General features: G+C 42.1%; 3 protein-coding genes across 9 annotated transcripts; 1 reads left to right on the top strand and 2 right to left on the bottom strand.

Annotated features, from left to right (window-relative positions):
* Nucleotides 1-8725: 8725 nt before the first annotated feature.
* Nucleotides 8726-27710, bottom strand: LOC118364573 (tRNA (guanine(10)-N2)-methyltransferase homolog). Its single transcript, XM_035746229.2, has 13 exons — nucleotides 27563-27710; nucleotides 27294-27359; nucleotides 27089-27162; nucleotides 26853-26934; nucleotides 26673-26765; nucleotides 26377-26511; nucleotides 25926-26082; nucleotides 25728-25808; nucleotides 25020-25184; nucleotides 24743-24824; nucleotides 24422-24556; nucleotides 16094-16214; nucleotides 8726-9617 (listed from the first exon to the last, which is right to left on the bottom strand). Exons 1-13 carry the CDS (start codon nucleotides 27638-27640, stop codon nucleotides 9465-9467), a joined length of 1422 nt encoding a protein of 473 aa, XP_035602122.1. The 5' UTR covers nucleotides 27641-27710; the 3' UTR covers nucleotides 8726-9464.
* Nucleotides 27711-28048: 338 nt separating this feature from the next.
* On the top strand, nucleotides 28049-40749 carry LOC118364575 (actin-binding Rho-activating protein-like). Of its 4 annotated transcripts, none has more exons than XM_035746233.2 (3): nucleotides 28050-28290; nucleotides 31868-31955; nucleotides 32160-40749. In XM_035746233.2, exon 3 carries the CDS (start codon nucleotides 32224-32226, stop codon nucleotides 32713-32715), a length of 492 nt encoding a protein of 163 aa, XP_035602126.1. In that variant the 5' UTR covers nucleotides 28050-28290; nucleotides 31868-31955; nucleotides 32160-32223; the 3' UTR covers nucleotides 32716-40749. The 4 variants fall into 4 exon arrangements, with proteins under 4 accessions (XP_035602129.1, XP_035602126.1, XP_035602125.1 ...); XM_035746232.2 differs by having other exon boundaries at nucleotides 28050-28286; XM_035746236.2 differs by lacking the exon at nucleotides 31868-31955 and having other exon boundaries at nucleotides 28049-28290.
* A 426-nt stretch (nucleotides 40750-41175) lies between these two features.
* Nucleotides 41176-54270, bottom strand: LOC118364576 (nuclear receptor coactivator 7). Of its 4 annotated transcripts, none has more exons than XM_035746237.2 (7): nucleotides 54193-54270; nucleotides 45941-46079; nucleotides 43870-44016; nucleotides 43253-43405; nucleotides 43020-43115; nucleotides 42724-42797; nucleotides 41176-42543 (listed from the first exon to the last, which is right to left on the bottom strand). In XM_035746237.2, the coding sequence occupies exons 1-7, from the start codon at nucleotides 54237-54239 to the stop codon at nucleotides 42408-42410; spliced, it is 792 nt and encodes a 263-aa protein (XP_035602130.1). In that variant the 5' UTR covers nucleotides 54240-54270; the 3' UTR covers nucleotides 41176-42407. The 4 variants fall into 4 exon arrangements, with proteins under 4 accessions (XP_035602130.1, XP_052345776.1, XP_052345777.1 ...); XM_052489816.1 differs by having other exon boundaries at nucleotides 43020-43136; XM_052489817.1 differs by lacking the exon at nucleotides 54193-54270 and adding an exon at nucleotides 46672-47073 and having other exon boundaries at nucleotides 43020-43136.
* Between the last annotated feature and the right edge of the window lie 12386 nt (nucleotides 54271-66656).

The raw sequence follows: 66656 nt of genomic DNA on the forward strand, positions 1-66656 counted from the left end.
CCCTGACGGACTGGAAAAGGAAATGTGTTGTGGATGGTGTCACTGCCACCCTGGTTGCCCACTTGGCACCTCAGAGTCATTATACAAGGGCTGGGTCATTGTGACCCCGGTTTGCCTTGTTAACGATCCAGGAACTGAGAAGCATGGAGCAAACTGAAAATGTACCCACTTTTTCCTCTCTCCCATCTCTTTCTCTCTCAATATCTCTCACCTTCTCTCCTAATCTCTCTCTTTCTACATCACTCTCTCCCCTCTACCCACATCTCTCTCCATTTTCTCTTTCTCTCTCCAACCCCCTCCTTAGCTGAGCTCACCTTCCACTTCACTCTGGTTCTTATCCCAGTTGCTCTGTATATTACACTTTCTCTGTAGAAACCTGTCAAATAAAGTGATGACCCTATTAACACACTGCATGCAAATGACCAAACAGTCATGAATGCATTCTTTACTAGAGTGAGCAACAGAGCCATTGAAGGCTCTTTCCACAGTTTAATTTTCCATATGCAGGGGCCACAGTTGCATAATGGCAGTGACTCACTTTTTAATAGTTGTGTAATTACATATTCTTGAGGTTGAACCAGGTGAACAAACTGATTATTTAGTACACTATAAGGGAAATAGGGTGCCGTTTGGGATGCACTCTAGGCCTTAATAAGATTAAAAGGCACTGAGGGAAGAGGGGTGTGTGGCAGTGTGGGGTGTGAGTTTGGTGACAGGGCGGTCAGTGCCCTCTTGTACTTCCAGGTCACTGACCTTCTCCACGTCCAGGCGTGTATCTTCAACAGCATGGCGTGTGTTCAGTGGTCATCTGCCTTTTTTCAAAAGCAACTCATCTAGACTATTCACGATCCAGGGCGAGGCACGATACAGCAGAACATGTTGGTTGGTGTATCCTTTACTCAAGGCTGTCACCTAGTGGTTTATTTTTAAAAGAATAGACACTCTTTTACTTGTTTACTTTTTTAAAGGTTAGACAGAGAGTTTGAGAGCTGTAGCCTGTCCTTGATGTTGAGGCAGTAGCCTACAGTGGCTTTAGTTTCACATAGCTGTATAAAAACAAGCCACGGTCTCATGCAGTGATTTGTGGCTCCACAGCTGACTGCCACAGGAGAGGAAGGTAGAGGAGGGGAGGCAGGTCGAGGTGGCGTGGAGGGGGCATTGGGGTGACCTGGGGGCAGAAGGTAGAGGTGGGTGGTGGGGAACCTGCAGGTGTGTGTGCCTGGCTAACTCCTCTGGCTAGGGACAAGTGCACTGCACCTGCGCCACATATGCTCAATAAAACCCATACTCATTCACATTCCAACATCCGCAATGCAAATACATACACATGGACAACAATAGTGTTACTGTGTGTGTGTTTGTGAATGCGTGATGCCTTGTGTTACATAAAACACCTCTCTCTCTCCCCCAACACACGTCATCAGTCAACAACAAACAGATGTGGGACAATCTATCTGACTGGGTAAGAGACATCACCATGATGAATGTCTTCTTCTCCCTAGACCTGGACTCCCTAAATCTCTGGGGTGGGGGGTGATGACACTCCTGCTTATTTTCTACCTCCTCCTCCTCTTGCTTGCTGGCAAATGATGCTAATCGCGGTCTGGTTAGCTCGACTGACTCAGCAGTTTGGAGAGCACTTTCACACGCTGGAGAAAGTAATCAGGAGTAAGCACTGTTCTGGAACAGCGGGCCTGGAGGGGCGGCTAGTTTCCAACCCCTCCCCCAGGCTAGCAGTCAGACCTCCAGGAGCTCGGGATGCAGAGGAGATGCCTTGACTGATATGATGGCATGGACATGGACTTTCTGGTCTCACAGGGTATGTGACTTGTAATGGTAGTACCTTTGACCTTTGTGTTTCCTGCTACTTCAACAATATCTCCCTCAGGTTATATAGACAATCTCTCAGTATCCTGCAAATGATCACATTTTAGAGGACCTTTTAGAGTGGCAGACAGTACAGACAATAAAGCACCACAACCAACACAATCACCTATTACCAATAGACAATGTGCACAACAAAGATATGACTGTATGCAAGAAGAGTAAATACACCAAATTCCCTTCTGGTCTAAGAGAAAGGAAACAACTAAATCCACTGTAGGGTCGTTCCATGTCATTTCCACAAGCCATGACACCCACAATCTCAGATTGTTCTGAAATATTTTAAGTTGTTAGAAACATAAGATAAGCATAAGATAAGCATTCCAGAAAGTAAATATAATTTGATCTCTGTGAATTTAAACGAATTGATTGCACCCAAATTGTCAATTTTAATTTATAGGATTAATTTAATATGAAATAATAACAAGTACTATGGAGCTGCAGCTCATAGTATTGTTCCCCCCTATTTTTATAGGGATAGTTCACCCTAATTAAAACATTGCATCAGATTTGGACCAAACTTTTTCCTAACAATGAGTAAGAATACAAAGAAGTGGTCAAAAACCCTCCATGGACTCCCCACGTCAATCCCACAACGAGGATATAGTATCAGTTCTCTGTTTGACAGGTAGGATGGAGCTGCAGCTCAGAGGACTGTTTCTTCATCCTATGTAATGCATTCTCAATGAATTTGGTGATGTTTTTTAACCTCTATTTAACTAGGCAGGTCAGTTAAGAACAAATTCTTATTTACAATGACGGCCTACCCCGGACAAACCCGGACGACGCTGGGCCAATTGTGTGCCACCCTATGGGACTCCCAATCACGGCCGGATGTGATGCAGCCTGGATTCGAACCAGGGACTGCAGTGACGCCTCTTGCACTGAGATGCATTGCCTTAGACCGCTGTGCCTATCGGGAGCCATCCTACGTCCTGATATCACCAGTTTCTGACTACTATATGGTGCTGTTCCTGCTATTAGGTGCTTATTTTTTTAAGAATTCCCCTACACACATGTTTAAAGGGATAGGTCACCCTAATTACAAAATTGCATTACCTGTTAGCAGTCTATGGATCATGAATGACAGCAACTTTGGTTTGTTAACCTGGGCACTGTTTCAAATGCAAACCTTTTATCATTTGTGGCACAAATCTAATACAAGTCAATAGTACAAATATTAGCATTTTCGCACTCTTTAAAACAAAATCACTTAAGACCAGGAACACCACCATCTAGTGGTCAAAACTTGGTAATATCAGGATGAAGAATTGGACATAAACTCAACAATGTCAATTACTAATTTCTCTGAACAGAGAAACAAAACATAACCAAATTCACGGAAAATGGGGATCCTCAATAAATAAAAATACAAAAATACATTACATAGGATGAAGAAACAATACTCCATGCCGCAGCAACTCAGTAAAAAATAAATACATTTCCACTCACTGTCAACTGCATTTATTTTCAGCAAACTTTACGTGTAAATATTTGTATAAACATAACAAGATTCAACAACTGAGACATCAACTGAACAAGTTCCACAGACATGTGACTAGGAGAAATGAAATAATGTGTCCCTGAACAAAGAGGATGTCAAAATCAAAAGGGAAAAAAAGTCAGTATCTGGTGTGGCCACCACCTGCATTAAGTACTGCAGTGCATCTCCTCCTCGTGGACTGCACCAGATTTGCCATTTCTTGCTGTGAGATTACCCCACTCTTCCACCAAGGCACCTGCAAGTTCCCAGACATTTCTGGGAGGAATGGCCCTAGCCCTCACCCTCCGATCCAACAGGTCCCATACATGCTCAATGGGATTGAGATCTGGGCTCTTTGCTGGCAACGGCAGAACACTGACATTCCTGTCTTGCAGGAAATCACGCACAGAACGAGCAGTATGGCTGGTGGCATTGTCATTCTGGAGGGTCATGTCAGGATGAGCCTGCAGGAAGTGCAGGAAGTGTACCACATGAGGGAAGAGGATGTCTTCCCTGTAACACACAGCGTTGAGATTGCCTACAATGACAACAAGCTCAGTCTGATGATGCTATGACACACCGCCCCAGACCATGACGGACTCTCCTCCTCCAAATCGATCCCGCTCCAGAGTACAGGCCTCTGTGTAATGCTCATTTCTTCGTAGAGAAACGCGAATCCGACCATCACCCCTGGTGAGGCAAAACCGCGACTCGTCAGTGAAGAGCACTTTTTGCCAGTCCTGTCTGGTCCAGCGACGGTGGGGTTTGTGCCCATAGGCAACGTTGTTGCCGGTGATGTCTGGTGAGGACTTGCCTTACAACAGGCCAACAAGCCCTCAGTCCAGCCTCTCTCAGCCTATTGCAGACAGTCTGAGCACTGATGGAGGGATTGTGCGTTCCTGGTGTAACTCGGGCAGTTGTTGTTGCCATCCTGTACCTGTCCCGCAGGTGTGATGTTTGGATGTACCAATCCTGTGCAGGTGTTGTTACACGTGGTCTGCCACTGCAAGGATGATCAGCTGTCCGCTCTGTCTCCCTGTAGCGCTGTCTTAGGCGTCTTACAGTACGGACATTGCAATTTATTGCCATGGCCACATCTGCAGTCCTCATGCCTCCTTGCAGCATGCCTAAGGCACGTTCACTCCGATGAGCACTGACCCTGGGCATCTTTCTTTTGGTGTTTTTCAGTCAGTAGAAAGGCCTCTTTAGTGTCTTAAGTTTTCATAACTGTGACCTTAATTGCCTACCGTCTGTAAGCTGTTAGTGTCTAAATTACCATTCCAGAGGTGCATGTTCATTCATTTTTTTATGGTTCATTGAACAAGCATGGGAAACAGTGATTAAACCCTTTACAATGAAGATATGTGAAGTTATTTACATTTGTACGAATTAGCTTTGAAAGGCAGGGTGAAATCCCACCTCTGTTGTTGGGGTCAGATTGGTGTGGGTTCTGGGGGATCCGTGGGTTCTGGGGGGGGGTCCATGGGGGGCTTTTGACCATTCCCTTGGATTCCTCATGTCTAACTCATTGTTAGAAAAAAGTCTGGTCCAAATCGGGTGTTAGGTACTATATTTATTGAATATTATATGAACCCTATAAATTAAAATGGCAATCATGGGTGCAATCAATCAGCTTAATTAAATATTATATTTCAACAAAAGAACGTTTCAGGAATGCTAATCTTTCTAACAGAAACGATTTCAGAACAATCTGAGATGGTGGGTGTCAAAATCCTCTTTCTTGTGCTTTTTGAGGTGGAACAACCCTGTATCTACTTGTGTCTGGACAGCATTAGAGAGAGAGCGAGAGAGAGTGAGAGCGAGAGTTTGCGTGTACACCACATGTCCGAAGAAAGAAGGAACCCCCTCCTAATTATAGTCTCCAGCCACACACTGGAAGTTTCTGAGTAAACTTTTTCTCACTACGTGGTGGCAACACTCCATAGAAAGACCAGTAAAAATAACAAGCCTGAAAAGCTCTTCTGTTTCTTCATAGGAATTGTTTGTTTACACGTGATGAGGGGGAGTTTGGGGGGATAGAGGGAAGATGGGAGGTCTGTGTGTCGTGTGGTAGGGTAGAGTTTCCCCTGATGAGCCAAGGCATGTTGGGTAATCTAAACGATATGCACCACAAACGATGCAACTGGTGATCGTGTGATCATGTTTTTGCCCTTTTTCCTCTGGGGAAATTGGGGGGAATTATGGGCGCAGCTGAACCCCGTTGATAAACAGGCTGAGGAGTAAAGTATATAAATGGTCACTACGCAAGCTTTGGAGATGAAAAATGACCCAGCCACATGTAAACTGTGGTCGGAAAACACAGAAAGCTGCTGACTAACTGCAGTGGGGTAAAAGGTGGGGGCACCCTGTTATTTGGTCTGGGTTTGGGCTGCCTGACTGAGAGTGCCTCACTCATCTAAACATGTCCTCTTTAGTCTGGGTATACCAACCACCCAACCAACCCACCAACCAGGGCTGTATTTTTTGCCACCATCTGTATCACATAAATAAGTGCCCATCACCTTCCTCCTTCCATCCAAAATAGCCCTGCTGTTAAATAGAGACCTGTTGCTTTTTGCTCTTTATCAGTTTAAAGGCCTGTTCATGGGCACCCTATTTAAACGACACAGCTCATTTTAAAACACAGGAAAGGAGTTCACTGACTGCAGTTTATTATCACTTACTTTCCTTACAGAGGATAAAGAAACAATTCAATCTGAGGAGTTTTCCTAAGTCTTCAAGTGTCTCATTAAAACTCCAAGTGACTTCAATACAGATGGCATTTAATCGGCTCGGGGATTAGAAATCATATCGCATTGGGTTCATATCTCTAGTAAATGTGTGTCTTTTACTGGGTTGACAGGCATCATACTCAGAACCAATGAAATCTCTCATTCCCTGGAGCGAATTTCCTGTTGTACTTCTGCTGTGTAAACACTAGAATGTAATGATGTATCAGGTGAATGTTTTAAAACTGGGCTTTTTATATGGATTCTACCACCATTAGTGCAAATCAACACATCATTAAAAAATATAAAATAAACAAGCATAACCCTGTCACCTTGGAAACAGATTAACAACAGGTTTCCTACTGGACTTGAGGTTGGTTAGTAGACTGACGATGCCCTCAAAATACCACTCAGGGCTCCAGAGTAATGTTATTTCAACCCAACACGCTGACAGGCCCTGTCCAGAAACAAAACCTATCCCCTACCCCCCTAACAAGCCCTAGACACTTGGCCTCCACCTTACCACCAGCACTGAGAGAGAGCTCAGCCTCTCAGGTCATGGGTTTATTCATCTGTCTCAGTTCAAAGGTCACAGTTCACCAACAGACAGGGTAGTAGTATTCCATCTTTATTACAGGAAGGTGCCAACCCAGCCCCTGCTCAAAACAAGATCCCTGATTGATTTATGGTATAGTAGTAACAGGGTTCATACCCAGGAGGCACCTTAATTGGGGAGGACAGGCTCGTGTTAATGGCTGGAGCGGAATCCGTGGAATGGCATCAAATACATCAAACACATGGGTTCCATGTTTGATACCTTTCCATTTGCTCCGTTCCGGTCATTATTATAAGCCGTCTTCACCTCAGCAGCCTCCTGTGGTTCATACACATTTTGACAGATGGAATTTCATGACTTTTCCATGACCAACCATTAGCAGTGTTTCTATGTACATAATGTATTGCGCCCATAAAAAAAGTAAGTGTAATGTGGTATTAACACCAGGAGGATGCTCTCGGATCCCATTTACAATCTCCTGTAGTTGTGCAAGTCACTTAACCCCCAAAGTAAAATACCAGGTAGGCAACTGAATAATACTGGATCTGCAGGCATTTGATCAAGCCCTGTTCAAACACATCAGAGGCCGTTTATCAAGGCCCGGCTGAGCAGCTAATTTTGCACACCCACACGTGGCCTGCCACTGCGAGAACGATCAGCTGTCCGTTCTGTCTTAAGCGTCTCACAGTACGGACATTGTCATTTATTGCCCTGGCCACATTTGCAGTCCTAATTCCTCCTTGCAGCATGCCTAAGGCACATTGACGCAGATGAGCAGGGACCCTGGGCATCTTTCTTTTGGTGTTTTTCCAGTCAGTAGAAAGGCCTGCATGTTCATTAATTGTACTTGGTTCATTGAACAAGCATGGAAAACCATGTTTAAACCCTTTACAATGAAGATCTCTGAAGTTATTTGGATTTTTACAAATGATCTTTGAAAGACAGGGTCCTGAAAAAGTTTCTTTTTTTTACTGAGTTTATTTATCTTAGCTACCTTAGAAGTGTTTACTTTGCAGGCTGACTAGCAGTGGCAGACTAGCCATCTGCCAGAAGGGCTGGTCCATTTCTAGCCTAGTGGGCCTGCCTAACTAGTTTTTAAAATATTTTTTATTATAAATTATCTGACTAATAATGGGGGCCTCAAGGGAAGAAAACGGGCCGGTTTGGGGGCCTTATGGAAATAAATTGCCGATGTGTTACAAATGCCATTTCTGGTCCCAGTCCGCCCCTGCTGACTATCATCTATTCAGTTGCAATGTCCCATACGATGGATGCCCAAATCAACTGGAAGTATCTACAAAACAAGGTTTGAAGCCAAATAATCCAAAAGAAAAGCTACATCTAATCTTTTTTTCCTAAAAGTACTGTTTGCGATTCACAAATTATTATTTTGATTCACATTCGGTTTGATTGAACAAACACAGGCACTCTCAACTGTCATTCCAATCCTGGCTGATACGCAGATTTGTTTATTTGATTGATCAAATATGTAAAAACTGTGCCTAAATAACAAAATAAATTAAATTAACTAATTATTAAATACATTTCCATGACTATTCCAGGCCTGGGAAACACCATTTTGAAATGGACTTTTCATGACCATAAAAACACTGTAATAACTTTGTATTATGTTATGATGGTTGCTTAACCCACTGAAAGAGGTCAATCAGATTTGACAAATTAGCAGGTAATACATTAAGCCAGGTGGAACCAGCCTGATCGCTGCGGCTAGGTAAAATTAACCTCATCTAAAAAGTTATTCCTCCCTGATTCAGCGGTGCAGTCTAAATTTCTGTCAGAAACTAGACAGTTAGGTTGCTTCTCACTCTAGCCATATTGTCAAAGGTAGACTGGTATGATACAGGCTGCATCCCAAATGGCATCCTGTATAGACAGCCCCCTCCACAAAAGTACTTCCTTCAGTCACACAGACATCACTTCACCCCCCCCCAGGCTTGCACCGTGCAGGGTGGCCAAGATGATGGCATCACTTCTCAGAGCCAACGTTAGATAAACAACACCTTCACTGAAAGAACACACCATTGAGCATATCCCAGATTCTGCCAGTGATGGTAAGACAACAAACAAACCATGGCTGGGACTTCAGAAACTGTTATTCTGAGTCTCTTTACAATAAGGAACCGTTAGTTTCTTTAAATGTCTGGATATAAAGGCTTGAGAAAAGACTTGTGAGGAACAAGTTTGTCCCTTGTCTCGTCTGGAATCTTGCAGGGATACTGTCAAACTGTTATCCAAATGCCCTCTGGTACATGGATACAGCTGCCTGAAAGTAAAGCCCTTTAACAGTTCTCTGGACACTTAGGGCCCTCTTGAATCAAATCTGATAATGTGCTTGCTGGGATAAAACAAAACATAACACAGAAAGATATAGAACATTGAGAGCCCTTAAATCTCCTGCCTCCAATAAATAAATACATTTTAAAATGGTGTTTATTCGTTCACAATTCACATTCATTATTACACAAAGGGCAATAAACATCAAATAATAAAAAATATATTTGAATAGAAAATTAGATTTAAAACAGGGAGCCCTATGTCCCCATGGAGTCCATTGTAAACCATAGGCAAGTATCGGCCCAATCCTAAATGAAGCCCTAGAACCTTCAGCTAATGCACTTGTGCAGATCTGTGAGAATTCGATTTGTATATGCAATATGGTGAAACTTCCATCTAGCCTATCAAACAGCAAGGTGGAGTTATTACCATATTGATTGCACCTTTCAAATCCTCTGCACAATTGCATACTGGCTTAGGGGTCCATTTGGAATTGGGCCATCCTGTGATCCTTACATCACTCCCCACCGTTGACGGCCATCTTGTTGGTCTCCTCCTTTCCTGTCAATGTCCTCTTGCTGATGCCGCTGAAGTACTTTTCCCTGAAGGCGTTGTGGCCTTGGTACGGGCTAAAGTGAGGGTCTGACAGGTGGGCCAGCGCATCTGTCTCCTACAGAGAGAGAAAAGACAATTCAGCCCCATATACCAACGACAGAAAGTTCTTGGTACAATTATACCTCTTACAATTGCGAGAAAAGTGTGAGGGTTTGCCTTCACAAAGTGGAACCAATTCACCTACAACCTCGGTTCAGTAAACAAATGTAGCGTCATAAAAATGCCTTTGAACACAGGTGAAGGAGGAAAGAAACCAGATGATATCAGACCTCTGCCAGGTATCCCATTAAACTAACCAAACAACCACAGGATAAAATTCTCACCTTGTATTCCTCTCCTTGCCATCACAAGCTCAGTGTAACAATAATAAATGTTAGCAGAGTGTTATGTTCCTCATATTTTCCTGGTTGGAACTTTAGCCAGGTCGTTAGGCTGTGTTTGGAAGGCCAGCAGGCAAGAAAGTGTCGGGGCGGGCGGACAGTTGGATGGAGCGGGAGGAATGAGGACTAACGAGGTGCCGGGGATGAAGAGTGCTAGAAGAGATGACTCCCCAGCTGGCCTGCCATTCGTCAACGCCACCTCTCTCTGTTGGCCCTGGTTACCACTGCCAGGCAACCTGTCCTGGAACTAGAGATGGTTACCCTCAGTCGCCACCACATCCAAGAGCTTAAAGAGCAATCCCAGATATGAAGCTCCTAACACATCCTAAGGTGCCATATAGCAGGGCTATTCAATAACCAGAGGGTCAAAGTTTTCCAGGTTCTTTTCTACCTGATAGTCCTTGATAGTCCTAGAGTTCACACACCTGTCCCAAATCTGAACCTTTCCCAACACGACCATACACCAAACCATTCAACACAGAATAGGAAAGCACAGCAACTAACTTCAAGTTGCTCCGTGGTAGGAGTTTAAAACACAACCATCACTTCTCAATGGAAGCAGTTCAATTCACACAAACTGACACTGCAAACTCTCACACACACCCAGCGCTGCTGTCCCATGTCATAGAGACATTGAACCACTGGACACTTCCCATTTCCCACTGAGTATTTAAATCCTCTATTACTGTCATAGCTCATTCTAATAATTATACTACTGTACTTTGTATTTAGTTACTCTATTTATACACACACAACATATGTATTTAAATACTGGATTATTGACAGCTCACTAATATATTTACTGATGTACATATCATTCTTAGCATATCTTGTGTAAACTGTTCCGGTGTATACGTATAGTGCCTTCGGAAAGTATTCAGACGCCTTGAATTTTTCCACATTGTTACAACCTGGCTTCATTGTAAAGCCTTAATGGCAAAGCAAAAACAGGTTTTAAAAATGCAAATTTACAGAAATACCTTATACACATAAGTGTTCAGACCCTTTGCTATGAGACTCGAAATTAAGCTCAGGTGCATCTGGTTTCCATTGACCATCCTTGATGTTTCTACAACTTGATAAGAGTCCACCTGTGTTAACTTCAATTTATTGGACATGATTTGGAAAGGCACACATCTATATAAGGTCCCACAGTTGACAGTGCATGTCAGAGCAAAAACCAAGCCATGAGGTCGAAGGAATTGTCCGTAACAGGATTGTGACGAGGCACAGATCTGGGGAATGGTACCAAAACATTTCTGCAGCATTGAAAGTCCCCAAAGAACACAGTGGCCTCCATCATTCTTAAATGGAAGAAGTTTGGAACCACCAAGACTCTTCCTCAAGCTGGCCGCACGGCCAAACTGAGCAATCAAGTGAGAAGGGCCATGGTCAGGGAGGTGACAAAGAACCCAATGGTCACTCTGACAAAGAACCCAATGGTCACTCTGACAAAGAACCCAATGGTCACTGACAGAGCTCTGAAGTTCCTCTGTGAAGATCGGGGAATATTCCAGAAGGACATCTATCTCTGCAGCACTCCACCAATCAGGCATTTATGGTAGTGGCCAGATGGAAGACAAATCTCAGTAAAAGGCACATGACAGCCTGCTTGGAGTTTGCCAAAAGCCACCTAAAGGACTCTCAGACCACGAGAAACAAGATTCTCTGATCTGATGAAACCAAGATTTAACTCTTTGGCCTGAATGCCAATCATCACATCTGGAAGAAACCTGGCACCATCTCTACGGTGAAGCATGGTGGTGGTGGCAGCATCATGCTGTGGGGATGTTTTTCAGCCACAGGGACTGGGAAACAAGTCAGGATCGAGACACAGATGAACAGAGCAAAGTACAGACAGATCCTTGCTGAAAACCTGCTCAGGACCTCAGATTGGAGCGAAGGTTCACCTTCCAACAGTGCAACGACCCTAAGCACAAAGCCAAGACAATGCAGGAGTGGCTTCTGGAGAAGTCTCTGAATGTCCTCGAGTGGCCCAGCCAGACCCCGGACATAAACCTGATCAAAGGATCTGCAGAGAAGAATGGGAGAAACTCCCCAAATACAGGTGTGCCAAGCTTGTAGCACCATACGCAAGAAGACTCGAGGCTGTAATCGCTGCCAATGGCGCTTAAACAAACTACTGAGTAAAGGGTCTGAATACTTTTCTAAAATGTAATATTTCAGTTGTATTACTTTTTTATAAATGACCAAAAATCAGAGGATAGAAAACAAAGGAATAACAATACAAACTGAAAGACTAAAAAGCACACTAAGGAAAAGCAGAGCTTAAAATGTGTGTTTTAAGATCCCTTTTAAATATGTCCAGTTTCAGCCCCCCTTGTAAGGAGCTGGTATCATAACCATTTCTCTGCACCCGCTATAACATCTGCTAAACTGTGTACGTGATCTCATTATGAACGGTAGCCTACATTCTCCAGCTTTTGCAAATCCTTACCTCTGATTGGATAAATAGTCATTTCAGTTTGAGACTGAACTTTGGCCTAAGATCACATCACAACATATGGAAAACGGGGAGACGGGCCAAGTTCACGGCCCAGTCAGGAAAGCCTGTCTTAATATAATAATAATATAATATATGCCATTTAGCAGACGCTTTTATCCAAAGCGACTTACAGTCATGTGTGCATACATTCTACGTATGGGTGGTCCCGGGAATCGAACCCACTACCCTGGCGTTACAAGCGCCATGCTCTACCAACTGAGCTACAGAAGGACCCAGAAGGTCTTGACTTGATTCTTACCATTACAGCCTCTAAAGCAGAAGCCTTTGAAGACTGGGTTGAGCAGCATTGCTGGATACAGCCTGCCAGGAGGAGACTATGGAAATGTGATAAACAGTGGGGTCCCAAATCGACACCCTTGATTAAAAAAAACAATGACTGTATAAAATAAATAGTTCAAATACTCTACAAACTTGGATGCATTTGCAGTTACTTTAGGTTGTTTCAGATTATTTTGTGCACAATATAAAGTAATAGTAAAACATGTAGTGTGTAGTTTTAGAGGCTCAGTATTCGAATTATTTATTTTACAGTCACTATTGCTGATCTTTATCAAGGGTGTCAATAATTTGACGCCACTGTATACAGTGCCTTCAGAAAGTACTCACACCACTTGACTTATTCCACATTTTGTTGTGTTACAGCCTGATTTGGCTCACCCATCATATGCACAATACCCCATAATAACAATGTTTTTTTAATTTATTTAGCAAATGTAATAAAAATGAAATACATAAATTTGCATAAGTATTCACACCCCTGAGTCAATACTTTGTAGAAGCACCTTTGGCATGTTCTCCCATCTTAGCCAAGGAACTCTGTAGTTCGGTCAGAGTGGTCATCGGGTTCTTCATCACCTCCCTGACCAAGGTCCTTCTTGCCCGGTTGCTCAGTTTGGTCAGACGGCCAGCTCTCCGTAGAGTCTGGATAGTTCCATATCTATTCAATTTTCCAATGATGGAGACCACTGTGCTCTTGGAAACTTTCAACGCTCTAAAAATAGTTGTATACTTCCCCAGGTATATAGATCTACGAACAGTTCCTTGGACTATGGTATAGTTTTTGCTCTGACATGCACCGTCAAATGTCACCTTATATAAAACAGGTGTTTCTTTCTAAATCATGGCCAAACAATTGAATTGGCCACAGGTGAACTCCAATCAAGTTATAGTGACATCAAGGATGATCAAAGGAAATTGGATGCACCTGAGCTCAGTTTGGAGTGTCTTAGCAAAGGGGTGGACACACCTACTCATTCAAGGGTTTTTCTTTATTTGTGCTATTTTCTACATTGTAGAATAATAATAATATTAAGCAAAAAAGTGTTAAACAAATCAAAATATATTTTATATTTGAGATTCTTCAAAGTAGCCACCCTTTGCCTTGACAGCTTTGCACAATTTTGCCACTCTCTCAACCAGCTTCACCTGGAATCCTTTTCCAACAGTCTTGAAGGTGTTACCGCATATGCTGAGCACTTGTTGGCTGCTTTTCCTTCAATCTTCGGTCCACCTCATCCCAAACCATCTCGATTGGGTTGAAGTTGGGTGATTGTGGAGGCAAGGTCATCTGATGCAGCTCTCCATCACTCTCTTTATTGGTCAAATAGCCCTTACACAGCCTGGAGGTGTGTTGGGTCATTGTCCTGTTGAAAAACAAATGATAGTGGGACTAAGCCCAAACCAGATGAGATGGCGTATCGCTGCAGAATGCTGTGGTAGCCATGCTGGTTAAGTGTGCCTTGAATTCTAAATAAATCACTGACAGTGCCACCAGCAAAGCACACCCAAACCATTACACCTCCATGCTTCACGGTGGGAACCACACTTGCAGAGATCATCCGTTCACCAACTCAGCATCTCACAAAGACACAGTGGTTGGAACCAAACATTTCTAATGTGGACTCACCAGACCAAGACAGATTTCCACCGGTCTAATGTCCATCGCTCATGCAAGTATCTTCTTCATGTTAGTGTACTTTAGTAGTGGTTTCTTTGCAGCAATTCGACCATGAATGCCTGATTCACACAGTCTCTGAACAGTTGATGTTAAGATGTGTCTGTTACTTGAAACCAGTGAAGCATTTATTTGGGCTGCCATTTCTGAGGCTGGTAACTAATGAACTTATCCTCTGCAGCAGAGGTAATTCTGGGTCTTCCTTTCCTGTGGCGGTCCTCACCAGTTTCATCATAGAGCTTGATGGGTTTTGCGACTGCACTTGAAGAACTTTGAAAGTTTCTTTAAATGTTCCGGGTTGACTGACCTTCATGTCTTAAAGTAATGATGGACTCTCATTTCTCTTTGAGCTGTTCTTGCAATAATATGGTCTTTTACCAAATAGGGCTATCTTCTGTATACCACCCCTACCTTGTCACAACACAACTGATTGGCTCAAACGCATTAAGGAATGAAATTCCACAAATTAACTTTTAACAAGGCACACCTGTTAATTTAAATGCATTCCAGGTTACTACCTCATGAAGCTGGTTGAGAGAATGCCAAGAGTGTGCAAAACTGTCATCAAGGCAAAAGGTAGTTACTTTGAAGAATCTCAAAAAATAAAATACATTGATTTATTGAACATGTTTTTGGTTACTACATGATTCCATATGTGTTAATTCATAGTGTTGATGTCTTCACTATTATTCTACAATGTAGAAAATAGTAAAAATAAAGAAAAACCCTAGAATGAGTAGCTGTGTTCAAACGTTTGACTGGGACTGTATGTAAATTTGATATTTCTGTAGACGATTGAGAGGGGAAAAAATCGATTTAATCCATTTTGAATTCAGGCTGTAACACAACAAAATGTGGAATAAGTCGAGGGGTATGAATACTTTCTGAAGGAACTATTTATCTATATATAGTAGCATGCTATGAGATATATGTTCCAGGTTTGGAGCACTGGGAGTCAGAGTCAGAGACAGATGCCAGTGTGTGTGTGTGTGTGTGTGTGTGTGTGTGTGTGTGTGTGTGTGTGTGTGTGTGTGTGTGTGTGTGTGTGTGTGTGTGTGTGTGTGTGTGTGTGTGTGTGTGTGTGTGTATGTATGCGGTGATTCAGACAGGGCTTGCCTTTATGGGAACAATTGTGTTTTGAAGTGAAGAGGTTGTCAAATCCAAAGATGGATTATTTTCCATAAAATGTGTGATTAAGTAATTTATGTGCTGTATATAAAAAACGCCAATCATAGCCAGATGCTGAGGTTTATGGCAGACCTCGAGGGAAGCACCATCGACATCCCCTTTAACTGTGTTGTATTGCGCGTGTGTATGTTTAAAGAACACAGACCGACAACACTCATAGTACACATATGTGCATGCTTGTACATACAAACACGGCACAAACATATTCAGTGGCACGCACGGATACTTTACTTTGTAGATACATGCATGTAATTCATAGTAAGCACACCACAGCAACATGAAAACCTACAATTATATAGTGTTGCAATCATATTCACAAAGGGATCCATCTACCTTTTCGAAATGAGTGATGTTCCACTCAAACGCATACACCCGCTCGTAACAGCAGTCACACACAGGGTAGACAAGTACAAAAGCATATATACACACACACCAGACAGAGGGACGGACACATACAGATGGAAGGACCGACAGACACCCACCTCTGGTTCCTTGATCTTCTCCATGGTGATGAGACGTCTGGAGGTGTGGCTGGAAAGGGTCTGTTCACAGTTACTGACCAGTCTGAGACAGGCATTCAGGGGCACCATCTCTTCACAGTACCTACAAACACACACACACTCTACTGGTGAATCATTATGGTTGAGGACATTCACAAACAGCTGGTCCTGTACTGTAAAGCATGAACTAATACATCTAAAAGGTTGATGGGTCCAAATTATCCTCCAAACCACAATATCTGCATCTCACCATACACTCACCTGCAGAGTAGACCAGCCTTAGCCTCCATGTAATCTCCTCAAAATGACACTACATCCAGGCCAGGTCAGCTCTCTCTCCGTTAAACTCAACCCAGATCAACTCTCTCCTTACTCCCTCTCGCTCACTCTCTCTATCCTCTTTCCCGATCCCAACTCTAGGCCTGTTCTCTCTCAGCTCCAGGCCTTTACTGACAATGTCATGATCTGACTGAAGTGGACAAAAGCCATGGTGAAAAAGGTGAACTAGATTTAAGATATCGGGAAAACGTATTCTTGTCAGGAGCGCTGTGTGTGTGTGTGTGTGTGTGTGTGTTCGCGCGCATGTCGGCAAAGCACCACAACTGAAGCTGTCCAGGGCAAGGTACTGTATTTATTAGGATCCCCATTAGCTAGGGTCAAAGCTGTAGCTACTCTTCATGGGGTCCATGAAACATGATATTAATAGACCATTACAGCTGAAGGACAGAACTACATAAATTGACATAATACATAACATTAAATCGACAGGTACAGAACTACATCAATTAAAAATAAGGATACACACTTTCATATTCTTTTGCCTTAGCAATCCATGCAACATATTCAAATGGCCCCACTACAGTCATCCATTTTTATTGAGTTGCTTACTGCTACAACTGCAGCTCCTCATCCTAACCTCTCAGAACCAGTTCTGTAAACACTTGCGAGAATCTCACAAAATTAGGAACCACCTTTGTCCCTGGTTCTCCCGCTTGACGTCAATAGTATTCATAATAATAATAATGCGATTAATAGATGCTACTGAATGCAAGTGCCTGTAGATTACAGGCCTCTAGTGTGTGTGTGTGTGTGTGTGTGTGTGTGTGTGTGTGTGTGTGTGTGTGTGTGTGTGTGTGTGTGTGTTTGTCAGCACCGTGACCAAAGCGAGGCATTCATTCTACCTGCCAATCACATCTTATTACTGGGTAGCTGGTCCTTCCACATGGGCAATTTCATTTAAAGATGGGTGGGGCCTTTCAATACAGCTTTTTCCATCTTCTCAGACAAATACAGAGTTGAAACCTCTGTGTCCCATAGGCAGGCAGATTGTGGGTCAGGTTAGAAGCTATTTAAGCCCTATAGGCTGAGGTGCATTAGACTAGCCCACGTGCCTTTTATTGCATGGTATACTGTAGACATTGTCAAGGCATATTATTTCAATTGTTGTCAAGATGGGGAGAGGCCTGTCTTTGATAAGGAGAAGCTCAGCATTCTTAACCACACAACTGACCAAACAAGTCCTACAGTCTAAAGTTTTACCTTGACTACTGCCTGGTAATGTGTTCAGGTGCTAAAAAGAAATACATAATACATCTACAGCTGCCCAGCAATGTTCCAATGTCAACAAAACGCATGTTGACCTTTCCTGGCTCAAACTAAAATGAGTCCTTAGGACATTCCGGGAAGGTCTGGAGGTTGTGTCAATGTCTCCCGGAGATCCTTAGGACACCCCCTGTTTGCTGAGGAGATTGGAAAAAATAAATAAATAAAAGTGACGCAGACAAACTGTCTATTCAATCAACTAACATACAGCGCTGACAGACATTCATATTTCACAAGGTATGCAAATAAAAGGTCTCGTCATAGTCCCTAAAGCCAAAAGGAATTCAAGACAACACAGTAATATACTGTATGTAGCCATGATAGCATGGAACTCCCTGACATCTCAAATCACTCAAGCAAGCAGCAAAAGTAGCTTTAAAAAAAACAACTAATTAAACAGCACATCACAGCCCAATGCCTCTGACCTAAATTGCTTGTAGCATCTCCTTCCAGAGCACATCTGGTGTTTGGGTTAAAGATAAGATATGCCCTTGACATCAGGATATCAGGGCCTGCTCAGAGAAAGCAACTGGAAGCAAAGCCTCAGTAGAGTAAGGACGTACTGCTCCATATGATATGATAGTCTGGTCAGCTTACTGATGTTAATCAGCAGAGCAAGGTTTTATTGAAGTGAATTCTTATTTTGTGTGTGACGAGTGGATGCTGCTGGGTGTGAGTGGTGCGGGAATGAAAATGCAAAACAAGTTTATGAGAACCAGAGGAAACTCCATATCAAGGGGACTTTATTCATTTTATAAATAAGTACTAAGGCAATGCACTATAACTTAGTGAACCCTTTATGGGTGGTAGACGAACACATTGCACTATACCTTAGTGAACCCTTTATGGGTGGTAGACGAACACATTGCACTATTGTGGTCCTTCTGTAGCTCAGTTGGTAGAGCATGGCGCTTGTAACGCCAGGGTAGTGGGTTCGATCCCCGGGACCACCCATACGTAGAATGTATGCACACATGACTGTAAGTCGCTTTGGATAAAAGCGTCTGCTAAATGGCATATATTATTATTATTATTATTATATTACTATACCTTAGTGAACCCTTTATGGGTGGTAGACTAACACATTGCACTATACCTTAGTTAACCCTTTATGGGTGGTAGACGAACACATTGCACTATACCTTAGTGAACCCTTTATGGGTGGTAGACTAACACATTGCACTATACCTTAGTGAACCCTTTATGGGTGGTAGACTAACACATTGCACTATACCTTAGTGAACCCTTTATGGGTGGTAGACTAACACATTGCACTATACCTTAGTGAACCCTTTATGGGTGGTAGACTAACACATTGCACTATACCTTAGTTAACCCTTTATGGGTGGTAGACTAACACATTGCACTATACCTTAGCACTATACCTTAATTAACCCTTTATGGGTGGTAGACTAACACATTGCACTATACCTTAGTTAACCCTATAACCCTTTATGGGTGGTAGTAACACATTGCACTATACCTTAGTGAACCCTTTATGGGTGGTAGACTAACACATTGCACTATACCTTAGTTAACCCTTTATGGGTGGTAGACTAACACATTGCACTATACCTTAGTTAACCCTTTATGGGTGGTAGACTAACACATTGCACTATACCTTAGTTAACCCTTTATGGGTGGTAGACTAACACATTGCACCTATACCTTTATGGGTGGTAGACTAACACATTGCACTATACCTTAGTGAACCCTTTATGGGTGGTAGACTAACACATTGCACTATACCTTAGTGAACCCTTTATGGGTGGTAGACTAACACATTGCACTATACCTTAGTTAACCCTTTATGGGTGGTAGACTAACACATTGCACTATACCTTAGTTAACCCTTTATGGGTGGTAGACTAACAGATTGCACTATACCTTAATTAACCCTTTATGGGTGGTAGACTAACAGATTGCACTATACCTTAATTAACCCTTTATGGGTGGTAGACTAACACATTGCACTATACCTTAGTTAACCCTTTATGGGTGGTAGACTAACACATTGCACTATACCTTAGTTAACCCTTTATGGGTGGTAGACTAACACATTGCACTATACCTTAGTGAACCCTTTATGGGTGGTAGACTAACACATTGCACTATACCTTAGTTAACCCTTTATGGGTGGTAGACTAACAGATTGCACTATACCTTAATTAACCCTTTATGGGTGGTAGACTAACAGATTGCACTATACCTTAATTAACCCTTTATGGGTGGTAGACTAACACATTGCACTATACCTTAGTTAACCCTTTATGGGTGGTAGACGAACACATTGCACTATACCTTAGTGAACCCTTTATGGGTGGTAGACTAACACATTGCACTATACCTTAGTGAACCCTTTATGGGTGGTAGACTAACACATTGCACTATACCTTAGTGAACCCTTTATGGGTGGTAGACTAACACATTGCACTATACCTTAGTGAACCCTTTATGGGTGGTAGACTAACACATTGCACTATACCTTAGTTAACCCTTTATGGGTGGTAGACTAACACATTGCACTATACCTTAGTTAACCCTTTATGGGTGGTAGACTAACACATTGCACTATACCTTAGTTAACCCTTTATGGGTGGTAGACTAACAGATTGCACTATACCTTAATTAACCCTTTATGGGTGGTAGACTAACACATTGCACTATACCTTAGTTAACCCTTTATGGGTGCTAGAATGTAACACAGCAAATGTTTTGTTTAGTTCATTTCTATGCACTAGACAGGGTGAAGGAAGTAAGTGAAGCCCATCTGATCAGAATTATGACTCTGTTCAATTTATAGGACGGAGTGGAGAGACAAATCTCTAAAATGTCCACAATGTCTCGCTTTGGTCAGTGCTGACACACACACACACACACACACACGAGAGGCCTGTATTTTATAGGCACATCTATTAATCACATTATTATGAATAGTATTGACATCAAACGGCAGAACCAAGGACACAGGTGGTTCCTGATATTGTGAGATTCTCGCTAGTGTTTAGAGAATAGCTGCTTCTGAGAGATTAGGATCAGGAGCTGTAATTCTAACAGTAAGCAACTAACTAAATGGATGACTGCAGTGTAGGCATTATTATGAATACATGTAGATTACGAGAGAGTGTTTGTTTGCATACACTTTCTCCTACCAGCACCACACTGGGCCATATTTTCACCTTACTGTTTGTCTCCTGGGTTGCTATGGCTACTGTGGAATACAGGCCTCTAATGTGTTGTGGTGTGTGAGCGTGCGCTTCAGGGAGCACCGCGACCAAAACGGGTGTTAATTCTACCTGCCAATCACCTCTTATTACTGGGTAGCTGGACCTTCCACATTGGCTGTTTCATTTAAAGATGGATGGGGCCTTTCAATTCAGCTTTTTCCATCCTCAGACAAATATAGACTTGAAACCTCTGTGCAGATGCTAAGTAAGCAGCACAGGAGGCTGCTGAGGGGAGAACGGCTCATAATAATGCCCGGAACAGAGTGAATGGAATGGCATCAAATACATCAAATCAAAATGTATTTGTCACATGTGCCGAATACAACAGGTATATAGACCTTACAGTGAAATGTTTACTTAATACCCCCCTTAATACCCCCCAAAAAATAAGAAATAAATGTAGCAAATAATTAAAGAGCAGCAGTAAACTAACAATAGCGAGGTTATACACAGGGGGCACCAAGCACAGAGTCAATATAAACCGCGTGTTTGATACGATTCAAATAATTCCGCTCCAGCCATTACCACGTGCCACCAACCTCATGTGATATGCAGACTGGGGGGGGGTCAAATTAGAGACCATTTAAGCCCAATAGCCTTTATTTCCTGGTCAAGGCTCTAAGGAGCATGTTTGCGCCTAAGTTCAAAAATGTCGGAGCACACAAAGAAATTTAGGAGCACAATGAAATAGATTTGATGTAACAAGCCGTTTGCTTTGTAGCAATAGTGCAAGGGTGACGGGCATGAATCTGCACTCAGTGTATTCTCCATGCCACTCAGGGGCTGCCGCACAGTGAAGTAATCCTTGCAACAATTATCTTTACATTTTTTGGTGCTATGGTGCTCCAAATAAAAAAAATGTCAGGTCCACAGCTGAATATTTAGGCGCATATGCGATTAAAATGGTCGCACTGTAGAGCCCTGATGGTATAATGTAGGTCAGATAGACACCGGCATTAAGCACAAGGATCTGTCTCTCAGTAAGGCAGCAGCATGAGTGTTGTAGACAAAAGGAAGTCGATAACCCCTTAAACCAACCATGGGAGTTCAAACCCCATGAGCTTCCTGTTAGCTTTGCACTCTGCTTCATTAGCGCCGTCTGGCTTATGACTTTAACCCATAGAGAATGATAGACACATCTAGTGACCAAAAGGCCATCTTAGCATTGGCAGCGCCATTGAGGGCTTCAACCACGCAAGAGCCATTTTAAAGTAGTCAACTCGGTGACGATTCCTATGGGTTGTAGCCTCAATGGCGCTGCTCATGCTGTCACAGACGCTATAATAGCACAGATATAGAGGACTCATCTTTATCTCTATGCTTTAGCCTCTGAGATAATGGGTCTGGTTCCTGCCAAGGCACTGCAGCAGAGAGGAAATGGCATCAGACCACACCGCGGCTGGAAAAGTCTTGAACTAGATCAAATTTAAACACAGCATCACAGGGGGGGTGCGCGCAAGAGAAAGACTAATGAGCTTGAGAAGCCACAGAGTTAATTGAAACACTGAAAGGCAGCTGAGGCACAGGGCAAGGCGGTGCTCCTCATGACGACGGCAGAAATGTTTTAATTGGCCGGCTTGGGGGACCTCATTGCCTAGGCCTGTGACCAGTGTTAAGGGACCTCGTATTGGCCTGCGTCTGGTCCGACCCCAGCCCAAAACAACAGTAACACAACACAGCAAATGGTTTTTTCCTACAGCAGCTGCACTGCAGCCCCCCTTTGTGACTCCAGTGTTTACAAACAAGCATGTTGCTCCACAGTCCTGTCCCCTTGGACCATTTAGTCACCCTGTTCTATCTCAAAGGTCCACCGCAGTAACAGTCATTGGTGAATGGCGACATCTAGTGGTGTAGTATATCGCGCTCTCTCAGGACAGACTTAGGACCACCTAAATCTAACCAGCTAAGACATCTACTATTAATGTTTCAACAGTGTTACTAACCAACTTTGTGCAATAACATTTTCTCTCAACTGAATTCCCACCTCTACCAAAAACCCACATGCCTTGTCTTATTAGCATCCCCTAAGTCTCTTGTTCATAACTTCTCTGGTTACACAGTGGCAGTCTTTCCCTTTTCTCTCCATATATTTTCTTTCTCTAAGACCCACCTTCTTCTTTGCTCAGTAAATGTGGAGATGAGTGAAAGGGTCAGAGCAGGCCCAACACAGGGGTATTTTTGTTCTGACCCAGTCCTGACATTCTGGAGGTCATGACTCCTGACTGATACTGTGAGGACCTCCAGCCCAACCCAGCCTGGGTGCAACCCGGCCTTTCTCCCTCCTTCCCGTCACCATAGCAGGGTGACAGAAACCCAATAACCCCCTCGACAGCCTCCCAATCCCCAGTGTGGAGCCCACAGATCAGGACCTGGAGACAGGCTGTGTTTGGTCGGTGTCAGCATGTCTGGCCTCATGGGTTTATTTTGGCACTCTGCACTGAATAAGACAGGGTCAGGAACTGCTAAGTAGTTACACACCCAGAGTGAGGAGAAGAGCAGAGCACAGGCACAGTCAGTCAGACTGAGGCACACAGTTGCACAGACTCTCTCTCGCTCTCTCAACCACCAGTGCTAAAGGTTGTAGCCCTCTCTCCTTTCCCTGTCTCAGCCAGTCAGTGTGGGGAACTCCAGTGTGTGTGTCACAGACAGTCAGAGGGAACTGCTGGAGGTGAGCAGGAGGTGTAATTGAAACATCACAGGGCTGTGGTGTATGGTCTGGTCTCATCTTCCTTATACTCAGACCCTGCCCTGTAATCAGTGACCAGAAGTCCCAGGGGCCTGTATCCTGTCTGTGGTCCACACAGTGAACCAGTTGTATGGAACAATACACCCAATATACCTCAGGACACCTGCACACTGACCAGAACACCACTAACCCCAGGCCTGGGACAGAGAATGAGATGTGCTAATGGGAATAAACACCTGGTCCTGACAGAGATGCTTATGAGGGGAAAAGGTGCAGAGAGAAAAGCCCTCATCTAAACTAGACAGCTTTGTTAAGCAGATCTAGTACAGTAGCAACACTTCATCAGGGTGTAGGCTAAATCCCCAGTGTGACTGTGGCCCTCTAGTGGTCTAACAGGGTAAAGGGGAAAAGATAACAGCATGTATCAGCAGGAAAAACTGCTGACTGGTGAGGTTGACTCTGTGTGCAATAAGGTCTTATCAAATGCTGTTTGTATCTATTCGACATCACAACAGTTGATGACAGTGCTATTTGGTTTACACATAGAAGAGGGAGACTGTGTAGACAATACATCTGTGAGCTCAAACCCATGTAAACACCATGACGATACAGTAGATTCAACAACACCAGATGTGAATATTTGGCCAATTCAGACTATAGAGCTTTAACAGGAAGTGCTGTATTCAGGGACCACAGATGGATATTAACCATGTACCTATATGTAGATAACTCTGGTGCAATACTGGTGTTGTTGTGATTGGTCCCTGACAAATAAACAAACACAACATTACTCACTCTGGCCTGTAGATTGGTAGCCAGTAGACTAGCCGCCCTCCGATGACCAGGTGTTGAGCTGAGAAGTTTAACAGGTCAGTGAATATGTCACTCAGGTGGTAGGCCATGGAAACGGGGACATGGCTGTCTCCAACGCTGGATGAAAGATAAACGCATCCTCACTGTTTACACACTGATTTAACATAATCTGAGAGGACTTTATATCTCTCTAGTGTATCTATTGCTTGCTTGCAAGTTTTACAGGCCGTCTTTTTCAAAACTGAGCAAATATACAAAGCACTATAAACAACACTGAGACTCGAGAGGAAGATGAAGACGTACTAGTCTTCAGATGGCTTCACACTGTTTACACTGTCCTTCTGAGAGCCTGTTCTCCTGGTTGACTCCCGAATCCCATATGGGGCTGAGAATTAAACAAACACACACAAAAATGAAAGATAAGAGATTTGAACAGATTTAAATCTGAACAAATCACAAAGAATGTGGACTTCAACAGAATAAGACGTTTTACTCGTGCATGGCTGTACAGGAGACATTACAGGATGGAGGACCCTACATGGGAAGAGAACACACAGAGCTCTAGGATAAGATAACGTACGGTCAGTGATGATGGCGTCAAAGAGCATTCCGTCCCTCCAGATAGGCTTGGAGGCGTCAGACACAAGGACGTCCACATACAGCTTCTCTGAGCCGTACTGACGCAGGTTGGCTCTGATGTTCTCATCTGGACCCCTCCACTTCTGGTTCTTACGACTCGCTTTTCCTGAAAAACAAACCAAAATACTATTATACAGCAATGCACTTGGTTGTAATTAGGGCCGGGATGATAGCAGTATCGCGATAATCGTTAGTTTTGTGGCAAGGAAACAAAACACGAAGCGGATTTAACCTCTTTAGGAAAACAGCTTGAATGTTGAAAACATTATGTCATCGAGATTCACATTTATTTATTTTCCAAGCTATAGCACACAATATTTTACACACAGCAGGTGTAAAAGGACCAGTAGAGTTTGATCTATTTCTTATTTATTTTTTGCCAAGGGAAAAAATAGAGATACGTGATATGATTACAACTAGGGCCGGGGGGATACCAGTATCAAGTGTTAGGCCTATAGGACAATGCAATTGGATTTGAGCGTGAAAATGAGCACAGAAAAAAAATAACTATTTTAAAAGATGATAGAAAGAGCATAAACAACATAATGTTCATAATATAAATGGATTAACACACTTGCCAAAGAACAAGATATTTAGCTCTGGGTTCCAAAATAAGAGAACGTAAACAAGGCCATTTCTAGGATATTACCTATCCCATGGATGGTGTTGTAATCAATATCCGTTCCACAGACATATGCACCAAAATGAGAGCATGCAACCAGGAGGCTACCTGAGAGAGAAAGAGAGAAAAAAATATCCAATAAGCACAGACTAGCCTTGGGTTCAGCTAAATGCAGTGTATTTCTGCAAGTGTCAGTTCAAAGACCAAAAGTAACTTATCTCTTACCAGTCCCAACGAAGGGGTCGTAGACCAGGTCGTGAGCCTTGACCCTGGCATGGTTGGCCATGATAAAAGACAACCCAGCGTCCATACTGGTGTTACCTATGAAGTGCCTGTTCTTCACACTGTGAGAGCGAATCAACTCACGCTGGCCATCTGCAATCTAAGGAACATACAGTTGATAAGACAAGATCAAATATAGGCTTACCTTTATCATTAAATGAAACAGTGTTTCTCAACCTGGTAGCTGGCTTATACACGGGGGAATTGGGAAGACTCATAAGGACATAGGCCTCATAATAAGTTTCACAAGAGGGAATACTTCAGGCAGACCAAAATGTGATTGGCAACCAAAGAAGGTTAACAACCACTGTGGTAAATAACGTTCATGAGTTATAGTAATTACTCATTTGTATACTGCCACAGAAATGAAGGAGCACACAGCACACTGACTCACCCATCTCCCAAAGTAGATGTAGAGGGGCTCGTCTGGGATGTCGTTAGGGTCAGTTCCATAGTCCTCCAACAGACAGAAGATGTGTTTAGGGTTCCGTAGATTGACCCTTCCCTCGAAGGTGAGATATTCCATTGCCTTGGGGAGGAAGACCACAGGGTAACTTGTCCAGGTGCATACTGCTTATCAGTGCCTGCCTTTAACACAATAGGGCAGTAAAAAAGGTAGAGTAAGTTGACTTTTCTGGGATCAATCTTAAATACAAATTACTGGGAGCAAGTCAAGTGTATCATACTCACATCTATCTTCTTAATTCTATCTTCGAACTCTAGAGTCTTGTTGAAAGTGTAGACATTGATTTTGTATGTTGAGTCTTTCTGTAGGAAGGGTGACTGTTGGGAGCAGTAAAGTTACACACATTAGATACTCCACATGATTAGTTTGCCCTCTATTTAGATGTAATGTAATTTCTCACAAACCATGTTCTCTGTTGGATATTTCAAGAGCGAGTTCCTGAGTTCACTGTGCGTTCTGCCATGACCCCACAGCTCAAATGCAGACCTAGGTGATAAACAAATAACCACAAAAAGGTCATTACAATTTACTGTGACATTCAAGTTGAGAATCATCTCAGAAGAGAAGGGCTGATGAGCAATGCTGCAGTACCCCTCTAGCTCTTTTCATTGCAAATCCATTGTTGATTTGTCTCACTTACTTTGCACAAACAGTTCTGGCCATGATGCTGTTGACATCTTCCTCTGACAAGCCATTCAGGAGCCAGAATGGAGACTGGGGAGAAGAAATACAGAAGATTTTAGGATTTGAGAAGCCTATGCATGGACAGCTGATAATGGTCAACTCCTCCCTTCATTGGTAAAGCTATCAGGCTAATAATACATATAGACATTAACGTATTTTACCGTTTCTTTGAAGTTTTCACCTGGATCAAACGGTTTGCCCCTGAGGGACAGCAGCGACCTAATCTCCTGTAATGTTACGATGGACAATAAATAAAATCAGAACATTTCTGAAGAATTCAAACATGACAGCTTGTAGATAGTAACGTTACTATCGTAGCAAGCTAATGTATGGGAGAAATTCCGTAATGAGACACCAACATTTTTAGAGATAGAAAGAAATAACACAACATTTACAGTTTGACAGAGAGGTACGACATTTATATGCATACCGGTAGCCTGAAGTCAACATTGTCGTGGGCCAGATGTATCAAATACTGCAGGCATATTCTGCTACAGTGGATCGCCATGTTCGAGTTCTTACGCAAAGTACACCCGGCTTAAAACTGCGTCCCCGCGAATAGTGGTTCCTGTCTATTTCAAAATAAATACCACTTTACCAGCAATGATTGTGCATTAAATGCATGTATTTTGTCAAAGCAAAATGTAAATGTGTATGTTTTTGTTTTGTCATTAACGTCTAAATCATTGTGTGCTTATTATTCTGTATAGCTGCCACATAACTGCTTCATAAATGAGGGTGCATCATTTTACTGTAGAGGGAGCTAATGATCCACCATCTAAACATATCCCAGGGGTAAAACCGCTTTACTTCAGAACACCGCTCACTGACAGGGTACGTGACACCTCCTCAACGATTGGATCAAAATTTAGCCGCCTGCATCATCGCCACATTGTCATTGGCTACTTTGGATGCCTATCAGTGTTTTTCACTGTTCCAATGTAAAGTTCCATAGCATGGATACGATGTTGCTAACAGACACACGTTCCTCAGGCTACATCAGTGTCGTGACAAGAAGTGTTAAGGTACCAAAAATCAAATAGCAGGACAAATGTCAGCTATTCATAACGGGTCGACACGGACAGAAGAAGAAAATCTCGGAATAATCAATACATCGACTTTGACATTGTAGCAGTGACACTTGTCACCTTACCGTATGTATGTCACTTTCAGTTTACAGATGTGTGCTTCACTTTGCATTCCTATATTTCTTGTAATGTGAAATTAATTTCATTTTTAAATCAATCTGGAACAGGGTATCATGTACCCTAAACATTTGAGGGGGCACAAAGTATGTGAGGATGGCAGTGGGTGGTCCCCTTCCAGAAGTTGGCGAATTTAGCAGCTTTTTCCTGCAATCTGGAGCCACAATCATTATGCTTAATTCTATGTAAAAAAATATATATATGTTTATTTTACTGTATATCTAAGCATACCTCCAGAGCTCTCTGTGTCCTCCTGACTGGTGTTTTGTTTTTTTAAGAAACGAAATATATATATCTGTGGTCCTTCTGTGGCTCAGTTGGTAGAGCATGGCGCTTGTAACGCCAGGGTAGTGGGTTCGATTCCCGGGACCACCCATACGTAGAATGTATGCACACATGACTGTAAGTCGCTTTGGATAAAAGCGTCAGCTAAATGGCATATATTATATTATTACTAAAATCTAGGTAAAAGATTCAAAGGAATGTGAGTCTTATTCAGTACATTTAGTAATTGCTACCTTTTCTATAGACTACCAACCTTGCCAGCAGGCATGCCAGCTAAGATAGATAGACAAGCTAGCTACGCATAACTTGATTGATAGCCTGAAATTGGTAGCTCGTTATGAGGTTGGGTGATTGGGAACCTATCTGGACTAGCTAAACCCAACTTCATAAAATTGCTAGATGGCTAGTAGTATTACAGAGAAACAACAACATATGTGACTAAAAAGTTTATAATATATATATATACACTCAGCAAAAGTATATATGCAACATGCAACCATTACAAAGATTTTACTGAGTTACTAGTCACAGATACCTTAATAATACATTTAGGGGCGTGGATCAGAAAACCAGTCAATATCTGGTGTGACCACCATTTGCCTCATGCAGCGCAACACATCTCCTTCGCACAGAGTTGATCAGGCATATTGTGGCCTGTGGAATGTTGTCCCACTCCTCAATGGCTGTGTGAAGTTGCTGGATATTAGCGGGAACTAGAACACGCTGTCGTACACATCAATACAGAGCATCCCAAACATGCTCAGTGGGTGATATGTCTGGTGAGTATGCAGGCCATGGAAGAACTGGGACATTTTCAGCTTGCAGAAATTGTGTACAGATCCTTGCATCATAGAGCTGTGCATTATCATGCTGAAACATGAAGTTATGGCGGTGGATGAATGGCACAATGGGCCTCAGGATCTCGTCACGTTATCTCTGCATTCAAATTGCCACCAATAAAATGCAATTGTGTTTGTTGTCCATAGCTTATGCCTGCCCATACCATAACCCTACCGCCACCATGAGGCACTCTGTTCAAAATGTTGACATCAGCAACCTGCTCGCCCCCACAACACCATCTGCCATCTGAAATGTACAGTTGAAACCTGGATTCATCCATGAAGAGCACACTTCTCCAGTGGCCATGGAAGGTGAGCATTTGCCCACTGAACTGCAGTCAAGTCAAGACCCTGGTGAGGATGACGAGAACCCAGATGAGCTTCCCTGAGACGGTTTCTGACAGTTTGTGCAGAAATCCATCAGTTGTGAAAACCCACAGTTTCATCAGCTGTCTGGGTGGCTGGTCTCAGACAATCCCGCAGGTGAAGAAGTCGGATGTGCAGGTCCTTGGCTTGCGTGGTTACACGTCTGCGGTTGTGAGGCCGGTTGGACGTACTGCCAAATTCTTTAAAACAATGTTGGAGGTGGCCTATGGTAGAGAAATTAACATTCAATTATCCGGCAACAGCTCTGGTGGACATTCCTGTAGTCAGCATGCCAATTGCATGCTCCCTCAAAACTTGAAACATCTGTGGCATTCTGTTCTGTGACAGAACTGCATATTTTAGAGTGGCCTTTTATTGTCCCCAGCACAAGGTGCCCCTGTGTAATGATTAGGCTGTTTTATCAGCTTCTTGATATGCCACACCAGTCAGGTGGATGGATTATCTTGGCAAAAGAGAAATTCTCACTAAGAGGTACAGTACCACTCAAAAGTTTGGACACGCCTACTCAAAGGGGTTTTCAAATTATTTTACTATTTTCTACATTGTATAATAATAGTGAACACATCAAAACTATGAAATAACACATATGGAATCATGTAGTAACCAAAAAAGGGTTAAACAAATCAAAATATATTTTATATTTGAGTTTCTTCAAAGTAGCCACCCTTTGCCTTGATGACAGCCCTACACACTCTTGGCATTCTCTCAACCAACTTCACCTGTAATGCTTTTCCAACAGTCTTGAAGGAGTTCCCACATATGTTGAGCACTTGTTGGCTGCTTTTCCGTCACTCTGCTGTCCACCTCATCCCAAACCATCTCAATTGGGTTGAGGTTGGGTGATTGTGGAGGCCAGGTCATCTGATGCAGCACTCCATCACTCTGCTTCTTGGTAAAATAGCCCTTACACAGGCTGGAGTGTATGTTGGGTCATTGTCCTGTTGAAAAACAAATGATAGTCCCACTAAGCGCAAACCTGATGGAATGGTGTATCCCTGCAGAATGCTGTGGTAGCCATGCTGGTTAAGTGTGACTTGAATTCTAAATAAATCACTGACAAACCACCATCACACCTCCTCCTCCATGCTTGACGGTGGGAACTACACTCTGCATCTCACAGACACAGCGGTTGGAACCAAAAATCTCTCATTTGGACTCATCAGACCAAAGGACAGATTTCCACCAGTCTAATGTCCATTGCTCGTATTTCCTGGCCCAAGCAAGTCTCTTCTTCAAATTGGTATCCTTTAGTAGTGGTTTCTTTGCAGCAATTCGATCATGAAGGCCTTATTCACAGTCTCCTCTGAACAGTTAATGTTGAGATGTGTCTGTTACTTGAACTCAGTGAAGCATTTATTTAGGCTGTAATTTCTGAGGCTGGTAACTAATGAATTTATCCTCTGCAGCTCTGGGTCTTCCTTTCCTGTGGCGGTCTTCATGAGAGCCAGTTTCATTATAGCTCTTGATGGTTTTTACGACTGCATTTGAAGAATCTTTCTAATGTTCTGGGTTGACTGACCTTCATATCTTAAAGTAATGATTGTTGTTTCTCTTTGCTTATTTGAGCTGTTCTTACCATAATATGGACTTGGTCTTTTACCAAATATGGCTATCTTCTGTATACCACCCCTACCTTGTCACAACACATCTGATTGGCTCAAACACATTAAGAAGGAAAGATATTCCACAAATGAACTTTTAACAAGGCACACCTGTTAAATGAAATGCATTCCAGGTGACCTCATGAAGCTGGTTGAGAGAAGTGTGTGTGCAAAGCTGTCATCAAGGCAAAGGGTGGCTACTTTGAAGAATCTCAAATATAACATATATGTTGATTTGTTTAACACTTTTTGGGTTACTGCATTGCATGTGTTATTTCATAGCTTTGATGTCTTCACTATTATTCTACAATGTAGAACATTTTAAAGTAAGGAAAACCTGTGAAATGAGTAGGTGTATCCAAACTTTTGACTGATACTGTATATATATATATATATATATATATATTTTTTTTTACAGGACAAATCTGAGGGGGCACGTGCCCATGTGCCTCCTATGGGTATGATACCTCTGATCTGGAAGAACTCTCACCTTCATCAGAGCATTAGTAAGATGATGACCTGTTATTATAAACTATATTAGTTATAATAAAGTTATCATAACTTTATTCAGGGTGTAATTAAGTGTTTAAATAGGCTATTTGTGATGAGTACTTTGTCTCCGTGAATTAGAAATAGGCATAGGCTACCATACACAGACATGTAATTGTGCTCTCAACAGTTGTTCATTATAACTTTTATTACACCCACAGAAAATGAACTATGCCTAAAAGTGGACGGATCACTTAATATGTACAAGACATCTGAGACACCACCATGGAGAACAACGGGACAGTGTGTGTGACATCAGTGAAAGGGTTAAAGGACAACTGGCAGAGATGGTCCAACGAGCACCAGGAGTACCAGAAAGACAACCCCTTCAGTAACGACCGGGGGGCTATGGTGAGTGCGACTGCCCAGCAGCAGAGGCTCCAGCGGGACCAGGATGGCTACGGGAGGCCCCTGGAGGGCTCCTTGACAGAGCAGAGGGGCCAGGACGCCCACATCCACATTAGCCGGGAGGTGGAGGAGCTCTGCCAGGTGATCAGGGACATCGGGGAAAGCTGTGGGGACGGAGGCAGCGAGGAGAGACCTGTGGTGACGGTAGAGTTTGGGAAGCTGTTTGAGCACTATGTGAACATCTCCAACAAGGTGGTGGGGATCCTGCTGAGGGCCAGAAAACAAGGCCTGGTCAGCTTTGAAGGGGAGATGTTGTGGCAGGGGCAGGATGACCGGGTCCTCATCACACTGCTACAGTCACCAGGATGAGATGACAGGGTCGTCTCTATGCTGCTTCAGTGACCAGGATGATGCAGCTGACGGACAAGGCGGTAACCAAGGCCATGTCCAGAAACATCCCCTAGCCCTTAGGCACTCATGTACAGTAGTTGTGAAAGGATTGGCTAGGTCTAAGCAATATGATAAATTACATTAGGTAGCAAGGTGCAGCTAGGTAGCAAGTTGCAGCTACAACACCTATCAATTCTTTCAGATTTACACCTGCACCTAGTAGGGGTAGTTGTTTCTGGACAGGCCCCAAGAGAACCAACCTGTGGCAGCAGTGACATGCAATATGGTGCTGTAGGATGAACCTGAGCCTATTGGCCTGAATGGACCTTGCGTTGCATTCCCAGTTACACCGCTACACTGTAATCTACATAGCATTTACAATGTTCCTTAGCAACCTTTGTAATTAGACACAGAGGAAAGGTGTACTATTTAGGGCACAAATAGAACACACTGACACTGTAGGCTTATGTTACAAATGCTGGAAGGAGGCTATGAAACTGCATACATGGTTGACAATGTAGCAAAATGTACCACCATTTTATTTACATTCAGTAGAAATAGCACATCACTTTTTGGGCCACTGGAATTTGTGGAATTCACACTGTACTAAATTCACATTGTTTAATTTAACACGGGTTGTTTGAGGAATGCTTTTGCATGCTCTTGCACTCATAACACTATATGATGAAATATACTCTAACACTTTACTCATTTGAAAAATAATTATTTTGTCACCAACTAATATACTTTATTCCACACACACACACACACACACACACACACACACACACACACACACACGTGTGTTCATGTTTACAAAGGAAAGCACTGATGTTTTTCAATAAAGTCTTCCAACAGATCACCAAAAATGACTGTTAATTCATGATAAATTGCATTAAAATGATAGGTAACACTTTATACCTTTTACAAGGCATTAGAAAAGGGTCATAAACATTTATATCAAGTCATAAAGCCTTATAACTGCATACTTTCCATGAAGTGTTCCTGAATGATGTTTCCCATTAATGAGAGACCAGGAAGGAAATCTAATACCCTAGTGGAGGCAGCAATGCATCATTTATTTAACCTAACCATGAACAACCATTTACATCAATACATGTTGACATTTTGTTACAGCGACACGTCAACCAATAAATACAAACACATGACGCTCTCAATTTCATGCAGCAGCATACAACTAAACATACATTACATAACCAAACGGTTGCTAGATCGAATCCCCGAGCTGACAAGGTAAAAATCTGTCGTTCTGCCCCTGAACAATGCAATTAACCCACTGTTCCTAGACCGTCATTGTAAATAAGAATTTGTTCTTAACTGACTTGCCTAGTTAAGTAAAGGTCAAATATATATACATTTAATAATTACTTTGTTGAGTGTTCCATCGGGCTGCAGTGCATAACAAAATTAAGAATCACTCTCCAACATTCCTAATAAAATAACACAGTTAATGTAGAGTATTGTGTTAAATGAATGTGTGACTCAAGAAACAATTGTTTGTGGATGACTGAGCTCCTATTCTGCATCTCGATGAATTAGTAATGTAGGTATTATTCAGTGAATATATTAAACCTCCACACTCCAGTGTACACTTCCATTTTACTCTTTGATCATATATGATTGATTACCATTCATGCAAAACAGTTGCTTTTCTGACCACTTGACTGACACCTAAAAAAGCTCATACTTCTCATTATGTTTCTCTGCTTTCAGTTATTTTACCTCATAATACAAGATCCTGTTGACAGTGACTGCATGGCGAATGGCACACTATTCATTGAACTACTTCTGAGCCCAGATGGGAAAAGGCCATTTGGGATGCCAGCCAGTGGCACAATGCACATGCATTACTCATCTTTATCGAAGGTATCCTGCAATGACACTTACAGTATGTTTCCCAGTCCCAATACATCCCATTCACTTACCATTCTCAGGTATCCTGGTCATGCTCACTTAAGAATGTCTTACTAATCATTCTTTACATTAATACTGGAGACTATGCACACACGTACACTGATAAAGGGAACACTTAAACAACACAATGTAACTCCAAGTCAATCACACTTCTGTGAAATCAAACTGTCCACTTAGGAAGCAACACTGATTGACAATAAATTTCACATGCTGTTGTGCAAATGGAATAGACAACAGGTGGAAATTATAGGCAATTAGCAAGACACCCCCAATAAAGTAGTGGTTCTGCAGGTGGGGACCACAGACCACTTCTCAGTTCCTATGCTTCCTGCCACAAATGTGCATGTGTCTGCTCAAACGGTCAGAAACAGACTCCATGAGGGTGGTATGAGGGCCCGATGCCCACAGGTGGGGTTGTGCTTACAGCCCAACACCGTGCAAGACGTTTGGCATTTGCCAGAGAACACCATGATTGGAAAATTCGCCACTGGCGCCCTGTGCTCTTCACAGATGAAAGCAGGTTCACACTGAGCACATGTGACAGACGTGACAGAATCTGGAGACGCTGTGGAGAATGTTCTGCTGCCTGCAACATCCTCCAGCATGACCGGTTTGGCGGTGGGTCAGTCATGGTGTGGGGGGGTGGCATTTCTTTGGGGGGCCGCACAGCCCTCCATGTGCTCGCCAGAGGTAGCCTGACTGCCATTAGGTACCGAGATGAGATCCTCAGACCCCTTGTGAGATCATATGCTGGTGCGGTTGGCCCTGGGTTCCTGCTAATGCAAGACAATGCTAGACCTCATGTGGCTGGAGTGTGTCAGCAGTTCCTGCAAGAGGAAGGCATTGATGCTATGGACTGCCCTGCCCGTTCCCCAGACCTGAATCCAATTGAGCACATCTGGGACATCATGCCTTGCTCCATCCACCACAACGCCACGTTGCACCACAGACTGTCCAGGAGTTGGCGGGTGCTTTAGTCCAGGTCTGGGAGGAGATCCCTCAGGAGACCATCCGCCACCTCATCAGGAGCATGCCCAGGCGTTGTAGATCATACAGGCACGTGGAGGCCACACACACTACTGAGCCTAATTTTGACTTGTTTTAAGGACATTACATCAACGTTGAATCAGCCTGTAGTGTGGTTTTCCACTTTAATTTTGAGTGTGACTCCAAATCTAGACCTCCATGGGTTGATAAATTTGATTTCCATTGATCATTTTTGTGTGATTTTGTTGTCAGCACATTCAACTATGTAAAGAAAAAAGTATTTAATAAGAATATTTCATTCATTCAGATCTAGGATGTGTTATATTGGTGTTCCCTTTATTTTTTTGAGCAGTGTATATTTGTATCACTTTTTATATCTTTCTTTACCAAGGGAAAAATGACCCCAAAATCATTCCAGTCATTACTATTTCATATACTGTGGTAAAAAATAAAGCGTAACTATTGGTCATTTTCACAAAAGTCTTTAAAATTAGAAGGAAAACATATTTGGCTTAATTTCTGATTTGGCTGTTCAGCTTGATACTAAAATTAAAAACCTCAGTTGAGTTGATTTGTACCATCATCACTAGTCTCACTGTAACCTGCTAGGGAGTATAGTACTCTCACACAGAGAACCACGGAGGGAGACCAGACCAGTCCTGACCTGCTCACTTCACTACTAGTAAGGTAACCCTGTTTCTCACTGGACCAGCCCAGACTGCAACCCACCACTCAGTTGGTCTCTCCCTTAAGAGTTCAGCTGCTGAATCAACTGGTCCGCCTGAAGTAGACAAACACACATAGTACAATATTAAATAAATTACAATTCATGGCTTCTTCATGGCTTTTTGATGTCTGAATTTCCAGTCCATTGTCACGCTCATGTAGTGTATCTAAAGGTAGAAAAACAAAGGCTCTTGCATGAGGTGAGAGCCTGCAAACCAACCTGATTGGAATAGACTGATATGGGTGAGTGTCCCTGACATAGTGTATAGATGGCCATCCTTTAACCTGGGAAGACCCATATACACACCAAAGGCAGACACAGGTAAAAACAGGTTTCTTAGTCCGGTGTATTTGGGGCTTTAGTCATCTTACTTCATCCCAACAGATTTCCCCAGTACAGTAGTCTCCACATGGAGTTAATCGACCATGAAAGCTGGCAGTGATAATGCAGTGAGAGATTAGTGTTGGCTGACTGGCTCTTAACAGATGACAACAACACAACAGCCAGAGTGAAATACAAGAGCTGCTAGAACAGGAACAATGGAGCTGTTCATCATCTGCCAATAAAGACTGTCTAACTACATGTATATGTTTAAAAAAAAGCCCTCTTTCCCAAACACAATGCTAACAAGCTACTCCGACAAGTCTAAATGAGTGGAGTTGATGTGTTGGTGTCCAGGTGCTGTCAAGGCAGCAAGGCAAGGCAAGGGAAATTGTTGTTCTATCCCGACTGTGGTATAGTATGAACACTGAACTCAATAGGTGGATAATATTACCACAGAACAGACAATGTGGGGGGAATAGTGAAACATTTATCACACAAATTCTGACAGCTACTGTACTACAATGGCGAATTGAAAGAGACTTATCATGACAAACCAATAGGAGTTGGGTCTGTAGAAGAGGCGGGACATGAAGCCCATTTGACTGGCAGGTGCCAACACATGGTGATGCAGGTGAGAGACAGAACAGAATGGGGGCCAGTGGAAACCAAACCTGTAGACAGAAGCAGGCAATGTTTATTTTATTTTTGTCTCTGCATGATCTGCTGTGACAACAGCAGCATGTTCAAAATGCTAAATTCTACAGACTACAGAATGTGATTTGCTGTTGTACGTCATTGCATTAAGCCAAACCAATCAAATATGCATGCATAGCAAACATTTGGCCTATACAATTGGAGTCACTTGTTAAAAAAAGGGCCGGGACGATACCAGTATTGCAACACTCGTCAGTATCGTGGCAAAGAAATAAAAACACAACATGGATTTAATTTATTTTGAAAAACAGCCCTAATGTTGGAAATATATCATTATGTTGTCATCTAGTCACATTTGTTCATTTTTCAGGCTAAATCACACAATACTTTGCATACAGTAGGTTTTTAAAGAACCAAAGAGTTGTCTGCTTGTATTGAATTTTTTTTGCCATGGAAAACATATCTCAATACTGGTATTGTCACAGCCCTAATAACATCTGAAGATTGAAAAACGCTCCTTCATTTGAATCATGTGACATTGACTGGAGAGAATGTTGTGGTCATACCTAACATCGCTGAGGTCTAAGACATTGTGCTTCTGAAGGATCTCCATCCCTATCTCCACCATCTTCTCTACTGATCACAGACACAGCAGGATAATCAGTTAAAACACACACACACACTGTCACACCCTGACCTTAGTATTCTTTGTTTTCCTTGTTATTTTGGTTAGGTCAGGGTGTGACATGGGTGATGTATGTGTTTTTACTTATCTAGGGGTTTTTGTATGTTTATGGGGCTGTTTCCCTTCTAGGTATATTGTATGTCTATGGTTGCCTAGATGGTTCTCAATTAGAGGCAGCTGTCTATCGTTGTCTCTGATTGGGAACCATATTCAGGCAGCTATATTCTGTGGGTACTTGGTGGGTGATTGTTTCCGTGACGTTTTTCACGTTTCGTTTATTGTTTTGTACGGTTTCGGTTTTTCATTCAAATCTACTATGGACACTTACCACACTGCATTTTGGTCCGATCCCTGCTACACCTTCATCTGAAGAGGAGGAAATCAGCCGTGACACACACACTCTAGAGGTCGACCGATTATGATTTTTCAATGCCGATACCGATACTGATTATTGGAAGACCAAAAAAAGCCGATACCGAGTAAATGGACAATTTATTTTTTCTTTCATTTATTTGTAATAATGACATTTACAACAATACTGAATGAACAAAGTGTTGGAGAATAAAGTAAAAGTGCAATATGTGCCATGTAAAAAAAGCTAACGTTTAAGTTCCTTGCTCAGAACACGAGAACACATGAAAGCTGGTGGTTCCTTTTAACACGAGTCTTCAATATTCCCAGGTAAGAAGTTTTAGGTTGTAGTTACAATAGAAATTCTAGGACTATTTTTCTATATACGATATGTATTTCATATAACTTTGACTATTGGATGTTCTTATAGGCACTTTAGTATTGCCAGTATAACAGTATAGCTTCCGTCCCTCTACTCGCCCCTACCTGGGCTCGAACCAGGAACACGTCGACAACAGCCACCCTTGAAGCAGCGTTACCCATCGCTCCAAAAAAGCCACGGCCTTTGCAGAGCAAGGTGAACAACTACTTCAAGGTCTCAGAGCGAGTGACGTCACCGATTGAAACGCTATTAGCGTGCACCCCGCTAACTAGCTAGCCATTTCACATCGGTTACACCAGCCTAATCCCGGGAGTTGATAGGCTTCAAGTCATAAACAGCTCAATGCTTGAAGCAATGCGAAGAGCTGCTGGCAAACGCACGAAAGTGCTGTTTGAATGAATGCTAACGAGCCTGCTGCTGCCTACCACTGCTCAGTCAGACTGCTCTACAGAAATATGAGCCTTAGGTCATTAATATGGTCAAATCCGGAAACTATAATTTTGAAAACAACACATATATTCTTTCAGTGAAATATGGAACTGTTAAGAATTTTATCTGACGGGTGGCATCCATAAGTTTAAATATTCCTGTTACATTGCACAACCTTCAATGTTATGTCATAATTATGTAAAATTCTGGCAAATTAGGCAGCCCAAACTGTTGCATATACACTGACTCTGGTGCAATGAACGCAAGAGAAGTGACACAATTTCACCTGGTTAATATTGCCTGCTAACCTGGATTTATTTTAGCTAAATATGCAGGTTTAAAAATATATACTTCTGTGTATTGATTTTAAGAAAGGCATTGATGTTTATGGTTGTTTTTTTATATGGTAAGTTTGAAGCTAGCTCGCAACTTACCTTGGCTTTTTACTGCATTCGTGTAACAGGCAGGCTCCTTGTGGAGTGCAATGTAAAGCAGATGGTTAGAGCGTTGGACTAGTTAACCGTAAGGTTGCAAGATTGAATCCCAGAGCTGACAAGGTACAAAATCTGTCGTTCTGCCCCTGAACAAGGCAGTTAACCCACCGTTCCTAGGCCGTCATTGAAAATAAGAATGTGTTCTTAACTGACTTGCCTCGTTTAATAAAGGTGTTAAAACGTTTTTAAAATGTTTAAATCAGCCAAATCGGTGTCCAAAAATACAGATTTCCGATTGTTATGACAACTTGAAATCGGCCCTAATTAATAGGCCATTCCGACTAATCGGTAGACCTCTAACACACACCTTTAAAGTTGCATACCTAATGACACATGCTCTTTACTGAGTGATTTACAGTTTCCAACATGTATGTGGGCACAACCAGGTAATGGTGGGGCTCGCTGGTTCAACTAGGACGTCCATCACAATCAGCATTGTTTTCAGTTTGGAAGCTAACCTGCCTAAAAACTATTTTTTGGGGATCAATACTGTATATTGTTTCCACATAGCTATGGAGTATGATCATAGAACAAAGGGGTTAACGGATTAGCTCAAATGACCTGTCAGTGGTCATCATTGTCGCCGTTTATCTGACAGCTAACATAGCTAGCCAACGTTAGTTAACGTAACGTTAGCCTAGCTAGCTAGTTTATCGGTGAGTCGACAGGAAAAGCAAACATTTACCCAACTTGGCAATACGCACTAATGACCACCTGAAGGCGGAAGTGAAACACGTCCCTCGCTGAATCAGTCTAGATAAAATATTTACATTTTAGTAATTTATTAACATATGCTTTTCTATTTTCTGCCACATCTTCAACATGTATATGTTAATGCATCGATTATATTGCATTGTTGTTTTTGCCTAAATGATTTAAAGATGGGATTTTTTAAAGCCATTTTCGTGTTCTGCAGCAGCCAGACCTAGGAAAAGAACGATACAGATTAACTTTATTTATTTTACTGGTCATAGCCTATAATTTAGTTGATCTCACTCCTCCTTACTATTTACAGTAATAAAGATGTGCTCAATTTAGGTATTTTGTATTTTATTAGGATACCCATTAGCTCTTTCGAAAGCACATTAGGCTGTATCCTATGTAGACCTCGTTTTTGAGATTGCAGGTGTCGTTTTCATTAAACAAACGTCCTTTCTTTGACAGTACAACAAGATGTAAATCAATGCTGTGACATTTTATAATTTCTTTCAAAACCAATACTTGTACAATGACTGATGTGTGACTACTGAGGTGGCCTTAGGCTACCTATTGCTAGATTCATTTCAACATACAGAAATGACTGGGCATCTAGTATGATATTTCAAACTACTGGGTTAATCTAACACATGTCATATATCCTTTTGTTATTATAAATCTTGCTTTTATATTGTTGTTGATGAGATGAATATTAGTATTACTATTTCAGGCAATGATGCTAATTGATCTTATAACAATCAGTCACATGATCACACAGGTTTAAAGCACATTTTTGTCACCTGGAAATGCAGAATTTGAATAAGGAGCCATTTTAACAGTGCCAGCACTGTACAGCACACATATTGAAAAACATACATACTTACAAACTCAACACATACAAATAGAACAAAGCAAACAAAACAAAATACTTCCCTAGATAACATTTCTTTAAATAGTGGTTAGAACGTTGGAATTTCCGAGCTGACAAGGTACAAATCTGTCATTCTGCCCCTGAACAAGGCAGTTAACCCACTGTTCCTAGGCCGTCATTGAAAATAAGAACATCAAAGTAATGTGAAGAAGATACCAAATTAAAACAATTGGTACATCTTATATCCTGTTTTGTTCTTGATATTTTTTTTCATTATTCTCTTTTACAAATTTAAGAAAACATTTAACATGGGATTTAAACCCATACCTTTTGTACAAACCATTAAAGGCCACAAGTGAGTGGACTTCCAGGTATTTCTAAAGGTTTTTACAGTCCTCAGTTAACCAGGAAAAACGCAGATACAACCTGAGTTAATGCTGGTATAATAGGTTACACGCTGGTAAAACAGCTAAAACCAGCCTAAAAGTCACGAGACCAGGTTTTACACAGGACAAACCCAGGGGAGAATGACTGCCCCCTCTCATTCAAGGCCAACCACAGTACTGCAGGCATTATTTGCAGAACACAGGATCCCCATTATAGTGAATGGGAAGATGGCAATCTTTGTGTAAATAAAATAATAACAAACAAAAAAATAATGCTACTGATAATTGCTTCTATTATACCATATGTATGTGCTTGAACCGATTATTTTAAAATCGCACACAGAAGAAGTCATTATCATACTTTTGTAGCTAATGGCAGCGTGCCTTACCCCAATCTGCCTTCAACGTGAAAAACTCAATGAGAGGGGGCAGCAATGAGCTAGCCTGCAGCGTCACATCCTGGAGTAGCATGTTATGCCTACGTACATCTCCCACATGAGACACCATTTTAACGGACTTCCTTGGCTTCAAATGCACTATTGAGTTTTCACATAGGAATGACTGGTGTCACATGATCAATGGCTTTGTCCGTTCATATATGAATTAAGCTCACTGTGCTCTAACAGCTTGAGCACAAGCTAAACCTCACTGAACACAAGTAAAGCCATGTTGTAAACCATAGAGAGACATGGCCCTGGCTTTTTTCTCTCTCTCTCTTCCGCTTCTGAGTCTCTCAGTGTCTCGCTCTGTTTACTGTACAGTCCAGACCTCCAGGTCCTGCACTGTGAAGTCTTGCTGGGTGGACAGGGGCTGGTTGTTGAAGGTGTGACAGGAGTAGCTGGCACCGTGGTACAGATCAGCATCCAGCCACAGGCCAAAAAGCCCCCTAGAGGTCAACAAGAGAAACATATATCAGACCAGAGCCAAGGGATGCGGTTTAGCCTATCTGATCTGTAGACATCAATGGGTTTGTGGAAGCTAACTAGATTTACTTTTAGATGAGGTATTTAGGTATTAGGTATTTTAGGCTTAGGTATTTCTGATAAAGAAAATTCTGAACACTTACCCTCCTCCACCAATCTGTAGAGAGTCCATATGGCCCCTGATGAAGTACGAGTTCTCACCACTCCACCTGTAGGCCTGTGTGAAGAGAGAGGTGTCAGACTAACTCACGACAGTCAGGGGAAAGATACTGTGATGTTGTCCACAGCCTATTAACTACAACGACAGGGGCTGTATCTAAAATGATACCCTATTCCCTATAGTACAAAGGTAAGCTCTGGTCAAACGTAGAAGTGGACTATATAGTGAATAGGATGCCATTTTGGACAGAGCTGTGCACACAACAGCATGCAGTGTTACCTTGAATGCAGGGTCGAAACTGTAGACAAAAGTCTCTCCTGTTCCGTAGCAACAGTCACTCACTCTGAAGGGATGGGAGGAGAAGGCACCAAACACCTGAGAGAGAGGAAAACAAACCTATTGGCATTTTACTGGGATCGTATGACCCATTCATAATGTAATAACAATGTACATGGATGTAATATTACGTTAAATGTCAATCATATAGAACAGTACGTTGTTGAGATGTCTACCTTTTTTTCCATGTCTTTGATGACAAGAAGCACAGGACTGTCGATGTGGGCCATTTGCCTGTACAGAGTTTTCAGGCTGGTGCCATGAATGGCTGTGCTGTAGACCAGATTCCATGGATACCCCTGTGTCCTTGCTGGCATGTGATTGGCTAGCTGGGGTTTCAGAAACAGAAGATGAGATTGATGATGAGAAAACGTCCCATTAAATTCACATGTCAAAGCTGTGTAGTGTTGAGATGAGTATGTGCACTTTATTTGCCCGGAACTCAGTATAAATTGAAGAACCCCCAAAAAAGTCCCATATTTAGCTTTGTACATATCAAATAAACCAAAGCACTAAGTTCCTCCCTTTTTTTTTTTTTTTTTTTTTTTTTTTTTTTTCTTCACCTTTATTTAACCAGGTAGGCTAGTTGAGAACAAGTTCTCATTTGCAACTGCGACCATGAGCTGGCTGTGTAGCCTATATAGTGCTGGGAGATGATTGCTTTACTTTTCCTTTACTTCAATAGGTTTATTTGATAAGTACAACGCACCTTCATCAAAATTTCTGTAAACGTGCCAGGATTGACTGTATTAGCTACAGTGTTTCGTTTTGGTGTAGGTTTACAGTAACTCACACTCTCGATGTGGTGGTCATTAAGGAGCTGGCTGTGGTTTCGGAGAACAGGAAGTAAGTCCTCGGGCTCCTCGTCCTCAGAGCAGTTACCCTCCTCTGAGCTGCACACGCTCCGTGGACGCGTCACTGCATCCTTCCCTGTGATGATCTGCAGGGAAATAACTCTTTAAGGGGAAAGTTCAAGCAAATTACAAAATGACACATTGATTATGTCCCCGATATGATAATTTTCCGCATTCATGTTCAAATGATCTTAAAGTAACTTTATTAAGATACACAATCAATTTCAGATATATGAAGATGATTTGGATATGAAACCACAACTCTGTTCAAACACACTCTCCTTTTCTCTCTGCTGTTAGTTTCTTAACCACACTGATATTGTAAAACATAAGGCTGAGTGATTAACTGACTCAAACGCAAACACACATAAAACATGAAACCACCCACAATCAGTACTAGTGATGGAAGGTGGGTGATAAAAGACTGAATACAATCATTTCTTTCCAAGAAATTACCATTTTTGCAGACCACCCAAAAACGACTCTTCAATCAACCAAAAAGGCATACAAACTAGTACATTATCTCACGCTAAACATTACAATTCATGAATATCTGAGTATAGTTAGCAACCCACCTCTACATATGGCTCCAGACATTTGTTTGCAAAGTAAAGCACCTTGATGTTCGCCTGCATTGGTCTCATGTCTACTAATATTCCTCTTAGTCTAACACAACTAATTTATACTAATAATGTAACATTAGCCTTAGTATATTATTACTGTATGTACCACAGGCACAGGCAAGAGTGTGAACTGATAACCTGTACCCAACCTTCAAATGCTCTCTCTTAAATAATTCAAGTTTCATCCCCCTAAATATCATTGGCTGATAGCAACCCTGCTTATGGTAAAGTCAACGGCCACCTCCGTTTTGTGGTTCAGATTAATTTCTCGAAAAACAGGATGTCATTTTCAGTTAACTGAATTATGGGAAGTATGCCCAAATATGGGATGTCCACCAGGTGCAAAGTATGTAATGATTGCACTAACAGCAGTGGGCAAACAAGTAGCCTGGGTTCTAGTCTGTGTCTGCTAACCTTCCACTCCTTGTACTCCTGGGTTCTAGTCTGTGTCTGCTAACCTTCCACTCCTTGTACTCCTGGGTTCTAGTCTGTGTCTGCTAACCTTCCACTCCTTGTACTCCTGGGTTCTAGTCTGTGTCTGCTAACCTTCCACTCCTTGTACTCCTGGGTTCTAGTCTGTCTGCTAACCTTCCACTCCTTGTACTCCTGGGTTCTAGTCTGTCTGCTAACCTTCCACTTCTTGTACTCCTGGGTTCTAGTCTGTCTGCTAACCTTCCACTCCTTGTACTCCTGGGTTCTAGTCTGTGTCTGCTAACCTTCCACTCCTTGTACTCCTGGGTTCTAGTCTGTGTCTGCTAACCTTTCACTCCTTGTACTCCTGGGTTCTAGTCTGTGTCTGCTAACCTTTCACTCCTTGTACTCCTGGGTTCTAGTCTGTGTCTGCTAACCTTCTACTCCTTGTACTCCTGGGTTCTAGTCTGTGTCTGCTAACCTTCCACTCCTTGTACTCCTGGGTTCTAGTCTGTGTCTGCTAACCTTCCACACCTTGTACTCCTGGGTTCTAGTCTGTGTCTGCTAACCTTCCACTCCTTGTACTCCTGGGTTCTAGTCTGTCTGCTAACCTTTCACTCCTTGTACTCCTGGGTTCTAGTCTGTCTGCTAACCTTCCACTCCTTGTACTCCATGCCATATGCCAAACATGTTTAACATTATGAGAAGTGGCAAGGAGTGGAATGTTAGGAGAAGAAGACTGGTACCCAGGCTAACACATCTGTGCATTGCAGGGACAATAGTTCATAGATATTTCATCACAACAAACCTAGTCTGGAAAAATAAATGTCAAATTTTAAAAAGTTTCAAACTTGCTTAAATCTATTATTTCATACTTGTATCATTTTTCTAATCCATTCTTTATAATGATAAACTGCTCTCATTGTATTAGAGATATAGATCCTTGAGAGATAGAGATCCTTGAGTCAGAACTCACCTCCCAGTTTTTGGAGGCAGGGGCAGCTGGGTCGAGGAATAACTTGTCAATCACAGCCAGCTTGTCTTTCTCCACTACCAGATAGTGGGGATTCTTGTGGTGTCTCGTGTTGTTGTCCTTGGTGTAGAAGTGGTCAACCCTGAGGAGGCAATCACAATACCAGTCAAAAGCTTGGTATTGGTACACCTACTCATTCAAGGGTTTTTCCTATTTTTCCTACATCAACATATTTTTTATGTACTTTATGTTATGTAATACATGTTTCACCAAACGCCCACACACTCTTCTACAATATTATTGAAACACAATCTAATCTAACAACCACAAGCCAGAAATCTTTAAACAAGTCTAAAGTTAACCAATTTCTGCATGGAAAAACAAGTCTTTCAGCTATTTTTCAGAAATAACACTTACAGGAAAAAGTTCATTAAGGGTCCAAATACATGACTACACACCATTGGAATGCCACTATCGGATCATGCATAGCCTTCACTTGTGGCTCACCACCCACATGCATTCTTGCTCACACAAGACCTGAAGTCTCATGCAGAAGAGGCTGGAGCTGACATAGGCCTAGCTATTCCCCCGAACAAGAAAACCCCCAAAAGTTGCAATATCAAAATCCCTCCCATTGCTCTAGCAAAGAAAGGGCAAGATTCGTCTTTTCAAAACCCGTATTTCTCCAAATCAAGCGTCCAGGTTTGGTATCCAAAGTAAGTATTGTGACTTACTCTTCAACGCTGTAATTGGCTCCCATGCTGAATAGTAGGCGGGGTAGTAAGGTGGTTCAGGAGATGGAAAAGGAGGTGAAGAAGAGAGGATGATGTGGTGAAGATGAGTGCGGATGGTCTGGAAGCTCAGAGCTTTAACAGCATGTCAATCCCATCTCAGCCATCAGGCATCTTATACTCCAGCGTTGCCTTAGATAAGCCCTTTTCACCATAAAACCCTCCCTTAAGGTCCTTCAAGGCTGCCTGGCATGGAGGATTTCATAATGGCGTTAGATAGCCTCTGTGACACATCTTGACTTGCTACAGTATGCCTCCCTGGGCTGAATCTGGGTCAGGAAATGACCGTGTTAGTTCACTGTCTCAGAGACGCTAATTTCCGAACAGATAAAGGTCTGGCTGACGGACACTGTCTATCTCTATCTGTCTCTTTTCTTGATACTTTTGTTTTATTGTAATCTGCACTCTATTGTGTGAAACACAGCCTGTCCCAATTGACTCCCTACCACTTCACTTTGGCCCTTACCGTTCAAGGTGTGCAGATCTGTAAGGTGGAAGCTCCTCCACTACATTGCGTATACCTATCCATACCCTGTACAGTCTTCAAATCTCCAAGAGTGTCAAGAGGAAGGGGTAAGGAGCAAATTGGAAACTCTGTCTCAAAGAAAGCCAGGGGTCACAGAGGAGGCCAAGAGGTTACACAAGAGTAGCCAACCATAGGATGGAAGAAATCCATATCAGACTGTGTGGGGGCTGATTATACAGACACACATGGAGGGTCGATGGTGTTGACAGTTACATGAATATGTGAAATGTATTTTATTACGTTAAATATAAATGGACAACTTTCCATGAGTGAAAAACATTAATCATGCGCAATAGACAGCAGTGAGTTAAAGATCTACTGGTACCTACTGTATATAAAAAAAATGAATGTAGATTGAGAAAACAATCTGGTATAGTGGGTGTGATTTCCAGGATAATTGCTTAATAATTACAGTTTGTACTGTACCTATTAGAATGTTCCAGATGAGTAATGGGAAAATCTCACATGGACCTGGACATGCTAAAGGCATCCTTAGTGCTTTGGGATCGTGTACAAATTGCAAATCAGGCAATAAGTATTTAAACGAAAATGTGTATATTTAGATGGGGGATGGGGAAGAAGGCCATGGCATGTCTTTAGTTTGGTTTGCTGTGGTAGACTGCTGTAGACCCTGTGGCAGGCCCTCTATCAAAAACAATAGAGTATAAGGATGAGGAATTATCATCCAGAATACAAACAGAGTTTGACACTTCATCAGACCATTATCACAGAGACTTTGACTGGACCTAGGGATATTACATGTAAGAACCACTGAAACGTTGTATAGCGCAACCCCAATCTATGAAACCCATTGATTTAAAAAACGTACTGTCACACAGAGGTTATCATTCCAACTCTTATTGTGTGTTTTCATGTCAATAGTGGTGCATGTCTGAGTGATAATAGGCAGTAGAAAACATTTGTCTATCACCCCTAACCTGCGTCAGTTAGTCTTACCTGCTGTAAACTGTGTACGTGACAAATAACAGTTGATTTGGGATGGGAGAGATAGAGTAGGGTTCACACATAGGTCAGAGACTCTAAAGAGGTGTCAGAGCACTAATAGGATTACTAGGCTACCATGTGAAAACAAAACTGTGAGGAGAATATTGACCGTCCAAAAGGTTTTGAATAAGTAAACAGCATTCACTGGTAAAAGGCAAAAGTACAGGTGTCAGCCCTCTTTAAAGATGCCTAATGTCCACCTGTTCACTCACAGATGTTGAGGAAGAGGAACTGCCTTACTGTAAAACAACTTTACTACTGTATTTATCATCCTCTGATAGGTAGTTGTCTCTTCCTCCTATATATGCACACAAATACCCATTTTATGAGGATTAAATTAAATAGAGAAGTACTATCCACCTAGAAGCACATAGCCATTCAACTGTAAAATATAGACAATGACTTCATTGTAACCTTTTTTTAACTAGGCAAGTCAGTTAAGAGCAAATTCTTATTTACAATGATGGCCTTGTCATGTATTGTCATATTATGTCTTGTTCCTGTTCTTTCTCTTCACTCCATCTCCCTCTGCTGGTCGTATTAGGTTACCTTCTCTTCCTCTCCTTCCCCCAGCTGTTCCTCATCTTCTCTAACTACCTTGTTCACCCTTTTCCCACCTGTTCCCTTTTTCCCTCTGATTAGGTCTCTATTTCTCTCTCTGTTCCTGCTTCTGTCTTTGTCAGATTCTCATTTGAGTTTCTCATGCCAGAACCAAACTATCGTCTTGTTTGCTTCACCCTTGTCCTGTCGGAATCTACCTGTTCATCTGATGCTACGTGTGATCAGGTACCTCTGTCCTCTACGACCCGCGCCTACCCAGAGAGACCAGCAATCTGTCGCCGCTCACCCAGCTATTCTCCTCTGCTGCTAAGAAGGGGACTCTAACCCAGCTATTCTCCTCTGCTGCTAAGAAGGGGACTCTTCTGTAATTATCAGAAGGACTTTATGATTCATTTGTCGCCCTCTCTGCGGGTTGTCTATTTTGCCATTATATACATCTGAAGAGGATCTATGTCTTCCCTGTGTTTTGACATTAAAGGACTCTGTATTTGTTAAACCGCTTTTGGGTCCTCACTCACGTGCATAACAGGCCTACCAGGGAACAGTGGGTTAACTGCCTTGCTCAGGGGCAGAACGACAGATTTTTACCTTGTCAGCTCAAGGATTCAATCCAGCAACCTTTCGGTTACTGGCACAACACTCTAACCACTAGACTACCATATTTCCCATATTTATCTCAGTTTAACTATTTCATTCTGTCACAAGCCACACATTAGGGAAAGGGGATATCTGGTCAGTTCCACAACTGAATGCATTCAACTGAAATTTGTCTTCCGCATTCAACCCAACCCCTCTGAATCACAGAGGTGCAGGGGGCTGCCTCAATTAATGTCATCGGTGTCCGGGGAGCAGTTGTTGTTGGGGTTAACTTCCTTGCTAAAGGGCAGAACGGCAGATTTTTCCACCTTGCCGGCTCTGGGATTCAAACAAGCAACCTTACGGTTACTGTCCCGACACTTTAACCACTAGGCTCCTCCACCAGCCAGAGGTTCCAGTCAAGTCGAACAAACTACATGCAGTAACAAATGCATTTTATTAGCAGCTAAACATGCATAACTCTCTCTCTGATTTTCATGTGTAACATTTTGCTTTGGGATCAGTACCCATTTAGAGCGTATTCAAAAAGTTGAACATTTGGGCCAAGTGATAAAGTTTGTACTTTTTCTTCAGTAGGCCATAATATAGCTTAGCTGTAGTTTCACGTGTCTCTTTCTTGGTTTGCTGCAGCAGAGTAACATTTTTCATTACCAAGACAACTCTGGGCCCATTATAGAGAAGAGTCACCCTCACCTGTCCTGCTATAAGGCACAAGAGAAGAACTTGTTGAGTTGAACCAGTTAATTTTGAGTGACGTAGAACTACACGGCTAGTGTCCGAGGCCCCACAGAGCAGCAGTAAAATCTCAGCAATAGCAGCCACATTCTCCTGACCATGTTGTCTTAAACTCACCCAAATGACAATACACTACATATCTCAATGAGAGATCCAACCACTTTCAGCCGTTCTTGAATAAGAGAGTTGGCACAAAAGGACCATGACGTAGAGTAGATTCAGATGGCTGTGCAAATAAACTTGGTAATACTGTATTCCTTTGCCTGGCTGGTTTTTTAAATTTATTTTTTTATTTCACCTTCATTTAACCAGGTAAGCCAGTTGAGAACAAGTTCTCATTTACAACTGCGACCTGGCCAAGATAAAGCAAAGTAGTGCTACACAAACAACAACACCGAGTTACACATGGGATAATCAAACGTACAGTCAATAACACAATACAAAAATCTATATTCGGTGTGAAAATGTAAGATTAGGAAGGTAAGGCAATAAATAGGCCATAGTGGCGAAGTAATTACAATTTAGCAGTTAAACACTGGAGTGAAAGATGTGCAGAAGATGAATGTGCAAGTATAGATACTGGGATGCAAAGGAGAAACAAAAAAATAACAATATGGGGATGAGGTAGTTGGGTGGGCTATTTACAGATGGGCTGTGTACAGGTGCAATGATCGGTAAGCTGCTCTGACAGCTGATGCTTAAAGTTAGTGAGGAAGATACAGTGGGGAGAACAAGTACTTGATACACTGACGATTTTGCAGGTTTTCCTACTTACAAAGCATATAGAGGTCTGTAATTTTAGGTACACTTCAACTATGAGAGACGGAATCTAAAACAAAAATCCAGAAAATCACGTTGTATGATTTTTAAGTAATTAATTTTATTGCATGACATAAGTATTTGATACATCAGAAAAGCAGAACTTAATATTTGGTACAGAAACCTTTGTTTGCAATTGCAGAGATAATACGTTTCCTGTAGTTCTTGACCAGGTTTGCACACACTGCAGCAGGGATTTTGGCCCATACAGACCTTCTCCAGATCCTTCAGGTTTCGGGGCTGTCGCTGGACAATACGGACTTTCAGCTCCCTCCAAAGATTTTCTATTGGTTTCAGGTCTAGAGACTGGCTAGGCCACTCCAGGACCTTGAGATGCTTCTTACCGAGCCACTCCTTAGTTGCCCTAGCTGTGTGTTTTGGGTCGTTGTCATGCTGGAAGACCCAGCCACGACCCATCTTCAATGCTCTTAGTAAGGGAGGAGGTTGTTGGCCAAGATCTCGCGATACTTGGCCCCATCCATCCTCCCCTCAATACAGTGCAGTCGTCCTGTCCCCTTTGCAGAAAAGCATCCCCAAATAATGATGTTTCCACCTCCATGCTTCACGGTTGTGAGGGTGTTCTTGGGGTTGTACTCATCCTTCTTCTTTCTCCAAACACGGCGAGTGGAGTTTAGACCAAAAATCTCTATTTTTGTCTCATCAGACCACATGACCTTCTCCCATTCCTCCTCTGGATCATTCAGATGGTCATTGGCTAACTTTAGACGGGCCTGGACATGCGCTGGCTTGAGCAGGGGGACCTTGCGTGCACTGCAGGATTTTAATCCATGACGGCGTAGTGTCTTACTAATGGTTTTCTTTGATACTTAGGTCCCAGCTCTCTTCAGGTCATTGACCAAGGCCTGCCGTGTAGTTCTAGGGTTGATTCCCCATCTTCCTCATGATCATTGATGCCCCACGAGGTGAGATCTTGCATGGAGCCCCAGACCGAGGGTGATTGACCGTCATCTTGAACTTCTTCCATTTTCTAATAATTGTCACCAAGCTGCTTGCCTATTGTCCTGTAGCCCATCCCAGCCTTGTGCAAGTCTACAATTTTAACCCTGATGTCCTTACACAGCTCTCTGGTCTTGGCCATTGTGGAGAGGTTGGAGTCTGTTTGATTGAGTGTGTGGACAGGTGTCTTTTATACAGATAACGAATTCAAACAGGTGCAGTTAATACAGGTAATGAGTGGAGAACAGGAGGGCTTCTTAAAGAAAAACTAACAGGTCTGTGAGAGATGGAATTCTTACTGTAATAAAATGCTAATTCATTACTTAAAAATCACACAATGTGATTTTCTGGATTTTTGTTTTAGATTCCGTCTCTCACAGTTGAAGTGTGCCTATGATAAAAATTACAGACCTCTACATGCTTTGTAAGTAGGAAAACCTGCAAAATCGGCAGTGTATCAAATACTTGTTCTCCCATGGTATAAGACTCCAGCTTCAGGGATTTTTGCAGTTTGTTCCAGTCATTGGCAGTAGAGAACTGGAAGGAAAGGCAGCCAAAGTAGGAGTTGGCTTTGGGAATGACCAGTGAAATATACCTGCTGGAGCGTGTGCTACTTGTGGGTGCTGTTATGGTGACCAGTGAGCTGAGATACCTAGCAAATACTTATAGATGACCTGGAGCCAGTGGGTTTGGCGACGAATATGAAGCTAGGGCCAGCCAACGAGAGCAGACAGGTCGCAGTGGTGGGTAGTATATGGGGCTTTGGTGACAAAACAGATGGCACTGTGATAGACTACATCCAATTTGCTAAGTAGAGTGTTGGAGGATATTTTGTAAATGACATCGCCGGAGTCAAGGATCAGTAGGCTAGTCAGTTTTACAAGCGTATGTTTGGCAGCATGAGTGAAGGATGCTTTGTTGCGAAATAGGAAGCCGATTTTTGATTTTATTTTGGATTGAAGATGCTTAATGTGAATCTGGACGAAGAGTTTACAGTCTAACCAGACACCTAGGTATTTGTAGTTGTCCACATATTCTGAGTCAGAATCATCCGGAGTAGTGATGCTAGACGGGCGGGCGGGTACGGGCAGCGATCGGCTGAAGATGCATTTAGTTTTACTTGCATTTAAGATTAGTTGGAGGCCGCGGAAGAAGTGTTGTATGGCATCAAAGCTTGTCTGGAGGTTTGTTAACACAGTGTCCAAAGAAGGGCCAGAAGTATACAGAATGGTGTCATCTGCGTAGAGGTGGATCAGAGAATCACCAACAGCAAGAACAACATCATTGATGTATACAGAGAAAAGAGTTGGCCCGAGAATTGAACCCTGTGGCACCCCCATAGAGACTGCCAGAGGTCCGGACAACAGGCCCTCCGATTTGACACACTGAACTCTATCTGAGAAGTAGTTGGTGAACCAGGCGTGGCAGTCATTTGAGAAACCAAGGCTGTTGAGTCTGCCGATGAGAATGCGGTGATTGACAAAGTCGAAAGCTTTGGCCAAGTTGATGAAGACGGCGGCACAATATTGTCTTTTATCGATGGGGGTTATGATATCGTTTAGGACCTTGAGCATGGCTGAGGTGCACCCATGACCAGCTCGGAAAACAGGTTGCATAGAGGAAACTTGGCTTTCGAAGACTTTAGGAAGGCAGGGTAGGATAGATATAGGAACCAGACTTGATCTGGAAAGAAGTAGAATAATGGTGAGGACAGTGTTCAGTCTGGTTTAACCAGGTAAGTACAGATGTACTATCTTAATTTGATCACTCTGCACCTGAGGAAATTCAAATGTGCCTCTTGATTTAGATACTTTTATTGAAAACCTGCAGTTTACTTTCTCTTTCGTTTACTCAAACGCTAAAGAACCCGACAGAATAAATGTCCGACTACTGTAGGTCCTACTGCTGCAACATTCAAATGTACAGAAATGTTTCTGAAATGCAGCCATACACATCAACATCCGTTGTTTTATATAGCTTAATAACACAAGATAGATATTGTTCTCCACTACGCCATACAGTACAAGTGTATGTGAAATGCAGCCGTAGGCTACACCTAAACTATAGCCTACTGTAGCCTATCCAAGACTAATATCCAGTTAGAATATTAAGACCTAACACCTGTATTTCTTCCCTTTATACACTAAACCACAGAAAACTGCTCAATTGGAAAAGCAAGTCTGCTACAGTCAGCATCAAATCAAATCAAATTGTTTGTCACATGATTCATAAACAACAGGTGTAACAGTGAAATTGTTACTTACGAGTCCTTTTCCAAAAATGTAGAGTTAAAGACAAAGATTATATACATGTATGTGTGAGTGTGTGGGTAGTGTGAGTCCAGTGTGTGTGCATATCAACAGTGCATTATGGAACACACCAGATTAATAAATGTGTTTATGACTAAGCCAAATCTCTAAACTTGCTGAACCGGTTTGGTCTGGAAAAAGGATGTCTAAGTAGCTTGTATTCATGTTATTGTCTTATTCTTGTTTTTGTTCTATACTCTTTGCTGTACGGTGTCTGTGGGTTTTTCAAAAGGCACATTAAATCCCATGTATTATTATTATTATTATACTGTTGGCGAGTAAATTTTGTACAACATATTCTCTTCATGCTATTAGTGTTTATTATATGGTAATTATCTGAAATAGAATTGAATAGATGAGAGGGCCAGTGAGAACAAGAAAGGAATCCAACTTCACTACAGACTGTTCAATAGATTGCAATTCATCAATACCACATCTCTCTCTCATTTTATTTCTAGGGGCTGCAGGTAGCTTAGTGGTTAGAGCGTTGGGCCTGTAATTGATAGATCGAATTCCTAAACTGACAAGGTCAAATCTTTTCCTGTAAATAATAATTAGTTCTTAACTGACTTGCCTAGTTAAAAAAAAACATATCTCCCTGTTCCCTCTGTTAAAGTTCTGTCTATATCTAGCAATAATGTTATGTCACTGCAAGATCTAACTTCAGTGTCACGACTCCTACCGAAGTTGGCTACCCTTCCTGTTCGGGTGGCGCTCGGTGGTCGTCGCCCGCCTGCTGGTTGTGCAGGATTATTTCGATATACATGTGTACACGGCTGTTTGTCCGTGTGTTTTTTTTGTTGTTGTTTTTTGCTGGGCGTTTTTTGGGGGGGCATTTGTTTTGGTTGGCGTCTGTTCACCGTTGTAGTGCATTAAAAATAAACGCTACCCTGAACTCTCTGCTTCCTGCGCCTGACTTCTTCCCCACTACACCCCGGGCGTTACATTCAGTGTCTTTCTATGACTCAATGGTGCATTGTCTGGTGTAATGAGGAATAAAAGAGGGTTTTATGCTTGATGGTAATGACATTACTTAAAACCTTCAGAGTCAAGTGAGTTAATGAATGATGTTGAGATGTCAGAGAAGCTTTTTCCCCTGACCTACATACTGTAAGGTCGCATGCAGCAGAGAGTCACTCTGTGGTAAAAAGCTACTCTACACTTCTCAGGCTCAGAGTGGTAAGGGGCTTCCTAAGAAATTGAGTAGGCTGTGTCGTACGCATTTGAGTAGGCTGACGTACGCATAAGTTCCCCATTTAGAACGAGCCATACAGTTTTTTGAAATGTGAAAGCAACCGCAGTTTACTTTCCCCCAACAACATGTTTACCAATGTTTGATTGTAATTTAATTTAATTGTATATCTATATGAATTGTGGAAACATATACATTATACTGTTGTTATTACCCAACATGACTGTAATCATAGCTGACCACATTAATGATAAATAATAAGTAATAATAAAGAATCATGCTTTTTTGGAGGGTTAAGGGGTATAAATCTATTCCTAACCTAGATTACGAAATAACTTTTAGGCGACACATTTCAGTAGGAAAGGAGCTGAGAGAGCGGTTGACGATACCAAACATTGAGTTGAAGAGGAGAAGATAACTGAAATAATAGGTTCAGCTAAGGGCAGTGCACAGACCTTTGATGATACTTATTTTGCTAGAACCACTCCTGGGGTGGGTAGGAGGCTATATCAGCCAATCATCGCTAATGTAGACAAGATAAATCAGCTAGTTAGCTCGGCTACACTGTCAAAACAAGCGAATTCGTCTTTACTCGACTTGAATTTGTTCTGATACTGAAAGAGGCGAACTGTAGTTGCCTCCTTCCCTGTCCCTTACAGTGAGACGAGACAACACTTTAATTTCAAACTCACTAGTAGTTCCAGTGTTTTCTAAAGGCTCAGACGTGTGTTGGGGAGTTGATGAGACAAGATCGAAATTACACAACAAAAACTTTTTATAATAATAATCCAAAATTTAAAAAATCAAATTCTGAACAACATTTTAAACCAAACTATTTCAAAGATTTTACTGAGTTACAGTACATTTGAGGAAATCGGTCAATTGATATACATTCATTAAACCCTAATCTATGGATTTCACATGGCTGGGATTACAGATATGCATATGTTGCTCACAGATACCTTAAAAATGTGTCTCAAAAATGTGTCACTGTATTTTTGTTCACTCAGATCGTTGTCCATAGTTTATGCCATACCATAACGCCACCGTCACCATGGATCACCCTGTTCAGTTTCTTGATATGCCACACCTGCCAGGTGTTTGGATAATCTTGGCAATGGGGAAATGCTCACTAACAGGGATTTAAACAAATTTGTGTACAAGATTTGAATGAAATAAGCTTTTGTGCGCACAGATAGAGCCCTTTGAGGTTCTGGAGCACCTGCCCCCTTTCCCCTTCTATGAAAGCTACAAGACCATGGTGCTTGCCTACGGAGCTGTGAGGGGAACAGCACCTCAGTACCTCCAGGCTCTGATCAGGCCCTACACCCAAACAAGGGCACTGCGTTCATCCACCTCTGGCCTGCTCGCCTCCCTACCACTGAGGAAGTACAGTTCCCGCTCAGCCCAGTCAAAACTGTTCGCTGCTCTGGCCCCCCAATGGTGGAACAAACTCCCTCACGACGCTAGGACAGCGGAGTCAATCACCACCTTCCGGAGACACCTGAAACCCCACCTCTTCAAGGAATACCTAGGATAGGGTAAGTAATCCTTCTCACCCCCCCCCCCTAAAAAGATTTAGATGCACTATTGTAAGTGGCTGTTCCACTGGATGTCATAAGGTGTATGCACCAATTTGTAAGTCGCTCTGGATAAGAGCGTCTGCTAAATGACTTAAATGTAAATGTAAAATGCATGACATTTAGATTGGTGTCATTGCTTTAAACAAATATTTTTGTTGTCTCTTTTCTATTTTGTAAATTAAATAAGATGAATTGCCCAACAAACTAGATCAGTTCTCATGCACTAATTATTATTGAAAAAATTCCCCTCTGAAAAAAGCCCTTCCGTCTTGAAAAGAGCCCTTCTGCAACCAACCGCAAGCTTCCTCTTCGCATGAAGGAGCTTCGCACCTGCGCCTGGCAGTGAGTTTGAAATTAAAGTGTTGTCTCGTCTCACTGTCAGGGACAGGGAAGGAGGCAACTACAGTTCGCCTCTTTCAGTATCAGAACAAATTCAAGTCGAGTAAAGACGAATTCGCTTGTTTTGACAGCGTAGCCGAGCTAACTAGCTGATTCATCTAGCCTACATTAGCGATGATTAGCTGATATAGCCTCCTACCCACCCCAGGAGTGGTTCTAGCAAAATAAGTATCCTCATCAAAGGTCTGTGCACTGCCCTTAGCTGAACCTATTATTTCAGTTATCTTCTCCTCTTCAACTCAATGTTTGGTATCGTCAACTGCTCTCTCAGCTCCTTTCTTACTGAAATGTGTCACCTAAAAGTTATTTTGTAATCTAGGTTAGGAATAGATGTATACCCTTTAACCCTCCAACAAAGGAATCAATGAATATACTGTATATAATTGATTTCTAAGTCCCAAAATGTAGGTAGTAAGTAAGGATTCTAGCATTAAAACTAAAACATGCAATACAACCAAATTAAAATACATTTAAAATATGTATTTATATTGCCAAATTGCATGAGATTACTATGGACGCTGTTTCCGCCATTGTATAAAATAATTATCAGGTAGGGTAGACAGCTCTGTCCGCCTATTTAACTCTAGGGAGAGAGAGTTGTGAGACTCAAACCCCCCAACTCAATACATCGCAAATAAATGGGAAGGCAGGTTCACTCAGAATGCATCAACAGGCTTTCATGGAAACTAACCAGCAACATCGTCATCACTTTCTAAACAGAATCTTGACGTTTTTCTATTTGCTTCACTTTCACCCGTCACTCCAAGAAAGGTGTGGGGACAGCTATAAGAGTGTGGTCCTGGAACCAGGCTGGTTCTAACCTGACCTCTGTGGCTGTCTCAGTGGAATGAGTAGCAATCTGAGTTAGGGGACTTTCATGTGGTAATTCATCACCCACGTTAATCTTCCAGCAAGACAATAACCCCAAGCACTAATCAAAATCCACAAAGGAATGGTTAATTGTCCATCAAATCAACATAGTGCAATGACCATCTCAGTCTTCGGACTTGAACCCCATTGAAAACATGTAGTTTTAATTGTAAAGGGCATAAGCGCAGACGAAGGATATCAAGGATCTGGAAAGATTATATATGGAGGAATGGTCCCTCCCAATGTGTTCTCCAATCTCATAAAATATTTTAGAAAAAGGCTAAGTGTCATCATCCTCACAAGGGGAGGGTGCTGGAGTATTGAAAACAGGGGATCCAATCATTTTGACCCCTCTTTTTATTTATTTTTTTATTATTAATTATTTTATTACATTTTTCTCTGAGAAAAGTTATTAGTATAAAAGCAGACAATATAGCTCAGTATTTGTACTGTTTGATTTATACAGTATTTTTTGCTCATCTTTATCAAGGGATGTAACGGATGTCGTCTGGAGATAGAGAGGAAGACCAAGGTGCAGCGTGGTAAGTGTTCATGTCTTTTTAATAAACAAACTGAACACTGGAACAAAACAATAAACGATGTGAACAAAACGAAACAGTACCGTGTGGCCCAAACACTCATACTGAAACAAACACCCACAAACCAAAAGTGAAACCCAGGCTACCTAAGTATAATACTCAATCAGGGACAACAATTGACAGCTGCCTCTGATTGAGAACCATACTAGGCCAAACTCAAAAACCAACATAGAAAAACAAACAGACTGCCCACCCCAACTCACGCCCTGACCATTCTAAAACAAAGACAAAAACAAAGGAACTAAGGTCAGAACGTGACAAGGGATCCAATAATTCCAGACCCCACTGTATATGAATTGTTGAAACATATAAATTACTTTTTGTTATTACCTAACATGACTGTAAAGAACAAGTAGTAAAAAGAGCTTTACTTTGTTGGAGGGTTAAGGGGTTTATAAATCTATTCATAACCTAGATTACAAAATAACTTTTAGGTGACACATTTCATTAGGAAAGGAGCTGAGAGAGCAGTTGACGATACCAAACATTGAGTTGAAGAGGAGAAGATAACTGAAATAAAATGTTCAGCTGAGGGCCGTGCACAGACCTTTGATGGGGATACTTCTTTGTTAGAACCACTTCTGGGGTGGGTAGGAGGCTATATCAACTTATCATCACTAATGTAGGCTAGATGATCATCTAGTTAGCTAGTCTATGCTGTCAACTTGGGCAAGATAGCATACTGCTGTGGGAATTAAGAAACTGTGTACAACGCAACCCCAATTTGAATCAATGAAACCCATTGATTAAAAAAAGAAATGTCTAACACTGGTTCACGCAGAGGTTATCATTCCATCTCTTATTGTGTGTTTTCATGTCGATAGTGGTGCATGTCTGAGTGATAATAGGCAGTAGAAAACATTTGTTTATCACCCCTAATTTGTCAGTCTTACCTTCTGTAAACTGTCTACGTGAACCTCACCATCATTTGGGATGCTGCAGAACTGCACGGCTATGCTACGTGACAGAGGTTGTGTTCCCCTGATAAGACGAGGTGACACAACAACCAATAAACATAATGAAACAATTGAAATGCCACGGACGACACGCACACACCCCCACTACTGAGACCCCAGCAAGAATAAGCCAGACCTGGCAAGAATAAAGCTGTTACCTCGGCGATTTCCCTTCTAAATAGAATATTAAGATGAATGAAGATGAATGAAGATCGTAAGCAATAACACAAATGGTCGAAATTTGTAAAATGTTATTCGGAAGCAGACTTAAAAATACAATTGTGAATAGCCTTAATAGCACAACTAATATTATAGCATTGACAATATTGTTAACAGCATTAAGAGTAATGATTACTAGAAAATTATTATGGTAAAAACAGTTAAACATATAACAGAACATTCTTTATAATGCTTCTACTAATAATAGTAGTAATAACAAATAATAATAATATCATTATAATATTGTTATTTGGTCCATTATTATTATTATTTAAGTGGTAATGACCGAGAAGCGGGTGTTGCTCGTCAAATGCCAGAAAACCGTGCCAATATGTCCTCCCAACACCAGCATTATTCCCAGGCATTATCACTTTTATACAACGGTTTACCAACATACTCAAATAATAATTTATTCATACGATTTCATCCTTCCGCAATATATAGTCCTGACCAAATCTAGGGTTGCTACCCAAGCCGGCTGGTCGTTCGTTCTATCTGTTTGGTTGCCAGAGAGCGACCTAGTCATTCAGTATTTTTGTTCTGTATCTATGGACGCGACCCAGTCTTTCATTCTAAATGTTCCTTTGCTGTACTGGCTGGCAACGGTCTTATCCCTTGCTCGCTAGCTAGTCAACTACAGCTAATTTACTGTCATGTAAAAAATATATATATTTTAAAACAGCAAAGTAGCTGCATTTGCATTTGTTTAAGCTGTTTTCTAGTGACATTCATTTGGATACATCCATAACAATAAGCTAATGATGCATGATTTCGCCTGGCAAAGAAAATGTGCTCTTTCGTCAGGACACTGTTGTTCAGAGGAGCTAGCCAACAACACAACTAACAATCACTTCAAACTGAAGCTGGACAGACAGAAAACCAGCAGCACTTTGTTTATTTTGACCTGTTTTCTATTGATATTTCTTTGTATATTTCAAAAGAAATTATGCTGATTCATGATTTCGACTGTGAAAAGCTGCATGCCTGTCTGTCTCATCCCGACACCTTCATTACTATAGGACAGCTGGAGATTGAATTTGAACATTGAAACAATTTTGTAAATGTCAGAGAGGCAGACAGCAAGGTTTATACAAATCTCCACTGTTGAAAACTAAATGTTAGTCTTAAAGAAATGTGAGATAATGTCTAGATGATTTTTATAGTGGAGATTAAGTTTATATATTGCTGGCTGGGCTGATGAGACAGTGGATTAAGCAGTCAGATGGAACAGAGTAAATGGGCATTTTAATGTCATAGATTTAGCCGATGATAACTTGTGGAATAGACACTGGCTGGAATGCGTTCAGGATTAGACCCACCTGTTGTATAATGCACTGCACACAATGTTCTGTCATTCATATTTCACTGAACACAATTTCCTGTACATTGTGTCACAGTAAAAGGTCAATATCCCTCAGGAGTTTACACCCCCAAGGTCGTCATTGCTATTATTGTGGCCCTCTAAGGCTGCGTTTAGACAGGCAGCCCAATTATGATGCTTTTTTCAGGTTTGAAAAAACATCTGATGTGAAAGTTCTAATGTGATTGGTCAAAAGACCAATTAGTGGAAAAGAATATCGGAATTGGGCTGCCCGGGCCTCCCGGGTGTCACAATGGTTAAGGACGCTGTACTGCAGTGCCAGCAGTGCCACCAGAGACTCTGGGTTCGCGCCCAGGCTCTGTCAAAACTGGCCGCGACCGGGAGGTCCGTGGGGCGACGCACAATTGGCCTAGCGTCGTCCGGGTTAGGGAGGTTTTGGCTGGTAGGACAGATATCCTTGTCTCATCGTGCACCAGCGACTCCTGTGGCGGGCCGGGCGCAGTGCGTGCTAACCAGGTTGCCAGGTGCACAGTGTTTCCCCCGACACATTGGTGCGGCTGGCTTCCGGGTTGGATGCATGCTGTGTTAAGAAGCAGTGCGGCTTGGTTGGGTTGTGTATCGGAGGACGCATAACTTTCAACCTTCGTCTCTCCCGAGCCCATACGGGAGTTGTAGCGATGAGACAAAATAGTAGCTACTAACAATTGGATACCACGAAATTGGGAAGAAAAAGGGGTAAAAATTCAACTAGAGTCAGTATAAATGTATGTGCATATTATGTGTGAGTGAACAAATGATGGAGTGAGTGTTTGTGTGTGTTGGAGTGACAGTGTGCGTGAGTGTGTAGGGCCCAGTGAGTGTGCATAGAAACAATGCAAAATACTGAAATAAAAGGTCAATAAAGAAGGTCAACTCGGTCTGTGTAGCTATTTTGTTAGCTATTTATTAGTTAGGAGCTGTTCAAGAGCCTGTTGGTGTCAGATTTGATGCACCGGTACCTCTTGCCGTGTGGCAGCAGAGAAAATAGTCTATGTGTCACGAATCCCTCCAGTACTGTTGCTCCTTCCATGCACCAGTTTCGGAGGTCTATGTCACCGGCCTCCAAGAACTGAATTGTGTTCATTACGCACACCTGGTACCCATTCATCCTTGATTTTGTATTGTATAAATGTGCCTTCTGTTCACCATTGAGGTGTCGATTATTGTTCCAATGTCCGTTGGTTGTGTGAGTACCTGTGCTGTGTTTTGGCTTTCGTGCCGCTTGTATTGCTCAGATGACTATGGGTCTCGTCTCGTGTGGTATCATTGTGTGCGCTTGTATATTTATTTGAGGTACTCCTCGCTCTTTTGTTTTGGTCTCAACCCTGTATTTTGTACACATGTTTGGTCTTCGTCCCTGTGCCTTTACATGGCACACTGTAATTTGGGTAAATAAAAAACCCTATTACGCATTCCTGCGCCTGTCTCCCGATCCCTTTATACCAACGTGACACAATGGTTTGGGTGGTTGGGGTCATTGACGATTTTCCGGGCCTGGATGGCAGGGAGCTTGGCCTCAGTGATGTACCTGTCTGTCCGCACAACCCGCTGAAGCGACATGCGATCGAGGGCGGTGCTACTGGCATACCACCTTCTCTGCGGACGACTTTGTCAACCACAAAAGGTTGACAACGTCCGTTACTCATTCACTCAATTGGCATGCTGGCTGCAGGAATGTCCACCGGAGCTGTTGCCAGAGAATTTAATGTTAATTTCTCTACCATAAGCTGCCTCCAATGTCGTTTTAGAGAATTTGTCAATTACATCCAACCGGCCTCACAACCGCAGACCACGTGTAACCACGTCAGGCCAGGACCTCCACATGGGATGATCTGAGGCCAGCCACCCAGACAGCTGATGAAACTGATGAGTAAAACTGATGAGTATTTCTGTCTGTAATAAAGCCCTTTTGATTGGCTTGGCCTGCCTGCGCCCCTGCCCAGTCATGTGAAATCAATCGATCAGGGCCTTCTGAATGTATTTCAATTGACTAATTTCCTTATATGAACTGTAACTCAGTAAAATTGTTGAAATTGTTGTGTTTATATTTTTGTTCAGAATATTTACATGAAAATGTACAGTACTTTAAAATACCTGTATAAAAGTGAGTTATCACAAAATACACTATTTACAGCCAAACTTACAATCATTAGACATATGAACTAATCAGGGATGATCCAACCTGCTCTTAGGGAAGTTGAGAATTCAAGCAGCTTTTCGCAGCTTTTTGTTAAAAATCGCGCAACATTTCAGCGCCCTGCTATTCATGCCAGGAATATAGTATATGCATATGATTAGTATGTGTGGATAGAAAACACTCAGACGTTTCTAAAACTGGTTAAGTCACGGCTGTGACTATAACAGAACGTGCGTTTCATCGAAAAGTGCAGGAAAATCTGATCACTGAAAATGGAAAACAATATCCATGCGGGACTTCCAGGAATTATTATAGGTGAACCGGATTAAATAGGGCTGAGGTTGCAGTACCTACAGCTTCCACACGTTGTCTAGAGTCTTGTCATTTGCCTGGGCTTTGTTTCTTGGTCAAACCGAATCAAGGGAACCGATTCCCTCCGGTCTCCGACCGGATGTTTTGTGAAAGTTTATCGTCGACTTTTTTAATTTTAAAAAATTACGTTACGTTATAAAACGCAATTTTTTTCCGTTGTTCACACAGTGTTCATAGATCGATATCTAGGCTATATATGGACCGATTTAATCGAAAAAAGACCCAAAATGATGTTTATGGGACATCTAGGAGTGCCAAGAAAGAAGCTCGTCAAAGGTAATGAATGTTTTATATTTTATTTCTGCGTTCTGCGTAGCCCCCGGCTATCGCAAAAGCTGTCGTTAGGTGACGGTGCAGTATTTGGAGGATACATGCTATCAGATAATAGCTTCTCATGCTTTCGCCGAAAAGCATTTTACAAATCTGACTCGGTAACTAGATTCACAACGAGTGTAGCTTTAATTCAGTATATTGTATGTGCATTTTAATGAAAGTTTGAGTTTTATCAAAAACTATACGTGGCGTACTTGACATTTCCGCTGATATATGTTCCCACCACGGGACCACTGCCCTAACTTAAGGAGCCACATGATGTGCAAGCCCTTGTGCAAGCCTTTGTTCAAGCCCAGTTCTACATGTGTATACTAAAAAGCTGATTTGTTGAATTGGGTGTGGTAGAACAGGGCTTGAACATGAATCCTGCTCACTCTGTGGGTCTCTGAGAGAATGGGTGGCCACCCCTTATAAGAATACCGTAACATATGACAAACTGCTGGGAAACATGTCACTAGACAAGTACAAAAGCACACCAAAATTAAACACAAAATACAAATGATAGAATTACAAGTCATACATTGAATATGAATTGAAACTTTACCTAATGTAATAAGTAATGATTTTAAACAATAGGCCTATATTTTCAAGAAGATCAACACAACTTCCACTTAGTTATCTCTGTGATGTTAGCAACTGCCTTTGACAAGGAACATATTGTCTTAAAGGTAACATGCTTTCAGTTCCTGAAAGACAAAATGTCTCCACCCCTCCAGGTGTCGCCCATTGCCCAATTATCCCCTGTGTATTTATACCTGTGTTCTCTGTTTGTCTATTGCCAGTTTCTTGACAGGTTTTACCAGCATATCTTCCCGTTCCTCAAGTTCTGTTTCCTAGTTTTTCCCGGTTCTGACCATTCTGCCTGCACTAACCCCGAGCCTGTGCCTGCCTGACTCTGACCTGATTATGAACTTCTGCCCACCCCGACCCTGAGCCTGTCGTCCTGTACCTGCCTGACTCTGACCTGGTTACGAACCTCTGCCTGTCCTCGACCTGCCCCTCGCCTGCCCCGTGTTTATAATAAATCATCTGAGAACTGTTCTATCCGCCTCCGGTGTCTGCATCTGGGTCATATCCTGAGTCGTGATACAAAATGGAATCTGTGAGACTCATGCACCATGTAACCCCCATTAATTTAGCAGGTCAAAATGTTACAACTTGTAACTAAACATTTTATTTACAAGATTCTCAGTTCAAACCTTCGCCATGTTTTCAAAAGTTGTGCATCTGTTCAACTCCACCCATTGACATTTTAGAAGCAATCAAATTTGTTCTGCCCCCTAAACCAATCAGATTATTTTTGCCCTTAGAACAAATTTGACAATTTATGTCAATCTGCCTGCCACAAGCAGCAACAGTCTATAATTTGTTATCCCTTTCTCAAAACATTGTAGTTCCCCTAGAGGGCACTATAGCATTAAACATTTGCATAGAATTTTCTAGCTAGCAGTTTGTGAGTAAGAAGAGAAAGCCCCAGATACCTAGTCAGTGGTGTAAAGTACTTAAGTAAAAATAATTTAAAGCACTAAAGTTGTTTTTTGGGGTATCTGAACTTTACTATTTACTTCACTACATTACTAAAGAAAATAATGTACTTTTTACTCTATACATTTTCCCTGACACCCAAAGTACTCGTTACATTTTGACAGGAAATTTATCCAATTCACAAACTTATCAAGTGAACATCCCTGGTCATCCCTACTGCCTCTCATCTGGCAGACTCATTAAACACAAATGCTTTGTTTGTAAATGATGTCTGACAGGTGATGAAAAGTATAGAAAAATGTTTGCTGTACAAAGTAGGCCTACAGCCAGTGAGAAAAGTTCCCTGCTACAAAATCAAATAGTTTTCCCCCACAGATGCTACCAGGCCTCACTAGGGCGTGTACTCTGAGCATGCGCTGACCAACCGAGAAGTATCTTAACTGATATTTTCAACCTCTCCCTGTCTGAGTCTGTAATACCAACATGTTTCAAGCAGACCACCATAGTCCCTGTGCCCAAGAACACGTCTGTAGCCATAAAGTGCTTTGAAAGGCTGGTCATGGCTTACATCAACACCATCCCATCCCGAGACCCACTCCAATTTGCATACTGCCCCAACAGATCCACAAATGACGCAATCTCTATTCCACTCCACACTGCCCTTCCCCAGCTGGACAAAAGGAACACCTATGTGAGAATGCTATTCATTGACTACAGCTCAGCGTTCAACACCATAGTGCCCTCAAAGCTCATCACTTAACTAAGGACCCTGGGACTAAACACCTCCCTCTGCAACTGCATCCTGGACTTCCTGGCGGGCCGCCCCCGGTGGTAATGGTAGGTAGCAACACATCCGCCACGCTGATCCTCAACACGGTGGCCCCTCAGGGGTGCGTGCTCAGTCCCCTCCTGTA

Source organism: Oncorhynchus keta, chromosome 31, assembly GCF_023373465.1.
Source record: "Oncorhynchus keta strain PuntledgeMale-10-30-2019 chromosome 31, Oket_V2, whole genome shotgun sequence".
NCBI classification, from domain to species: Eukaryota; Metazoa; Chordata; class Actinopteri; order Salmoniformes; family Salmonidae; genus Oncorhynchus; species Oncorhynchus keta.

Coding starts and splice junctions, on each gene's coding strand:
- LOC118364573 (XM_035746229.2), bottom strand. CDS start 27,640: ATGGCGATCCACTGTAGCAGAATATGCCTGCAGTATTTGATACATCTG. Junction 26,512..26,672: donor ATAGAATTAAGAAGATAGAT/GTGAGTATGATA, acceptor TTCCTCCCCAAG/GCAATGGAATATCTCACCTT. Junction 25,185..25,727: donor CAACACCATCCATGGGATAG/GTAATATCCTAG, acceptor TTTGTTTTTCAG/GAAAAGCGAGTCGTAAGAAC.
- LOC118364575 (XM_035746236.2), top strand. CDS start 32,224: ATGGAGAACAACGGGACAGTGTGTGTGACATCAGTGAAAGGGTTAAAG.
- LOC118364576 (XM_052489816.1), bottom strand. CDS start 54,239: ATGTATATAATCTTTGTCTTTAACTCTACATTTTTGGAAAAGGACTC. Junction 42,798..43,019: donor GTTTCGACCCTGCATTCAAG/GTAACACTGCAT, acceptor CTCTTCACACAG/GCCTACAGGTGGAGTGGTGA. Junction 42,544..42,723: donor CTACAGATTGGTGGAGGAGG/GTAAGTGTTCAG, acceptor GTTGACCTCTAG/GGGGCTTTTTGGCCTGTGGC.